This window comes from Scyliorhinus torazame, unplaced genomic scaffold (genome assembly GCF_047496885.1).
Source record: "Scyliorhinus torazame isolate Kashiwa2021f unplaced genomic scaffold, sScyTor2.1 scaffold_1073, whole genome shotgun sequence".
NCBI lineage: Eukaryota > Metazoa > Chordata > Chondrichthyes > Carcharhiniformes > Scyliorhinidae > Scyliorhinus > Scyliorhinus torazame.
The window spans coordinates 1-69,000 of NW_027308800.1; the positions used below are offsets into that span (position 1 = coordinate 1).

A 69,000-nucleotide genomic window follows, 5' to 3' on the forward strand; every position below is an offset into this window, starting at 1 on the left:
TGTGGTGCCCTTGCTTTGAAATAGCAACATTATCTTACCCCCGCCATTTCAGACAATATACAAAGCTAAGCGTAGCAATGATACACCAGTCAGTTCAATTTGACGTGCAAACTTCTAGAATCAAGAAGTCGAGGCGGAATTAGTCCCATGGACACATGTGGTTGACTTATGCAGGCATGGAATTCATTCGGGAAGACAGGTTTTACAAGCTGGCTAAAGTTTTTCCAAGACTTATACCAGAGATGATATAATAAAACAATGCTCTTGCTGTCCTTGTCGGCCAACGTAAACAGTACTGTTTTACATTCTCACCACTAGTCCAGCATCAGAAAGGTGTTATCGATTTTACTTCCTTCCTTTGCAGCGGTGGCTTATATCCCAGTTACACAATTATGACGCAATGCAATTTTCATTAAAAGCCTCCGACGAGACTAAAAATACACAAAGTGAGAATGCTGGTTGTTTTACACGGTCCGAATGCGGAAAGCAGGTTGGCAAGTCTCTTGCCAAAGTCCAATTGTGTATTTATTCAGGGTTGGCAGCCTGCAGACTGATGTTAGATAGTTCAGTTGCCAAGTAGAGGTGACTTCCACAATGCGATGGGCAGGAATTGATCACATATTGCTACCAGCGCGGGTCAGTACGTTCAGAAATTCCCGGTGCACAAGTGTGGAGGAGCCTTGTGCGAGCGTGTAGGAGGGGGTGGGGGCAAGCAATCCCCTGGAGCCAATCCTGGCGCTTTGTTGATGAAAGGTGGGAGACTAAGCGGTGCAGCAACATTACAAGTTGTATGTTGCTGGTTTCAAGCCAGGGTGGAGGGGAGGGGGGGGGGAGGGGCTGTAAAGCAAGTTACTCCCACTTCTCCAACCTGGATTGGAGAAAGGATGCTCATTTCACAACCTGCAATGTTGTATTTGATATACTTTCAATCGGAAATAAGTTCAAAATGGGTTTCATGTTCCTTTGCTTTTGTAGACAGGTTGTCTGCGGTACCCGAGTTCGGCCTTAGTACTGGTCGCAGCATTTGTACAATTCCTTTCAATTGATCTCTGCAGTCACACGGTTAATTATACATTTCCGAGAGTTAATTGTGGTGCATGTATCTCTGAGCACGCTCCACACTATATGGATGTGAAGTTGGAGACAGGCGAGGCTCAGCGCCCCCCGTGGAGGCTGGACACCGACCTCCTGGCCGACAACGCCTTCTGTCAAAAAACATCGCGGGCCGTAGGCGACTACGTTAGTAACAACCAAAACGGGGAGGTCTCACCCTCCACGTCCTGGCAGGCACTGAAGTCCGTGATTAGAGGAGAGATCATAGCCTACAAGGCAAGCAAAGATAGGGAAGAGAGGGTGGCCAGGCAACAACTGGTGAACTCCATCCTGGAAGTCGACAGAAAATACTCCGAGGCCCCGACTGTTGAGATGCTGGCGGAGACAAAAAAGCTGCAAATGGACTTTAACCCGCTATCCACTAGGAAAGCAGTGTACCAACTCCGCCAGACATGGGGGACCTTCTACGAACACAGAGCCGCCTATTGGCTCACCAGCTGAGAAAGCAGGCAGCCACAAGGGAAATAGTGCAGGTAAAGGATAACCGACGCAGACTGGTAACAGAGCCAAAGGAGGTCAATCGGACATTTGAGACCTTCTACCGGGTACTGCACGCCTCCGAGCCCCCCAACGGGGGCGCGGGGATCAAACAGTTCCTAGATGGACTGGAACTACCAGTTGTGGGGGAAGACAGACGGGGGGAGCTGGAGACACCAGTACACCTGGGAGAAATCATGGAGAGCATCAGCTCCATGCAGGCGGGGAAGGCACCGGGACCCGACGGGTTCCCGGCAGACTTCTACAAAAGTCGCAGCAGTCCTGGCCCCACACGTCAGGGACATGTTCGTGGACTCACTGGCAAGGGGCACCCTGCACCCCACGCTAGCGCAAGCCACAATTTCACTGATACCCAAAAAAGATAAAGACCTGACGGAATGCGGATCATACAGACCTATTTCACTGCTGAATGTGGATGCGAAGATACTCGCAAATGTCCTGGCCAAAAGGCTGAAGGGCTGTGTACCAGAGGTGGTCACAGAGGACCAAACCAGCTTTGTCACGGGTAGGCAGCTCACAGCGAACATCAGGAGGCTGCTGAACATAATAATAGAGAACACCAGAGGCGACCGTCTTCCTGGACGCAGGAAAGGCCTTTGACAGAGTCGAATAGAAATACCTCCTCGAGGTACTGGAATGGTTTGGGCTTGGAGCGGCGATCACCGCCTGGGTGAGGTTCCTGTACAACGCTCCCGAAGCGAGCGTCCGAACTAACACTACCAGCTCTGAATACTTCCAGCTGCAGAGAGGAACAAGACAGGGCTGCCCCCTGTCCCCAATCTTGTTCGTGCTAACAACCAAACCCCTGGCGATAGCCTTGCGGGCCGCGAAAAGTTGGAAGGAAATCCGGAAAGGAGACAGAGAGCACAGAATCTCTCTCTATGCACATGACTTGCTCCTCTATGTCTCGAAGCAAGCCTACTACTCCACCTTCAAGGAACTATGAAACTGCACCCCTAAATCTCTTTGTTCGGTACCTCTCCTCATCTCCCTCGCATTTACTGAGTAGGTCCTGCCCTGATTGGATCCACCAAAAGGCATCACCCCACATTTATGCAGATAACTCGCACTTAACTCGTCTCACCAAATATTTGCTCATGCCTGTATTTTTCCGTTTGTGACAGTGTGCTCATAATTTAACTCTGTCCCCTTTCCACTCCTACTTTCAAGTGGAACAAAACCCTTCTGTGATCAGGTTACCATGACTGCATCCAACATTAAGTTGTGACATTAAAAAAACATGTGACATAGCTCCAAGACTATTCCCTTGATCTAATATTGTCTCACCAAGTCTCATCAAGATGGCACTGGAGCTCTCTGCGAGCTCTCCCAAACAGATCCACTTTTTACTTAATGATCTGTTGAGCTGCTCGCAGAAAAATACTTTTCACTGTACCTCGGTACATGTGACAATAAACAAATCCAATCCAATCCAATCCAATATTGTATGCTGCGGTATTATACCCAGAGCGGATGTTATTTTCCGACAAAACAAAATCCAAGAGATAAACTTGACCAACAGCCCGCCACTCCCTGTTTTCGCATTGAAAAACCAGAGGAAACAAGCAGATCTTAGCAGCGTCGACTTACAGTCACACTTTTGGAATTGAAACAAGACAAAGATTTCGTCACAAGAATAAATCATAACCACAGAAGAACACATTTACACAATTAAATAGTCTCATATATAGCAAGTAAAAAAACAGTAACATTCCCACTGCTCAAATACATTACGATTTTAATGGTATGCAAGCCGACTGCAACAGCTTACTTCGCCCTGATGTGCAAATCTAAGAACATCTGCAATATTGATTTCTGAAACCCAATTTTCTTTTCAATTTTTTGGATGGAGATTTCAGACTTTGCATGTTCAAAACAGAAACTGTTTTATATTCACAAAATCATCAACAAGTCAACTCTACTTGGGTATCATATTTCCCAATCATCTTCGATTCCATTGTCTCTGAAGGCTGTTGAACTCAGTATTTCCAAATGAAGGCGATCATCTTTGTTTTCCTATGCCGCCACTTTAGGGTGCAATGAAAGTGAATAAACATTTCATGTTTGACTCTTTCTACACAGAATCATAGAATCCCTACAGTACAGAAGGAAACCAATCGGCCTATCGAATCTGCACCAGCCGCTGGAAAGAACACCCGACTTAAGCCCACTTCTCCACTCTGTCTCCGTCACTATACCAAACATTTTGGACACTGAGGGTAATTTAGCGTGACCAATCCACCCGGCATGCACACATTAGTGGGGCGAAACCGCCGCACCCGGAGGAAACCAATGCAGTCACGGAGAGAAAGTGCAAACTCCACACAGTCACCCGAGGCCGGAATCGAACCTGGGTCCCTGGAGCTGTGAGGTAGCAGTGCTAACGACTGTGTCACTGTGACCCCAAGTTGATTTTCTACGAAATATTTTCAAGTTCACAATAATGTAGCTATCTATCTGTTCAGGCAAATATTTGAACTCCTCTTTATTTCTATACCTGCTCTACGATAGGTTCGTTGCAAATGCATGCAGTTAACACGTCCAATGTTTTGATTTCTTAATTGCCCCCGACAGGATGTCTTAACCAATATTTCTCGAGAATAATTGAAGCACGTATGCACACCAAGCATTCTTCTCTGGATAATAAAATATTCCCCAAACACATAAACTATCCTCATACTAGACTAACAAAGGGAAGGATTCCAAATGTCTCCGAAGCCAAGTCATTGAACTATCCTGCTTTGTATTGTGTACGTGCAACCCACAGACTTCATCTAAATCACACAGGATCCATCTTTTATTCTCTATTCTTTTCCGTTTTTGGCCACAGCAAAGTCATCTTCTCGGGCTGAGCCCTATTAGCTATTTTTCTGCCCATCACACCAGAGCATGGATATCTCTTTGAAGTTTACAGCTGTCCTCCTCTTTCAACTGCTCGTTCATTCATTGGTGTCATTTGCTAACTTTCAGATCATGGCCCTTAGATTTAAGTCCAAGTTTTGAAATTAGAAATCCTTGGTTAAAGGTACTTATTTGGGTTGACACCTCAAGATGGTCCTTACATGTTTGGGTTGCCCCAAATCACTCTTTTTATTGTGCAACCATGCCTCTAATGTCTCTTACGATGGTGAATCAACATCCTGGGGAGTTACCATTGATCAGAAACTAAACTGTCCGAGCTGGTGGCTACCAGGGCAGCTCAAATGCCTGGAATAATAGGGGGAGCAACTCACCCCTTGTCCCCCACAAAAGCCTGTCCATCATCTCCAAGACACACGTCAGATCATAACGAAGCAAAAGCTTAACCGCTGCATTGCTTCGTTCCCCTTCTCAGTTGCTGCATGAACGGTTAGCTCCTGATGTTTCAGTGGCCATTGTGTTTAAAGATGGAAATTGTTGCTTGTTTGGTCAGGGTCAGTTGCGGGAAGTTAGAATTGGTGCCATTCTGCCGTGAGCCGCTCATTGCGAGCCAGGCGCATCCACGATCCGGAGCAGGTGGGACCTCGCGCGAGGAGAACAGGGCGTCGCAAGAGGTGAGAGTAATAAGTGGGGTACGAGAGCAAGAGACCGAAGGAGGCATGGGTGAGAGTAACCAAGAGGAAGAACAAGAGAGAAGCCACGGACAGCACGATGCAGAGACCGAAGATGTGAATCCACAAGCTCTTGGGTCAGGTGAGATTATCTCTCACGTTTCCTTGCTTGTCTCCTTCCACCCCGTGTTGCCTGCTCTTCCTCGTATCACAGCGCATGCTTACCATCGCAGTCCCTCCCCTTATTTGTACCTTATTACTTTAGAATGCCCCTTTTCTCCTCAATTTTCTCCTCAACTTGCCATTATTTTCAATGCCATTTCCTATCTTACACTTTATAACCTTCTGATCAATGCTCCGTTTTCCCACTGTCTCTTTTCAATTACCTCTGCCATTCCCCACGCAATCACTTCAGAATGATCCCTTTGCCTACTGTTTAGTCCCTCTGACTTCCGTTCTCTCTGTTACCTGCTGCTCCCTTGTCTTTCAATTTGGGGCCCGCAGTTCTACGAAGAGAGGCAGCAACTATCAAATAAAGGAGATTGTTGCTGACATTCTCATATCAAAGAAAATGAAATCACTGGTGGGGCTAACCGTAATCAGAAGACACATTTTCATAGATGTCGGGAAGGAGGGACGGATTCGGAAGTGATCAGAAAGCTTATTTGACATTGCAAGATCGTGTATGATGGCCGGACTGTCTCATTCTATGCTTGAATGTGAGATAATAGAATGGTGATAAATCTATTTGACTATTCTGATTGAAATTATTCATTGAATAATCGAAGATGTGCAGGTGAATTACATTGACGTTGTTGAATTGTGCCCTTAGTATCCAGAAATCTGGAGTGGCTATGATCAAAGCACCGCATTTCGGGTTAAGTTGGAGGGGTTGGTCGAGGGAAACTGTTTTTTCAGAGGATCGGTGCAGACCTGATGGGTAGAATTTCCTCATCCTGCGCTCGAGGAATCATAGGGAATCTATGAATTAAGTGTCCATCTATTTTCTTGTTCACAACGAAAAAGAATAAAGAACAGCACAATATAGGAACAGAAACCAAAGATAAAATGCTGGAAAATCTCAGCAGGTCTGGCAGCATCTGTAGGGAGAGAGAATAGCTAGCGTTTCGAGTCCAGATGACCTTTATCAAAGCTCTGGTCATCTGGGCTCGAAAGATTAGCTCTTTTCTCTCCTGACAGATGCTGCCAGACCTGCTGAGATTTTCCAGCATTTTCTCTTGGTCTCAAATTCCAGCATCCGCAGCAATTTGATTTTATACAGTATAGGAACAGGCCCTTTGGCCCTCCAAGCCTGCAACGATTACCATGCCTGCCTAAACTAAAATCCTCTGCACTTCGAGAGCCCGTGCTTCGCTATTCGCATCCTATTCTTGTATTCAAAGATAACTCTTAAAAGTCGCTATTGTACCTGCTTCCACCAACTCCACTGGAAGCGAGTTCCAGGCACTCACCACCCTCTGTGTAAAAGACTGCGCCTCACAACTGAAAGCTATGTTCCCTGGTAATTAGCTTCTCCACCCTGGGAAAAAGCTTCTGACTATCCACTCTGTCCATGCCACTCATCATTTTATAAACTATTATCATGTCGCCCCACCAACTTCGTCGTTCCGGTAAAAATAATCTGAGTGTATCCAACGTCTCTTCATAGCTAATACCTCCAGACCAGGCAACAGACTGATAAACCTCTGCTGCACTCCCGCCAAAGCTTCCACGTTCTTCTGGTATTGTGGCAACCAGAATCGTATGCAATATTCCAAGTATGGACCAACTAAGGTTCTATACAGCTGCAACATGACTTACCAATTTTAATATTCAATGCCCCGGCCGATATAGGCAAGAATGCCGTATGCCTTCTTGACTAACTTCTACAGCTGCGTTTCCAATTTCAGTGATTTGTGGATTTATACACCCAGCTCTCTCTATGCCTGTCAATACTTTTGATCGTCTTGACATTTACTGTATCCTTCCCACCTATATTAGACCTTCCAACATGCATTACATCACGTATCCGGATTAAACGCCATCTGCCATGTCTCCGTCCAAGTCTCCAACCGATCTATATCCTGCTGCATCCTCTGACAATCCTCATCACGATCTGCAATTCCACCAACACGTGTGTCGTCCGCAAACTTACCAATCAGACCTTTTACGTTTCCCTCCAAATATTTTTTTTACTACAAACAGCAAAGGTCCCAGCGGAACACCTGTAGTCCAAGCCGTTCATTCAGAAAAGCTCCCTTCCACTGCTACCCTCTTTTCTCTATGACCTAGGCAGTTCTGTATCCATGTTGCCAGCTCATCTCTGATCCCATGTACCTTCACATTTTGTACCAGTCTGCAATGGGAGATCTTGCGAAATGTTTCACAAGCTCTATGTAGACAATATCCACTTCCGTTCCTGCATGCAGTGCAATGGTTAAGGACCATGACATTACCGCGGAAATAGTACTGAAGACTTGTGCTCCAAAATTTGCGGCTCGCCTAGCCAAGCTGTTCCAATACAGCTACAACACTGGCATCTATCCGGCAATGTGGAAAATTGCCCGAGCGTGTCCTGTACACATGAAACAGGACAAATTGCCAGCCAATTACCGCCCAATCAGTCCTCTCATCACCATCAGCAAAGTGATGGAAGGAGTCATCAACCGTGCAATCAAGCATCACTTTCCCGGCAATCACCTGCGCATGGACGCACAGTTTGGGTTCCGCCAGGGGGATTCAGCTTCTGACCTCATGGCAGCCCTGGGTCAAACATGGACAAAATAGCTGAATGCCAGAGGTGAGGTGCGAGTGACTGGCCTTATCATCGAGGCAGCTTTGACCGAATGTTGCCACGCTCGGTCAAAGCTGCCTCGATGATAAGGGCAGTCACTCGCACCTCAAGGAACCCGAGCTAAACTGGAATCAATGGGAATCAGGGGGAAACTGTCCCCTGGTTGGAGTCATACCCGGCACAAAGGAAGATAGTCGCGGTGATTGGAGTTCAACCAACTCAGTCCCCAACTTCTTCAGTTATTTCATCAATGACCTCTCTTCCATCATAACGTCAGAAGTGAGGATGTTTGCGCATGACTGCACAATGTTTAGCATGATTAGCGACTCTTCAGATAATGAATCAGTCCATGTCGAAATGCAGCAAGACTTGGAAAATATCTAGGCTTGGGATGACAATTGGAAAGTTACATTCGCGCCAACAGGTGCCAGTCAATGACCATCTCCTACAAGAGGGATTTAACCATAAGAGCAAATGCTGGAAAATCTCAGACAGTTTGTAAGCTTCGGTAAGGACAGAAAATAGCTAATGTTTCGAGTGATCCTTTGCGAAAGCGAAAAGGCGCAGAAAGTAAGAGATACTTATACTGTAGGGTGAGGGAACGAAAAATGAGCCATAGTCTCAGAAAGCAAAGGAAAGGCGGTTTGGCCTTTCACATCTTTTATTCTCTCGGTACTACCAGATGTACTCTTTTCCCTTGCTTTATGTGGCTGTGACTGATCGTTCATTCCGTCAACATACAGTATAAATATCTTCCACTTTCTAGGTCTTGTAGCTTTGACAAAGGGTCATCCGGTCTCGAAACGTCAGCTCTTTTCTCTTCTTTCAGATGTTGCCAGACCCGCTGATGTTTTCCTGCATGTTCTCTTTTGGTTTCAGATTTCAGCATCTGCAGTAAATTGCTTTTGTGTAGAGGGATCTAACCAACGCCCCTGTCATGATATACATCAGCGTATCATGGTGCAATCACACACACACTGATGGACATGCAGTAGGACCAACCAGCATCCACAACATCGCAGCCAATCACCAGTGAGAGCACACGCACTGTAAAGACAGGGAACAGGAGAGTTCCTGCTCATCCTAGCAGCAGCCAGCTCAGAGCACAGAGCTCACAGCCTGCAACACAGACATTCACCATGTGCTGAGTGCCTCACCTAGGTAGTGATAGGACAGGGTCCACAGATAAGCTGGTAATGCAGGTACCCAAGCTTACAGTATGTTATTACAGCTGAGTTGTTAATAAAATAGAGTTACACCATCTCCAGCCGTGTTGACCTGTTTGTATACCAGAACACCCAACACGACAGCCCCTTGACATTCAGTGGAATTGCCCTCACTGAATACCCCATAATAAACATCCCGGTGTTTACCATTGATCAGAAACTGGACTGTGATAGCCAGAATAGTAATGTGGCGACAAGGTCTTCTCAAAGGCTTGGAATCCTACGGCGAATAACTCACCTCCTGAAACCTCCCCCTCACCCCCACCAAAACCTATCCACCATCTACAAGGCACAATGTAGGTGTGCAATGGAATACTCTCCACATGCCTGGATGCGTGCAGCTCCAACAACGCTCGACACCATCCAAGACAAAGCAACCCCGCTTGATTGCCTCCCCTTCTGCCAATATTCAAACCCTCTACCACCGACCAACAGTGGCTGACGTATGTAGAATCCAGAAGATGCACTGCAATAACTCACCAAGTTTCCTTTGACAACCCCTTCCAAACCAACGTCCATAACCATCTCCGAGGACACGAGCAGCGGATACTGGGACTCTTACCACCTGGAGGTTCCCGTCCAAGTCACTCACCACCCTGACTTGGAAATATATCACCGTTCCTTCATGGGCTTGGCAAACATCCTGGAAATCCCTCCCTCACAGCACAATTGGTGAACACCTTATGGATTGCAGCATTCAAGAAGGCAACCCACCACCATAATCTGAAGGCCAACTAGGAATCGGCACTATATGTTGCTGTTGCCTTTTTACCCTTCAGGTGAACCACAAGCTGTTTCTTATATTGACCAAATGACCACACAACCAGTATGTTAGCTCAAAAACACAGTTTATTAATAACACAGGACTTGTATCTGTATGCAATAATACACACGGCTCCGTTCTAAACTGCACCTAATAACTAAAATGACCTTTACTTAACTTCGAGTGACCGGCACTGTGCGAGATAAGGCCTTTATCCGGGTCCACGTGGTCGGTTGGAAGTTGTTAGGTTCGTCTCAGCTGGGCTCATCCTTCAGGAAATGACCGTGGTTCCTTGAACTTGGTTGTTCTGCTACAGTTGGTCACGCACAGGCCGGTACCAAACGAGGCTGATCCTGAGTGCGCAGGGCTTTTTATCCTCGTCTCATTCGTGCCCTTTTGGACGGTCCTTACTCTAGGTCCAATGAATCGATAGGGGTTTGATCATCCTTTTCGATCTTCGCCAATTCGGGGCGGATACCTCGATGGCTGGGCGGGTCCTTGCTATATTGTCCCAGGCACGTAGGCCTTTCCAAATAAGGGGGGCTGGTACTGGTTAGTCTGCTATCGTTGATGATTCTTAATGTGAATGCTACTGTATTGGGGAAAATGGTGATCGATCTTTAATGAACTAGGAGTTCCTTCCCAGGTCTGGTTTATTTGCACAATGCACAGAGGCTGTATACCTGTCTGTGTACCAAATTGACCACAATTCCCATAGTACTTTGCAGGTGGCCATTTCACATGGCTACATTGTGGTAACCAGCGATGCACACATAAAAAAACAAGCCTTGGGATTCTCCTTAATACATTTTGCCAATTATTTTTCATGACCTCCTTTAGACCTCCTGACTCCTTTTTAAAATTTTCTTCCTACTTTCTTTATATTCCTCAATGAATAAAAAGATCAATCACATTTCACTTGGTCAAGTTAGCGAGGCACGTACACCGCCTCGAAAAGCAATGTTGCCTCTCACTAATAAGTCAATTTGTTTCCAATGGCGGTGAATCCTGTTCCAAAGAAACTGTTCCAATAAGTTCCCTTCCACCAAGGTAAGGTTCACCGGCCTGTATTATCCTGGATCATGCTTGCCACCCATCTCAAGCGGACCACACCTGTAACCAATGGGGATAGAAAGATTTCTGACAAGGCCAGAGAAATATCCTCCCTTAGCAGTTTCACTATTCAGCGGTAAATCCCGTTAGGCCCTAGGGACTTATTTACCTTCATGTTTTTCAAGACACCCAATACCTCCCAGGCTATCTTTATACCCTTCCCCAGACTCATCATTTACCAAGTCCTTCTGTTTGGCAAAAACTGATGCAAAGGCTCATCTGTTACCTCTCCAATTTCCTCTGGATCCACACATAGATTTCTTCCTCTGTCCTTGCGCAGCGCAACCATTTCCCTTGCTACCATCTTGCTCTAAATACACATATAAAAACAACCCTTGGTATTTTCCTTAATCCTGTTTGGCAATTACTTTCCATGACGTCTTTTAGACCTCCTGACTCCTTGTTTAAGTTTCTTCCTACTTTCTTTATATTCCTCATAAGGAATTTGTCTATTCCCAGCCTTCTAGGTCTTACGAGTGCTTCATTTTACGTTTTGACGAGGCTCAGAATTTCTCTCGTTATCCAAGGTTCCCGAAACATCCCATAGTTATCCTTCATCCTCACAGTAACATGCGGTCCAGAACGCTCATCAACTGACATTTGAAAGACTCCAACATGTCAGATTTTGATGTACCCTCAAGCAACCGCCGCTAACTAAATTTTTAGTTCCGATCTAATATTTTATAATTAGCTTTTTCTCTAATTAGCACCTTCACGCGAGGACTATTCTTCTCCTTTTCCACAAGTACCTTCATATTTCATAACTTATTGTCACCGTTCCCAAATGTTCCGCGACTGAAGCCTCGATCACCTGGCATGGCTCATTCCCCAATACGAAGTCCAGAACGCCCCTTCCCTTGTTGTACGATCTACATAATATTTCAAGAAAACCTCCTGGCTTGTCCTTCCAAATTCTGACCTATCCAAGCCCCTATCACTAAGTGAGTCTCAGTAAACATAGTGGAAGCTAAAATCATCAACCACAACAGCCCTGGTGCTTTAGCATCTTTCTTAAATGTGTTTGCATGTCTAACATATCTCCCGCTGGCTGTTGGGAGGCCTGCAGTAAACCCCCAACACAGTGATTGCACCCTTCCTATTGCTGAACTCCACCCATGTGGCTTCGCTCCATGCGCCCTCTGAGGTCTCCTCCCGCAGTACAGCTGTGATATTCTGCTCAACCAATAATGCAACTTCCCCACCCCTTTTACATCCCCCTCTATCCCGCATTACACATCTAAATCCTGGAATGTTTAGCTATCAATCCTGTCCTTCTCTCAACAAGGTCTCAGTAAGAGCAACAATGCCATAGTTCCAAGTACTAATCCAAGCTCTAAGGACATCTGCCTTGCCTATTATACTTCTCGCAAATGCACGCCAGACCACCAGTCCTGTTGTGTTCAGCAACGTCTCCTTACCTGCTCAGTCTAACTGGCCTTGTTTACTAGTTCCCCATCAAATGATTCACCTCCTGACCTACTGCTATGGCTCCAATCTCCCTGCCACACGCCTTTAAACCTGCCAAAGTGACAGCAGCAAGCCACCTGGCCATGATATTTGTGCCCCTCCAGCTTAGTTGCAACCCATCCTTCTTGTACAGCTCCCACCATTCCCGGAGAAAATCCCAATGATCTCCACATCTAACTGAGTGCTGAATTTGGTGCTTTTTGAGTGCTATAGTAGGAGTTTGGTGACCGAGGGAGTATAAGGCTTCATTTTTATCTAAAGTTTAGTCTTTCTTTTATTTAGTTAATTAACTTAAAAGTTGCTGTTTGGTTTAGAAGAAGGTGAATTTTCAATCAGCTTTAAACAGGCTTCTACTTGTAGGCACTTGTAGCTGGAGCTTGTTAATTAGTTAATTGGATTAGGCCAGTTTTCAGAGGCTAGATTCACAGTATAAAAGTGATCCCCTACAGTGCAGACTTTGTTTGCACTGAGTGCTGAATTTGGTGCTTTTTGAGTGCTATAGTAAGAGTTTGGTGACCGAGGGAGTGCTGAATTTGGTGCTTTTTGAGTGCTATAGTAAGAGTTTGGTGACCGAGGGAGTGCTGAATTTGGTGCTTTTTGAGTGCTATAGTAAGTGTTTGGTGACCGAGGGAGTTAGGAGAGGAGGGAGTAAGTTGCTCCTTTCATTTTGTTTCCGACATTTCCGCAAAGAGTGCGAAGAGAGCCAGGAGTTTACAGAAAGTGTAGCTGACTGGGAGCAGAGTCGGAGGGCGGACATCTAGTTAGTCCACACGGCAGCTATATTCTGTAAGGTAAGAGGGTTGGAGGCTAGGCCAGTTGCATGCTCCTCCTGTAGGATGTGGGTGGTGAGGGATACCACTGGTGTCCCCGCTGACTATACCTGCGGGAAGTGCACCCAACTTCAGCTCCTCAAAGACCGTGTTAGGGAACTTCGGATCATCCGGGAGGCAGAGGGGGTGATTGAGGAGAGTTACAGGGAGGTAACCACACCCAAGGTACAGGACAAGAATAGCTGGGTTACAGTCAGGGGGAAAAAAACAAACAGGCAGGCAGTGCAGGGATCCCTCGTGGCCGTTCCCCTTCAAAACAAGTATACCGTTTTGGATGCTGTTGGGGGGGATGACCTACTGGGGGAAGGCCTAGCGGCCAGGTCTCTGGGTCTGACTCTGGGGCTCAAAAGGGAAGGGGGGAGAATAGAAAAGCAATAGTTGTAGGAGATTCAATGGTTAGGGGAATAGATAGGAGATTCTGTGGTCGCGAGCGAGACTCCCGGAAGGTATGTTGCCTCCCGGGTGCCAGGGCCAGGGATGTCTCGGATCATGTCTTCAGGATCCTTAAGGGGGGGGTGAGCAACCAGAGCTCGTGGTGCACATTGGTACCAACGACATAGGTAGGAAAAGGGGTGTGGAGGTAATAAACAAGTTTCGGGAGTTAGGCTGGAAGTTAAAAGCCAGGACAGACAGAGTTGTCATCTCTGGTTTGTTGCCGGTGCCACGTGATAGCGAGGCTAGGAATAGGGAGAGAGTGCAGTTGAACACGTGGCTGCAGGAATGGTGTAGGAGGGAGGGCTTCAGGTATTTGGATAATTGAAGCGCATTATGGGGAAGGTGGGACCTGTACAAGCAGGACAGGTTGCATCTGAACCAGAGGGGCACCAATATCCTGGGAGGGAGGTTTTCTAGTACTCTTCGGGAGGGTTTAAACTAATTTGGCAGGGGAATGGGAACTGGATTTGTAGTCCAGCAACTAAGGTAGCCGATATTCAGGACGCCAAAGCATGTAATGAGGCAGTGGGGAAGGGAACACTGACAAAGGAGAGTACTTGCAGGCACGGAGATGGGTTGAAGTGTGTATACTTCAACGCAAGAAGCGTCAGGAATAAGGTGGGTGAACTTAAGGCATGGATCTGTACTTGGGACTACGATGTGGTGGCCATCACGGAAACTTGGATAGAAGAGGGGCAGAAATGGCTGTTGCAGGTCCCTGGTTATAGATGTTTCAATAAGATTATGGAGGGTGGTAAAAGAGGTGGGGGGTGGCATTATTAATTAGAGATAGTATAACAGCTGCAGAAAGGCAGTTCATAGAACATAGAACATAGAAAATACAGCACAGAACAGGCCCTTTAGCCCACGATGTTGTGCCGAACCTTTGTCCTAGATTAATCATAGATTATCATTGAATTTACAGTGCAGAAGGAGGCCATTCGGCCCTTTGAGTCTGCACCGGCTCTTGGAAAGAGCACCCTACCCAAACTCAACACCTCCACCCAACACCAAGGGCAATTTGGACATTAAGGGCAATTTATCATTGGCCAATTCACCTAACCCGCACATCTTTGGACTGTGGGAGGAAACCGGAGCACCCGGAGAAAAACCACGCAGACACGGGGAGGACGTGCAGACTCCGCACAGACAGTGACCCAAGCCGGAATCGAACCTGGGACCCTGGAGCTGTGAAGCAATTGTGCTATCCACAATGCTACCGTGCTGCCCTTGAGAACAAATAAATCTACACTATATTATTTTACCGTAATCCATGTACCTATCCAATAGCTGCTTGAAGGTCCCTAATGTTTCCGACTCAATTACTTCCACAGGCAGTGCATTCCATGCCCCCACTACTCTCTGGGTAAAGAACCTACCTCTGATATCCCTCCTATATCTTCCACCTTTCACCTTAAATTTATGTCCCCTTGTAATGGTTTGTTCCACCCGGGGAAAAAGTCTCTGACTGTCTACTCTATCTATTCCCCTGATCATCTTATAAACCTCTATCAAGTTGCCCCTCATCCTTCTCCGTTCTAATGAGAAAAGGCCTAGCACCCTCAACCTTTCCTCGTAAGACCTACTCTCCATTCCAGGCAACATCCTGGTAAATCTTCTTTGCACCTTTTCCAAAGCTTCCACATCCTTCCTAAAATGAGGCGACCAAAACTGTACACAATACTCCCAATGTGGCCTTACCAAAGTTTTGTACAGCTGCATCACCTCACGGCTCTTAAATTCAATCCCTCTGTTAATGAACGCGAGCACACAATAGGCCTTCTTCACAGCTCTATCCACTTGAGTGGCAACTTTCAAAGATGTATGAACATAGACCCCAAGATCTCTTTGCTCCTCCACATTGCCAAGAACTCTACCGTTAACCCTGTATTCCGCATTCATATTTGTCCTTCCAAAATGGACAACCTCACACTTTTCAGGGTTAAACTCCATCTGCCACTTCTCAGCCCAGCTCTGCATCCTATCTATGTCTCTTTGCAGCCGACAACAGCCCTCCTTACTATCCACAACTCCACCAATCTTCGTATCTTCTGCAAATTTACTGACCCACCCTTCAACTCCCTCATCCAAGTCATTAATGAAAATTTGCCATCCACCACCACTCTCTGACTTCTATCGGTTAGCCAATTCGTTATCCAACTGGCCAAATTTCCCACTATCCCATGCCTCCTTACTTTCTGCATAAGCCTACCATGGGGAACTTTATCAAATGCCTTACTAAAATCCATGTACACTACATCCACTGCTTTACCTTCATCCACATGCTTGGTCACCTCCTCAAAGAATTCAATAAGATTTGTAAGGCAAGACCTACCCCTCACAAGGAGGTTGGAGGAGTATCACCCTATTGAGGTAGTATGGGTTGAAGTCAGAAATAGGAAAGGAGCAGTCACCTTGTTAGGAGTTTTCTATAGGCCCCCCAATAGTAGCAGAGATGTGGAGGAACAGATTGGGAAACAGATTTTGGAAAGGTGCAGAAGTCATAGGGTAGTAGTCATGGGCGATTTTAACTTCCCAAATATTGAGTGGAAACTCTTTAGATCAAATAGTTTGGATGGGGTGGTGTTTGTGCAGTGTGTCCAGGAAGCTTTTCTAACACAGTATGTAGATAGATTGTCTGACCAGAGGAGGGGCAATATTGGATTTAGTACTTGGTAATGAACCAGGGCAAGTGATAGATTTGTTAGTGGGGGAGCATTTTGGAGATAGTGACCACAATTCTGTGACTTTCACTTTAGTAATGGAGAGGGATAGGTACGTGCAACAGGGCAAGGTTTACAATTGGGGGAAGGGTAAATAAGATGTTGTCAGACAAGAATTGAAGTGCATAAGTTGGGAACATAGGCTGGCAGGGAAGGACACAAGTGAAATGTGGAACTTGTTCAAGGAACAGGTGCTACGTGTCCTTGATATGTATGTCCCTGTCAGGTAGGGAAGAGATGGTCGAGTGAGGGAACCATGGTTGACAAGAGAGGTTGAATGTCTTGTTAAGAGGAAAAAGGAGACTTATGTAAGGCTGAGGAAACAAGGTTCAGACAGGGCATTGGAGGGATACAAGATAGCCAGGAGGGAACTGAAGAAAGGGATTAGGAGAGCTAAGAGAGGGCATGAACAATCTTTGGCGGGTAGGATCAAGGAAAACCCCAAGGCCTTTTACACATATGTGAGAAATATGAGAATGACTAGAGCGAGGGTAGGCCCGATCAAGGACAGTAGCGGGAGATTGTGTATTGAGTCTGAAGAGATAGGAGAGGTCTTGAACGAGTACTTTTCTTCTGTATTTACAAATGAGAGGGGCGATATTGTTGATGAGGACAGTGTGAAGCAGATTGGTAAGCTCGAGGAAATACTTGTTAGGAAGGAAGATGTGTTGGGCATTTTGAAAAACGTGAGGATAGACAAGTCCCCCGGGCCTGACGGGATATATCCAAGGATTCTATGGGAAGCAAGAGATGAAATTGCAGAGCCGTTGGCAATGATCTTTTCGTCCTCACTGTCAACAGGGGTGGTACCAGGGGATTGGAGAGTGGCGAATGTCGTGCCCCTGTCAAAAAAGGGACTAGGGATAACCCTGGGAATTACAGGCCAGTTAGTCTTACTTCGGTGGTAGGCAAAGTAATGGAAAGGGTACTGAAGGATAGGATTTCTGAGCATCTGGAAAGACACTGCTTGATTAGGGATAGTCAGCATGGATTTGTGAGGGGTAGGTCTTGCCTTACAAGTCTTATTGAATTCTTTGAGGAGGTGATCAAGCATGTGGATGAAGCAGTGGATGTAGTGTACATGGATTTTAGTAAGGCATTTGATAAAGTTCCCCATGGTAGGCTTACGCAGAAAGTAAGGAGGCATGGGATAGTGGGAAATTTGGCCAGTTGGATAACGAACTGGCTAACCGATAGAAGTCAGAGAGTGGTGGTGGATGGCAAATATTCAGCCTGGATCCCAGTTACCAGTGGCGTACCGCAGGGATCAGTTCTGGGTCCTCTGCTGTTTGTGATTTTCATTAATGACTTGGATGAGGGAGTTGAAGGGTGGGTCAGTAAATTTGTCGGCGATACGAAGATTGGTGGAGTTGTGGATAGTAAGGAGGGCTGTTGTCGGCTGCAAAGAGACATAGATAGGATGCAGAGCTGGGCTGAGAAGTGGCAGAAGGAGTTTAACCCTGAAAAGTGTGAGGTTGTCCATTTTGGAAGGACAAATATGAATGCGGAATACAGGGTTAACGGTAGAGTTCTTGGCAATGTGGAGGATCAGAGAGATCTTGGGGTCAATGTTCATACATCTTTGAAAGTTGACACTCAAGTGGATAGAGCTGTGAAGAAGGCCTATGGTGTGCTCGCGTTCATTAACAGAGGGATTGAATTTAAGAGCCGTGAGGTGATGATGCAGCTGTACAAAACTTTGGTAAGGCCACATTTGGAGTACTGAGTACAGTTCTGGTCGCCTCATTTTAGGAAGGATGTGGAAGTTTTGGAAAAGGTGCAAAGAAGATTTACCAGGATGTTGCCTGGAATGGAGAGTAGGTCTTACGAGGAAAGGTTGAGGGTGCTAGGTCTTTTCTCATTAGAACGGGAGAACGGAGAAGGATGAGGGGCGACTTGATAGAGGTTTATAAGATGATCAGGGGAATAGGTAGAGTAGACAGTCAGAGACTTTTTCCCCGGGTGGAACAAACCATTACAAGGGGACATAAATTTAAGGTGAAAGGTGGAAGATATAGGAGCGATATCAGAGGTAGGTTCTTTATCCAGAGAGTAGTGGGGGCATGGAATGCACTGCCTGTGGAAGTAGTTGAGTCGGAAACATTAGGTACCTTCAAGCAGCTATTGGATAGGTACATGGATTGCGGTAAAATGATATAGTGTAGATTTATTTGTTCTTAAGGGCAGCACGGTAGCATTGTGGATCGCACAATTGCTTCACAGATCCAGGGTCCCAGGTTCGATTCCGGCTTGGGTCACTGTCTGTGCGGACTCTGCACGTCCTCCCCGTGTCTGCGTGTGTTTCCTCTGGGTGCTCCGGTTTCCTCCCACAGTCCAAAGATGTGCAGGTTAGGTGAATTGGCCAATGATAAATTGCCCTTAATGTCCAAATTGCCCTTGGGGTTGGGTGAGGTGTTGAGTTTGGGTAGGGTGCTCTTTCCAAGAGCCGGTGCAGACTCAAAGGGCCGAATGGCCTCCTTCTGCACTGTAAATTCAATGATAATCTATGATTAATCTAGGACAAAGGTTCGGCACAACATCGTGGGCCGAAGGGCCTGTTCTGTGCTGTATTTTCTATGTTCTATGTTCTAACGCCTTCCCCATACAGAAGCTGTTTAGCCACGAGGTTAGCTGCACTGTCTTCCTATTGATAGCCTCACTGGCACGTGGCACAGGGAGTAACGCCGAGATTACAACCCTGGGGGTTCTGTTTCTCAACGTACAACCTAATTGTAACCTCCCCCTGTAGGAAATCGTCACTCTTCCTGCCTATTTCGTAAATGCTAATGTATGCCAGGACCACTGGCTGTTCACCCTCCCGTTAAGAATACCTCCTGCTGTTCAGAAACGTCCTGCATCCTGGCACTGGGCAGGCAACATACAATCTTGGAATCACTTTCACGCCCACAGAAGTGCCTATATGTGCCCCTAACTTTAGAGTCGCCTGTACCTATTGACATTCTGCTCTTTTCGCTCCCTGCTGAGCAACATAGGCATCCGAGGTGCCATTGCTCTGGCTGCTGACGTTGTTTTCCCCTGCTAGGGCATCCCCACCAACAGTATACAAAACTGTTTCCTTGTTAGTGATGGGGACGGCATTGGGGGATTCCTGCACGGCCTGCCTGCCCCTTCTAGTGGTCACCCATATGTCTGCCTGCACCTGGATGTAACCACGTCTCTAAAACTCCTGTCGATGACGCTTTCCACCACCTGCATGAGCCTCGGTGTATCCAACTGCTGCTGCAACCGATGCAGTTTGTGAGGAGCTGCCTTTGGTAAATTTCCTGCTGAGGTCATTGTCCAGAACGCTGGATACTTCACGGACCCCCCACATCTCCGCCCCTCTCCTCGTGATCTTTTATGCCGTGTTGCGGGTTCTGTCCTCGCGCTCGTCTACTCTGTCTCCACCATTCTCTTCACTTCTTTTTTCTGCCACTGCTGCTCTCCTCGCGCTCATTTACTCTGTGTCCATGCTGCTGTTATCTTGCGTTTTTGCCCTGTGTCTCTCCCGCTCTTTCACCCTCTGGCCCAGCTGCTCTCCTCCTGCTCTTTTACCCGCTGTCTCTGCTGCTCTCCTCGCGCTCCTTTCCCGTGTGTCTCTGCTGCTCTCCTCGCGCTCCTTTACCCTGTGTCTCTGCTGCTCTCCTTGCGCTCCTTTACACTTTTTCTCTGCTGCTCTCCTCGTGCTCCTTTACCCGCTGTCTCTGCTGCTCTCCTCGCGCTCCTTTACCCTGTGTCTCTGCTGCTCTCCTCGCGCTCCTTTACCCTGTGTCTCTGCTGCTCTCCTCGTGCTCCTTTACCCTTTTTCTCTGCTGCTCTCCTTGCGCTCCTTTACCCTGTGTCCCTGCTGCTCTCCTCCTGCGCTTTTACCCGGTGTCTCTGCTGCTCTCCTCGTGCTCCTTTACCCTTTTTCTCTGCTGCTCTCCTCGTGCTCCTTTACCCTGTGTCCGTGCTGCTCTCCTCGCGCTCCTTTACCCTTTTTCTCTGCTGCTCTCCTCGCGCTCCTTTACCCTTTTTCTCTGCTGCTCTCCTCGTGCTCCTTTACCCTTTTTCTCTGCTGCTCTCCTCCTGCCCTTTTACCCGGTGTCTCTGCTGCTCTCCTCGTGCTCTTTTACCCTGCGTCTCTGCTCCTCTCCTCCTGTTCTTTTACCCTGTGTCTCTGCTGCTCTCCTCCTGCTCCTTTACCCTGTGTCTCTGCTGCTCGCCGCGCGCTCCTTTACCCTGTGTCTCTGCTGCTCTCCTCCTGCTCCTTTACCCTGTGTCTCTGCTGCTCGCCGCGCGCTCCTTTATCCTGTGTCTCTGCTGCTCTCCTCCTGCTCCTTTACCCTGTGTCTCTGCTGCTCTCGTCCTCCTTTACCCTTTTTCTCTGCTGCTCTCCTCGCACTCCTTTACCCTTTTTCTCTGCTGCTCTCCTCACGCTCCTTTACCCTTTTTCTCTGCTACTCTCCTCGTGCTCTTTTACCCGGTGTCTCTGCTGCTCTCCTCGTGCTCTTTTCCCCTGTGTCTCTTCTGCTCTCCTCGCGCTCCTTTACCCTGTGTCTCTGCTGCTCTCCTCGTGCTCCTTTACCCTTTTTCTCTGCTACTCTCCTCGTGCTCCTTTACCCTGTGTCTCTGCTGCTTGCCGCGCGCTCCTTTACCCTGTGTCTCTGCTGCTCTCGTCCTCCTTTACCCTTTTTCTCTGCTGCTCTCCTCGCACTCCTTTACCCTTTTTCTCTGCTGCTCTCCTCACGCTCCTTTACCCTTTTTCTCTGCTACTCTCCTCGTGCTCTTTTACCCGGTGTCTCTGCTGCTCTCCTCGTGCTCTTTTCCCCTGTGTCTCTTCTGCTCTCCTCGCGCTCCTTTACCCTGTGTCTCTGCTGCTCTCCTCGTGCTCCTTTACCCTGTGTCCCTGCTGCTCTCCTCCTGCGCTTTTACCCTGTGTCCCTGCTGCTCTCCTCGTGCTCCTTTACCCTTTTTCTCTGCTACTCTCCTCGTGCTCCTTTACCCTGTGTCTCTGCTGCTCGCCGCGCGCTCCTTTACCCTGTATCTCTGCTGCTCTCGTCCTCCTTTACCCTTTTTCTCTGCTGCTCTCCTCGCGCTCCTTTACCCTTTTTCTCTGCTGCTCTCCTCGCGCTCCTTTACCCTTTTTCTCTGCTGCTCTCCTCGCGCTCCTTTACCCTGTGTCTCTGCTGCTCTCCTCGTGCTCCTTTACCCTGTGTCCCTGCTGCTCTCCTCCTGCGCTTTTACCCGGTCTCTCTGCTGCTCTCCTCGTGCTCCTTTACCCTTTTTCTCTGCTGCTCTCCTCCTGCCCTTTTACCCGGCGTCTCTGCTCCTCTCCTCCTGTTCTTTTACCCGGTGTCTCTGCTGCTCTCCTCGTGCTCCTTTACCCGGTGTCTCTGCTGCTCTCCTCCTGCTCTTTTACCTGGCGTCTCTGCTCCTCTCCTCCTGTTCTTTTACCCGGTGTCTCTGCTGCTCTCCTCGTGCTCCTTTACCCTGTGTCTCTGCTGCTCTCCTCGTGCTCCTTTACCCTTTTTCTCTGCTGCTCTCCTCCTGCCCTTTTACCCGGTGTCACTGCTGCTCTCCTCCTGTTCTTTTACCTGGCATCTCTGCTCCTCTCCTCGTGCTCTTTTACCCGGTGTCTCTGCTGCTCTCCTCGTGCTCCTTTACCCTTTTTCTCTGCTGCTCTCCTCCTGCTCCTTTACCCTGTGTCTCTGCTGCTCGCCGCGCGCTCCTTTACCCTGTGTCTCTGCTGCTCTCGTCCTCCTTTACCCTTTTTCTCTGCTGCTCTCCTCGCGCTCCTTTACCCTTTTTCTCTGCTGCTCTCCTCACGCTCCTTTACCCTTTTTCTCTGCTACTCTCCTCGTGCTCTTTTACCCGGTGTCTCTGCTGCTCTCCTCGTGCTCTTTTCCCGTGTCTCTTCTGCTCTCCTCGCGCTCCTTTACCCTGTGTCCCTGCTGCTCTCCTCGCGCTCCTTTACCCTGTGTCACTGCTGCTCTCCTCGCTCTCCTTTACCCTGTGTCCCTGCTGCTCTCCTCCTGCGCTTTTACCCGGTATCTCTGCTGCTCTCCTCGTGCTCCTTTACCCTTTTTCTCTGCTGCTCTCCTCCTGCTCTTTTACCCTGTGTCCCTGCTGCTCTCCTCCTGCTCTTTTACCTGGCGTCTCTGCTCCTCTCCTCCTGTTCTTTTACCCGGTGTCTCTGCTGCTCTCCTCGTGCTCCTTTACCCTTTTTCTCTGCTGCTCTCCTCCTGCTCCTTTACCCTGTGTCTCTGCTGCTCGCCACGCGCTCCTTTACCCTGTGTCTCTGCTGCTCTCGTCCTCCTTTACCCTTTTTCTCTGCTGCTCTCCTCATGCTCCTTTACCCTTTTTCTCTGCTACTCTCCTCGTGCTCCTTTACCCTGTGTCTCTGCTGCTTGCCGCGTGCTCCTTTACCCTGTGTCTCTGCTGCTCTCGTCCTCCTTTACCCTTTTTCTCTGCTGCTCGCCGCGTGCTCCTTTACCCTGTGTCTCTGCTGCTCTCGTCCTCCTTTACCCTTTTTCTCTGCTGCTCTCCTCACGCTCCTTTACCCTTTTTCTCTGCTACTCTCCTCGTGCTCTTTTACCCGGTGTCTCTGCTGCTCTCCTCGCGCTCTTTTACCCGGTGTCTCTGCTGCTCTCCTCGTGCTCTTTTACCCTGTGTCTCTGCTGCTCTCCTCAGGCTCCTTTACCCTGTGTCTCTGCTGCCCTCCTGCTGCTTTTTCACCCGGTGTCTCTGCTGCTCTCCTCCTGCTCTTTTACCGGGTGTCTCTGCTGCTCTCCTCCTGCTCTTTTACCGGGTGTCTCTGCTGCTCTCCTCCTGCTCTTTTACCGGGTGTCTCTGCTGCTCTCCTCCTGCCCTTTTACCCGGTGTCTCTGCTGCTCTCCTCCTGCTCTTTTACCGGGTGTCTCTGCTGCTGTCCTCCTGCTCATTTATCTTGTTTTTCGTCTGCTCTTCTTACGCCCTTTTACCCTGTTTCCGCCTCAGTCCTTGCGCACTTTTATCCTGTGTCTCCGGCGCTGTCGATGCGCTCTTTTACTCTGTGTCTCCGCCGCTTCCCTCGAGTTCTTTTACCCCGTGTCTCCGCCACTGCCCTGGCGCTCAATCACCACCTACTTTGCTAAATTTTTGTTTTTTTGTTCCCTTTCTCTGAACACAGAGAGCAATCAGCAAGAAATTCCCTCCTTCAGAAGCTGCATCTCCTCTAAGATCTTCTTGACACACCTGTACTGGTACTCTGTTATGCTGCTCCGAAACAATCTGTTCATCGGTACCTTGAACCCCATGCTCACACAGCTCACAGGCGGTGACTCTATAAAAGGTAACTGGGTACAGTAACATCAGTGATTGGTGAGGAACGTTTAAGAGCGCGACAGTAGAGGGAGTGTGTCAGAAGGATGTCGGAGAGAAGGGAGAGAGAAGTTACTGTTATTAATGGCTACAAAAGGTGCGTTTAGTGTAAGAAAGTCGTGGATGCACATGTAGGGAAACTCTGGACACTAAAGAAGAAGGAGATTAAGGGAGGGATGAGGTCAGAGATCTGCATGGGGGAAACAGAGGGAAGAGGACGAGATAGATAGTGCAACAGAGAGAGGGAGCTTGGGGAAGATGGTTAGGAGATGGTGGGATAAGAAAGGAGCCAGGGGAAGGGAAAAACAAGAGCTTAATGGAAAGAGATGAAGGGGAAAGTAAAGGGAAAGTCTTAACAAATACAATGAGAGATTAATCAGAGGAGGGAAATGTGGAGAACAGGCTGACTTTAGGCCTCAGATGGAGCAGAAACATGTTGTTCCAAAGTGGAAAGACTGAGGAGGATGCTTGTGTTGGGAGACTTGAGTAGAGAAAACGAGAGTAACTTCAATCAATAAACATGGATGGCGGGAGGGAGTGTGTCTATGTACAGATACTGAGTGGGAAAGCGAATGAAAGAACAGGAAGCCACGGTGGAACAGTGGTTAGCCCCACGCAATCCAGTTCGATTCCTGACTTTGATAACAGTGTGGACTTTTTGCGTTCTTTCGTGTCTGCGAGGCGTTCCTCCGGATGCGCTTGTTTCCTCCCAGAGACCAGATATGTGCAGTTTAGTTGTATCAGCCATGCCGGATTACCAGCCGGTCTCCAAAGATATGCAGGATACATGATTACAGGGACAGGGTGGGGGCGTGACCTTGGTATTTATTCTGAGAGTGGGTGCAGATACGATCAGCCCAATAGCCTCATTCTGCACTGCAGGAGTTCTGTGGGAGTTCTGTGGAACTGATGAGGGTGGTCGGAATTTTGGAGAGCGAGTGAAAAAGTGTGGAATAGATTGACCATAAACATAGCAACAGAAATAGACTCTTCTGTCCCTCGAGACTGCTCAATCATTCAATTGGTCAGGGCTGATGCCGTACTCCTCACGTATACATCTGTGTCCTTTTCCCGTAACCACTCATTTTGTTAATGATCAATTTTGTACCTATCGTAGCCTTAAATATATTCTTCTGCCTGTGTTGAAAATAAATCCAAGACTCACAACTTCCTGAGAGAAGAAATTCCTGCTCATCCTAAAATGACACTGCTTCGAAATGTGTCTATTCCCCCCATCATTCTCCCGTTAAGAGAAACAGACTCTCAGCATTAACCCTTTGGAGCCCCTTGAGAATGAGCTTGGAGAATACCGACACAGTGGGGGTGGGTTGCAACTGGGGACATAAGCCCCTTAAAAGAGAATTTTTAAAAGAGAATGATTACGTGCGGAGAATCATTGGATGTTAAGCCAGAGCTTCTGCCAAAGAGAAAGAATGAGTGTGAGGGCAGAGTGAGATTGGTGGAAGTTTCTGATGAGCAATATTGTCAGTGAGGCGAGATGGATTGAGGGTACGGGACCCTTGTGGAGAGATATTGAATGCAAAAGATGAAGCAGCTGCCGACTGTGGACAAAGAGAGGAAGAGCCAAGGAAGAGAGCGTGTCAGATGACAGGGAAAGAGCAAATGTACATAAATGGCGTGAGGAAAGTGGAAGGCGGGAGCGACAGTCAGTGCAGAAAGAGACGGAATGGCGAGATATCAAGCTGTTGCGAATTAATGATGGGAGAATGACTGAGGAGAGTTTTATACAATGGCAAGTGATAATTGTCGTTCTGCTCAAATGCCAGTGCGAAACGAGGCGAAGATATCACAACAAATTGCATTTTTTGATCACAAGAAGTGTTTGTACTAAAACCAAAAGTGTGAATTCCAATACCACTATTAACGATTAAAAATGTGTATTTACTCCCTGATTAACAAAATAAATTAAGCTTAAACACACGGTTAGATTCCAAATTGTTCTATTTATTTAAACTCACCTATAAACAGTCATTTTTAGGCAACGAATGATATTCTTTTTTATTCAATAAAACGTCCAGCATTAACAATACAAGACATGCACTCTCCCCATTGGGAAGGCTTCTTTCTCTCTGAAATGAACTTTCTGCCTTGGAATGAAGCTTTACTTTATGGAACAAACAAATGGATTCCTCAGGGTGGTTCAATCTGTATGAAGTACGATGTTCCATTTCATCTTTAAACTCATTGCACTTAAGCTCCTTTTGACGTATAGTTTCCTCAAATATAAATACATTTCATGTTGCATTTTCGGTGCAGTTTGGGGTAGAAGTACATTTATCTGTCTGTCTCTCTCTTGCTCTCTCTATCTTTCTCTCTCTCTCTCTCTCTGTCTCCCTCTCTCTCTCTCTCTATATATATATATCACAAACATGCCAAGCACATCACACAACCCGTTTCACAGTGTCCCACAGAGAAATATAATATTTCTTTACAAAGAACAAAGAAAAGAAATGTACAGCACAGGAACAGGCCCTCCGGCCCTCCAAGCCTGCGCCGACCATGCTGCCCGACTAAACTAATATATTCTACACTTCCGGAGTCCGTATCCCTCTATTCCCATCCTATTCATGTGACTGTCAAGATGCCCCTTAAACGTTACTGTCGTCTCTGCTTCCATCACCTCCTCCGGCAGCGAGCTCCAGACGCCCACTGCCCTCTGCGTAAAAAACTTGCCTCGTACATCTACTCTTTCCATTGCCCCTCGCACCTTATACCTATGGCCCTAGTAATTGACCCCTCTACCCTGGGAAAATGTCTCTGACCATCCACTCTGCCTATGCCCCTCATAATTTACGCCTCCATCATATGGAATAAATAAGTCATAAGACTTCATTTTCTCAATCCTCTCTCCTCATTGCATGTTTTACATCTCTATATATCCTAAACTGATATGTTGTACAATGTGTGCAATTTCATGGGAGTAGACACAAGTTTCTTCTATCAATAGATTTCATTTAAGTTCACTCTCCATGTTTCCAAGATCCAATTTCGCATGACTTTTATTGTGTCAGCCTGGCTCGGAAATTACTCAATATTTTCGTTCAGCTCATATCCCTTGCTACATTCCGGACCTTGTCAGACCGGACGACTTCTCGAACCCTACTTATGTTTAAATAACAGAACAGGAAATGCCCGAGATACTTCCCGATATCTCTTTGTATCTGTGGTTCTCTGTGTCTAATGGCCTCTGCATGTAATGTTCGGTGTTCCTTTGTGCCTGCCAATGTGTGGGTATTTCCCTCTTCTGGCCTGTCTGTCTTTGTTTCTGATTGGGGATTTGTGGTTCCACCTTTGTACTGTTCTGCCTGTCTTCGAGTTTACAGATCCAGGTATATTCTTAATTGTCCGTCTGCGGTTTTGCTGTTAACGTGTTTCTCTGACAGTCCTTCTGACAGAGGTGACAGCCTCACCTCTATGACAATGCGTCTGCCTCCATCGTTGTCTGCAAATCTCTATGCCTGTGATTCGTTGCGTATCCTTGTGTGTTTGTTTTCCGTCTTTCCTCCGGTAGACAGTTGGTCTGCTTGATTCATGTTGTTCGTCGATTGATTCTATTGGTGCAAACTCGAAGGGCCAAATGACCTCCTTCTGTACTGTCGAGATTATGTGGTCTTCGTTGCCAGTTGCCTCTCTGCCTCCCTGTCTCGGAGGCTTAAAATCTTCCCTGCGATTTATTTGAGCTTAGAACATAAGAACATAAGAACTAGAAGCAGGAGTAGGCCATCTGGACCCTTGAGCCTGCTCCACCATTCAATGAGATCATGGCTAATCTTTTGTGGACTCAGCTCCACTTTCCGGCCCCAACGCCATAACCCTTAATCCCTTTATTCTTCAAAAAACTATCTATCTTTATCTTAAAACATTTAATGAAGGAGCCTCTACTGCTTCACTGGGCAAGGAATTCCATAGATTCACAACCCTTTGGGTGAAGAAGTTCCTCCTAAACTCAGTCTTAAATCTACTTCCCCTTATTTTGAGGCTATGCCCCCTAGTTCTGCTTTCACCCGCCAGTGGAAACAACCTGCCCGCATCTATCCTATCTATTCCCTTCATAATCTTATATGTTTCTATAAGATCCCCCCTCATCCTTCTAAATTCCAATGAGTACAGTCCCAGTCTACTCAGCCTCTCCTCGTAATCCAACCCTTTCAGCTCTGGGATTAACCTAGTGAATCTCCTCTGCACACCCTCCAGTGCCAATATGTCCTTTCTCAAGTAAGGAGACCAAAACTGAACACAATACTCCAGGTGTGGCCTCACTAACACCTTATACAATTGCAGCAGAACCTCCCTAGTCTTAAACTCTATCCCTCTAGAAATGAAGGACAAAATTCCATTTGCCTTCTTAATCACCTGTTGCACCTGTAAACCAACTTTTTGCGACTCATGCGCTAGCACACCCAGGTCTCTCTGCACAGCAGCATGTTTTAATATTTTATCATTTAAATAATAATCCCTTTTGCTGTTATTCCTACCAAAATGGATAACATCACATTTTTCAACATTGTATTCCATCTGCCAGACCCTAGCCCATTCACTTAGCCTATCCAAATCCCCCTGCAGACTTCCAGTATCCTCTGCACTTTTTGCTTCACCACTTATCTTAGTGTCGTCTGCAAACTTGGACACATTGCCCTTGGTCCCCAACTCCAAATCATCTATGTAAATTGTGAACAGTTGTGGGCCCAACACTGATCCCTGAGGGACACCACTAGCTACTGATTGCCAACCAGAGAAACACCCATTAATTCACACTCTTTGCTTTCTATTAATTAACCAATCCTCTATCCATGCTACTACTTTCCCTTAATGCCATGCATCTTTATCTTATGCAACATCGTTTTGTGTGGCACCTTGTCAAAGGCTTTCTGGAAATCCAGATATACCACATCCATTGGCTCCCCGTTATCTACCGTACTGTTAATGTCCTCAAAAAATTCCACTAAATTCCACGATCTGCCCTTTATGAACCCATGCTGCGTCTGCCCAATGGGACAATTTCCATCCAGATGCCTCGCTATTTCTTCCTTGATGATAGATTCCAGCATCTTCCCTACTACCGAAGTTAAGCTCACTGGCCTATAATTACCCACTTTCTGCCTACCTCCTTTTTTAAACAGTGGTGTCACGTTTGCTAATTTCCAATCCGCCGGGTCTACCCCAGAGTGTAGTGAATTTTGGTAAATTATCACTAGTGCATTTGCAATTTCCCTAGCCATCTCTTTTAGCACTCTGGGATGCATTCCATTAGGTCCAGGAGACTTGTCTACCTTTAGCCCCATTAGCTTGCCCATCACTACCTCCTTGGTGATAACAATCCTCTCAAGGTCCTCACCTGTCATAGCCTCATTTCCATTATTCACTGGCATGTTATTTGTGTCTTCCACTGTGAAGACCGACCCAAAAAACCTGTTCAGTTCCTTAGGCATTTCCTCATCTCCCATTATTAAATCTCCCTTATCATCCTCTAAAGGACCAATATTTACCTTAGCCACTCTTTTTTGTTTTATATATTTGTAGAAACATTTACTATCCGTTTTTATATTCTGAGCAAGTTTACTCTCAGAGTGGCTTACTCAAAGAAGCTATACTCTTCTTTATAGCTTTTTTAGTAGCTTTCTGTTGCCCCCTAAAGATTTCCCAGTCTTCTAGTCTCCCACTGATCTTTGCTACTTTGTATGTTTTTTCCTTCAATTTGATACTCTCCCTTATTTCCTTAGATATCCACGGTCGATTTTCCCTCTTTTTACCGTCCTTCCTTTTTGTTGGTATCAACCTTTGCTGAGCTCTGTGAAAAATCACTTGGAAGGTTCTCCACTGTTCCTCAACTGTTTCACTATAAAGTCTTTGCTCCCAGTCTACCTTAGCTAGTTCTTCTCTCATCCCATTGTAATCTCCTATGTTTAAGCACAAAACACTAGTGCTTGATTTTACCTTCTCACCCTCCATCTGTATTTTAAATTCCACCATATTGTGATCGCTCCTTCCGAGAGGATCCCTAACTATGAGATCCTGAATCAATCCTGTCTCATTACACAGGACCAGATCTAGGACCGCTTGTTCCCTCGTAGGTTCCATTACATACTGTTCTCGGAAACTATCGCGGATACGTTCTACAAACTCCTCCTCAAGGCTGCCTTGACCGCCCTGGTTAAACCAATCGACATGTAGATTAAAATCCCCCATGATAACTACTGTACCATTTCTACATGCATCCATTATTTCTTTGTTTATTGCCTGCCCCACCATAATGTTTCTATTTGGTGGCCTATAGATTACTCCTATCAGTGACTTTTTCGCCTTACTATTCCTGATTTCCACCCAAATGGATTCAACCTTATCCTCCATAGCACCGATGTCATCCCTTACTGTTGCCCGGATGTCATCCTTAAATAACAGAGCTACACCACCTCCCTTACCATCCACTCTGTCCTTCTGAAAAGTTTGATACCCTCGGATATTTAACTCCCAGTCGTGACCATCCTTTAACCATGTTTCAGTAATGGCCACTAAATCATAGTCATTCACGATGATTTGCGCCATCAACTCATTTACCTTATTCCGAATACTACGAGCATTCAGGTAAAGTACACTTATGTTGGCTTTTTTACCTCTGTTCTGAATCTTAACACCTCGATCAGTAACCTCTCCTAAGTTATATTTCCTCTTAACTTTTCTCCTAATATTCCTTCCCCTGGTGAGCCATCTCCCTCAACAGTATCCAAAGCGGTATATCTGTTTTGCAGGGAGATGACCGCAGAGGACACCTGCACTGCCTTCCTAGCTTGCTTGATGAATTATCTTTCTCTTTGCCCATCTGCAGATATCAGCATACGCTTTTTGAGTTATTATTTGTCAGTCTGTCTGTTTGTTTGTGGGACTCCCAAACTTGACCGTGACTCCCAATACAATTTGCCAAACTTTCTATTGAGGTCGTCACAAAGATTCCAAACCCGATGCACACCGAGACCAATATTCCTGTCCCAGTGGAACACTTTAGAGGCAGTCACCAAAACATTTACTTCATGTTTCATGAGAAGCTTGATGAGAAATGAAGACAAGTCATGTGGATACCTGGATGATGCTAATTCTATCACTCTCTCTCCCTCTCTCTCTCTCTCTCTCTATCAGTTAGCAGTCTGACCAATGCCTTTGCCTTCGCCCAGTTGGGTGGCATCTTATGTGCTCCCTGGAATGGTCTGATCATGGACCGACACAAACGCAGAGGAAAATCGTCAGGCGCCTTGTCAGGTAATCCGAATTTTAACAGTCAGCTCCTCTCCAATATCGGTAATCTAATTAACAGCTCCAAGGTCCCAGGTTCGATTCCCGGCTTGGGTCACTGTCTGTGCGGACTCTGCACGTTCTCCCTGTGTCTGCGTGGGTTTCCTCCGGGTGCTCCGGTTTCCTCCTACAGTCCAAAGATGTGCAGATTAGGTGGATTGGCCATGATAAATTGCCCTTAGTGTCCACAAGGTTTAGGTGGTGTTACAAGGATAGTTTGGGGTGTGGGCTTATGTAGAGCTCTCTGTCCAAGGGCCGGTGCAGACTTGATGGGCCGAATGGCCCCCTTCAGCACTGTAAATTCTACGATTCTATGAACAAAGGAACATGCAAACGTACGGATTCGGAAAGAGAGAAAATAAGTCGGAGCATTGAAACTGTTCTGTCACCCACACTGATTTATGATTTGATTATGGCCTCAGTTCCAGATTGAGCCAAACGCCATAACTTTTGACTCCCTTGATACTAAAGAATGTTACTGTGTCTTTCATTACAGAAGGATTGAATGCTGCTGGATTTCACTGAGTACGGAATTGGATGTGTGATTTTGTCCCTGATCATGCTGTGGTGTGGTGTTCCCCTTTGTCTCCATGTATTATTTTTGCGCCCCATGCATTTTGATAGATTCACTCCCTCACGTTGAGAGGTTAAAATGGTTGAATTTCTCTTTGTTTATTTTTCAGACTCGCCCATTTCCCAAAGACTGGCTGATATGGAATCAGCGGTGCTGTCTCTCGCCATCACTGTCATGTTGTGTGTCCTGTACACAATAACCGCCTCGATCCCTGTGACAGAGGTTCAGTACCTGACTTTTGCCCTGCAGGTGATCGATCGCTCATTCCTGTTAGGGGGAAACGCTTCATTCATCGCCATTGCGTAAGTCGACACCCACAGAGGGAACCACATTTCTTGCAGCGAAATTCAGATGCTGAGACTGGGATTGCCACACCATTGAGCCCATTCTGACTCCCATCATATTATATCCTGGAGGTTCAGTGCAGGAATTACGATTCATTCCCCAAAACAGAGCTCGTTTCAGGCAGCACGGTAGCACAAGTGGATAGCACTGTGGCTTCACAGCACCAGGATCCCAGGTTCGATTCCCCGCTGGGTCACTGTCTGTGCGGAGTCTGCACATTCTCCCCGTGTCTGCGTGGGCTTCCTCCGGGTGCTCAGGTTTCCTCCCACAGTTCAATGATGGGCAGGTTAGGTGGATTGGCCATGCTAAATTGCCCTGCAGCCATCTGGGATGGCCACTTCCCGATTACAAAATGGACACTTTGCCAAGATTGCAGGGAAAATGGACAATACTGAGAAAACAAGCAGCTGCAAGGTTTGTCTGTTGATTGGAGCCATAGCTCCCAGACAAGACCGATGCTGCAAACCATTTCCATACTAATGAGCCATCCCCGGGAACAAAAAGGCAACATTTAAGTAAACAATACCAAGACAGACACCCCGGCGCCAGACGAGACCAGAACAAAGCAGCCAACGGTCACCTGGGACACGCCCAGCAATCAGGGCACCCACCCCTCTATTGGAGGAAATCGATGAGAACGATTGGGAAAAGGCCCAATTAATTGGGACCAAGTTCAAGGCCCGCCCAAAAGCGCGTGAAGCCCCTTTTGGGTATAAGAAGAATCTCCCAAGCTCTCTTGCGGCCCCGGCTCTCACCGAGGAGAAACCTGCCCGACAGCAACATCAGAACAAGTAAGTCCAAGGTCAAAGGTCAACGCACGCTACCAGACAGACGCTCCTAGCTGTTATTCCGTACCAACTCGACCCCAGCAGCCTCAGAACCGAACAACGGCCATTGTTCCTCTGACTGAGTGGGCGCCCGAAGCTAAGTATAGGCTTTAGCAGTAGTGACAGTTTAGTCTGTAGAGTTTTCCGCATGAGTATATTTGACTGTGTAAATAAATTAACATTGAGTTTGAACTTACTAACTGGTGTATCGATTCTTTGATCAGTTTTCGGTTTTGAACCTTGTGGCGGTATCGAAAGATACCTCCCACAGTCCAAAGATGTGCAGGGTAGGTGGCTTGGCCATGATAAATTGCCCTTAGTGTCCAAAATTGCCCTTGGTTTCGGTGGAGGTGTTGAGTTTGGGTAGGGTGCTCTTTCCAAGAGCCGGTGCAGACTCAGGGGGCCGAATGGCCTCCTTCTGCACTGTAAAATCAATGATGATCTATGATTAATCTCGGACAAAGGTTCGGCACAACATCGTGGGCCGAAGGGCCTGTTCTGTGCTGTATTTTCTATGTTCTATGTTCATACCTGGCGACTCTAGAGCAAAGGTAATTGTAATTAAGGAAGGCGACCATATTGGCCGCCATCTTCAGAGCCAAATTAAGAAAAACACAATTTACTGGTGACTCTGGTGGGATTTGACTTCGAAGTGGCCTAACCACTCCGAGAGAACCCAAATTTGAATTGGAATCCAATTGGAAACAGAAAAACCACAAGTGTAAGAACAATACTGATCAAACCTCTGAGATTCGGAAGTGTGTTAATGCATGCGTACTAATAGGGATATAAGGTAAACCTGAGAGATTTTGTTGCGGAAAACTGTCGGGTGTTTTGTAGGCCGGAAATTAGCATAAGCCGTACCCGTGTTTACATCACCACTTTATCACCCCCCTGTTCCAAATTCAGTAGAGAACCCAGATAGAGAAAATGGCAATGAAGGCAATGGAACGCCTTATGAACCCCCAGGAATTAAAGGTCGCAGCGACCAGTAGAGTAGGACAGTGTCCCGTTTGGGAAGATGAGATCAGGAAATATCTCAAAGGAAAAGGATGGCCCTTTTGGAGCGAATTCTGTGACAATGAGGAAACAGGATCTGGGAGTATCGGACATACTTGGTGGGAGAACCGGTCAGAGATCCACAACGAGGCACAGAGAAGGTTGTTAGGATGCTCCGTAGAGAGATAGAGGAGAGAGACAGAAATAGTGAGGGAGATGTGAGCGAGTTTGAGAAAGAGAATAAAGATTTGAGAGAACAGTTAGCAGCGAGGGACAGAGAGGTGGATGATGCCAAGTGGGCACACCAGTCTTGTCTCGCCCATTTGAACCGTTTTCAGATGCAATATGATAAGGCCTCCAGGACACGAAACGTGCGGTCTTGGTAAGACAAGAAACCGAGCAACAGGTAGAGAAATTGCAGAAACAGTGCAATGATTTGAAAGCAGCCCTACGAGCGCTCCACACTTCCACGATGGAACAAAGGCAGAGCTCGGGAGATCACGCAAAGTGCCCGAAGCAAATTGCAGAATTGCAATCTCTGCTTTCCGTTCAGAATGTGTTTCAAAATACGTTTGGACCACAATTAGACCAGGAAAACGGCCCCGGTTGGCAGGAGTTAAATGTGACTGCCCACAGATACGTACATGGGACATGTATGCAAGAATAACCCCAAAAGAGGAAAGCACCCCATGAATCCTGTAACCACACACCGCAGGGCCGCAGGAGAAGGAGATTTCCTATATACAACCCCATTAACCGTGACCCAATTACGGGACGCGTGTGGAAACGTTACACCATTCCTTCCCACATCAGACCCCAACCAGTTTTTCGCTAGAGTTAAAGAGCAGGCTGCCATGTACGGCCTGGATGAAAAGGAGCAAGTGAAGCTCACAGTTTTAAGCCTCGACTCTTCAGTTGTGGCAGCCCTTCCCGACCCACAGAATGTAGGAGGAGGCACACTCCAAGAGATGCACACAGCGATCCTTGATGCGATCGGCTACAACAGAGGAGACCCCGTAGAAGGCCTAAACAAGTGGAGGCAAAAGAAGACAGAGCACCCCACAGCGTTTGCTGGACGCTTGTGGATACATTTCACAGCAGTTTTCGGAGAGTTAGCCCACGCCCATTTGTCCGCAGATAACATCGCCAAATGGACTCAAATCCTGGTCTCTCACATGACAGACGCAGGACAGAGAGCTTGCGCAAATTACAATCCCTCAGACAAGGCCCACAACGAGAAATGGGTTTTGAAGCGATTATCCCACGCTTGGGAGCATTCAGTCCAAGGCAAAACCACATTTGCAAAACCTGAGGATGAGCAGGCAGACATAGAACATGAATCCAGTTAAAGTGCACCAGAACCCCGCATGGGTAAATGAGGGCAGGCACAGCCCACCACAGCCAAAACCCCAGGAATGTTACAACTGTGGACAATTAGGACACTTTGCAACTTTGCACGAGAGTGCAACGCGCCCCAAAAGCAGCAGAGAAGCCAACAGGCAGGCACCCTAAATAGGAATAGGGCAAAGCCAATCCATGGCGTTAGCGCCCGTTCAGAGAACATAGACATGAACGACACTGATTGACGGTGATCGGGCTCCCCAACTTGGGTCTGCGACACCCTTTGGGAAAAGTCCGGTAGCCCGGTCGTAGCAGGCAAAGTTCCGGGACACCCTGTAGAATTTCTTTGGGACACAGGAGGGTCCCGCACCACACTCAATTCCTCCAAGTTGTTTCAACAAGACACATAGCCCACAACAGATACCGTCACACTCAGCGGCTTTATAGGTCATTTACAACAAGGACACATCACAGCCCCTGTAGCGATACAAATAGGGAACATTACAACTAAACACCCCGTAGTTTTGGTCGATCTATCCCAGACAGCTGAACATATCCGAGGGATCGATTTTATGAGCTCCCACAACCTTTCTTTTGACCCAGTTAACAAGTGTGTATGGAGAATGGCAAAGGCAGCTCGAGGCCCCGCCACGCTCACAGTTGGATGCTATGAAAACAGGATTAGCTCAGTAGAAGACTTCTGGTTCGACCCTCGAGCCATTAGTGCAGACAAACAGGTTAGGGCAGTCCTGCAGGAACACAAAGCAGCATTTGCACAGCACAAGCACGACTGTGGCAAATTAGCTGGCTTTGTGAACATTACAGGTCCCGACCCCAGACACCAGAAGCAGTATGGTTTTCCCCAAGAGGCAGAGGGAGAAATCTCAAAAGTAATAGAGAGTTTCCTGGATCAAGGCATACTCAGATCTGTAGCCTCCACAAACAACGCACCAATTTGGCCCGTCAGGAAACCCCAATGGAACATGGCGACTGACCATTGATTACCGGAAACTGAACAAAGTAACCCCAGTAGCAGCCCCCACCGTAGCCACGAGTCCCGAGACCATGCTCAAAATTTTTTTCGGTTTTGGGCATTAGTATCGGCTTTTAGTCCATTCCATTGGATAAAGCGTGCCAGTACAAATTTGCCTTTACGTTTCAGGGACAACAGTATACGTGGACGTGCCTTCCACAAGGCTACCACAACTCCCCCTCCATTTTCCACCGCTAACTGGCAAATGGACTCGCAAAATTTTCCCGCCCCGATTGTCTGGTCCAGTATGTAGACGACTTGTTACTACAGACAGACACAAAGGGAGAGCACATATCGCTTCTCGCCAAACTCCTAGCACTCCTAAAAGAAATTTGTTGTAAAGTCGTCCCCAAGAAGGGCAAGATCTTGCAGGAAAAAGTGATTTACTTGGGTACAGTAATCACTCATGATAAACGCGAGATCGAGCAAAAGAGAATTGACTCGATCGTTAAATTCCCCCTTCCCCACAATGTCTCAGCCCTCCGCTCATTTTTAATACTAGTTGGTAACTGCCGAAACCACATCGACGGTTTCGCCACAAAAGCAGCACCCCTATCCGACCGTCTCAAGAAAAAGGCACCTTGGGAATGGCTTCCACAGCACACAGATGCCGTGGATACTTTGAAAAGAGCCCTCAGCACAGCCCCCGCACTACAGGTCCCAGATCCACTTTCCACGTACGCAATCGAAGTTGCAAGCACCGACCGAATCCTATCGGCCGTACTCCTCCAGGAATGCCAGGATCAGTTACGCCCCGTGCCATACGCCTCACGCGTGTTGGATCCTGTCGAGCAAGGAATTTCTGCCAGCGAAAGGCACCTGCCTTTGGGGCAGTACAGTACTGTACATCACCTATATTACAGGACTCAACCCCATCACCATTCTCACTGAACACACCCCAATACAGCTATTATTAGACGGTCGACTTAAAGATGGCACAGTCAGCCAAATCGGCGCAGCCCGTTGGACCCTTCTTTTACAGGGACGGGACATTACAGTCAAAAGAACCAAGATCCACACCATCCTAGCCGATAATTTGCAATATGCAGGAACCCCTCACGAGTGTGAGATCATCACCACAAAACACAACACACCTCCCACGAAAACAGGTAGTACACCCCAGAAACCCCAGCCCACAGACACGTGCGCATCCTTGAAAACTTCTGTGGACGGCTCCTACACATTTTGAACGGAAAGAGAATTACCGTTTGCGGCATTTATGCAGAGGACGCGCAGGGACGCGCCCTAGATGAGATTTCACTAAAGTTGCAGGACACTTAGGCTCGCAGGCAGCAGAACTGGCAGCAATTGCTTATATTGTAGACCACCCCGACTCGTTCCCGACCCCAGCAGACATCTATTCGGACAGCCTGTATGTCTGTAATAGTTTGACGGAATTCATACCCCTGTGGGAAACTAGAGGATTTCTTTCTGCACACGGAAAGCCCCTACCCTGAGCCCCATTACTCCGACATATCCTAGAGACAGCCAAAAATAGAAAATACGGAATAATTAAGGTTCGCAGTCATCACCGTTTCCTCCCCCCCACCCCCCCCCCCCGCCCACCTCCCCATCACATTAAAGCAGACGCCCTAGCGAAGGCAGGTTCCAGGCATGGTTACTTTTGGTAACCCCCGAGAGCACCCCAGTTCACGCGGTTCAGGTCTCACAGACCAACATTCAGGATCTAGCAAAGGCCCAGAAAGAAGATGAAAAATTCAGGGATGTTTTAAAAGGAAGCTTCCCAGCCCCGTTTGACAAGTTTAAAAACGCAATCACCACACATGACGGTGTGATTTTAAAAGAAGGCATTTATGAAGTTCCCAGCCAGGACAGGAACCAGATTATTTGTCAGTTCCATGACAATCATGAACACCGAGACATTGAACCCACCCTAGCCCACCTCAGACCGCTCTGCTGGTGGCCTGATTTAAAAGCCAATGTTACTCACGACATTGAAAATTTCTTAATCTGTGCCCAGGACAGTCCGGACAGATATGCAAAAAAGGCTCAGCTTAGTCACACATGCCCCGTTAATGGCCCCTGGACGAATTTGCAGATAGACTACATAGGACCCCTACCCCTCCACCCCGTACAGAAATGGTTGTAAGTATGTGTTGGTGGCCATCGACACTTTCACAAAATGAGTGGAAGCTTTCCCATCGAGAACGAATACGGCCAAGACAACAACTAAAATACTAACACTGCACAACACAAGAGGGGGCCTCCCACGCAGTATAGAATCTGATCAGGGCTCCCATTTTACAGGACGAGTAATGAAAAACGTCCTCACAATTTTCGGAATCAGACAAAAATTTCACAAAGCATACCACCCCCAGTCAAGTGGCATTGTGGAGAGGATGAACAGAACTCTAAAGCCACCCTCAGGAAAATCGTGCAACAGAACAACAGCATTGTATTAGTGAGAGGCAGCACGGTTTTGTGAAGGGGAGGTCGTGTCTCACTAACTTGATAGAGTTTTGCGAGGAGGTCACTAAGATGATTGATGCAGGTAGGGCAGTAGATGTTGTCTATATGGACTTCAGTAATTCCTTTGACAAGGTCCCTCATGGTAGACTAGTACAAAAGGTGAAGTCACACGGGATCAGGGGTGAGCTGGCAAGGTGGATACAGAACTGGCTAGGCCATAGAAGGCAGAGAGTAGCAATGGAGGGATGCTTTTCTAATTGGAGGGCTGTGACCAGTGGTGTTCCACAGGGATCAGTGCTGGGACCTTTGCTCTTTGTAGTATATATAAATGATTTGGAGGAAAATGTAACTGGTCTGATTAGTAAGTTTGCAGACGACACAAAGGTTGGTGGAATTGCGGATAGCGATGAGGACTGTCGGAGGATACAGCAGGATTTAGATTGTCTGGAGACTTGGGCGGAGAGATGGCAGATGGAGTTTAATCCGGACAAATGTGAGGTAATGAATTTTGGAAGGTCTAATGCAGGTAGGGAATATACAGTAAATGGTAGAACCCTCAAGAGTATTGAAAGTCAAAGAGATCTAGGAGTACAGGTCCACAGGTCATTGAAAGGGGCAACACAGGTGGAGAAGGTAGTCAAGAAGGCGTACGGCATGCTTGCCTTCATTGGCCGGGGCATTGAGTATAAGAATAGGCAAGTCATGTTGCAGCTGTATAGAACCTGAGTTAGGCCACACTTGGAGTATAGTGTTCAATTCTGGTCGCCACACTACCAGAAGGATGTGGAGGCTTTAGAGAGGGTGCAGAAGAGATTTACCAGAATGTTGCCTGGTATGGAGGGCATTAGCTATGAGGAGCGGTTGAATAAACTCGGTTGGTTCCCACTGGAACGAAGGAGGCTGAGGGGAGACCTGATAGAGGTATACAAAATTATGAGGGGCATAGACAGAGTGGATAGTCAGAGGCTTTTCCCCAGGGTAGAGGGGTCAATTACTAGGGGGCATAGGTTTAAGGTGAGAGGGGCAAGTTTTAGAGTAGATGTACGAGGCAAGTTTTTTACGCAGAGGGTAGTGGGTGCCTGGAACTCGCTACCGGAGGAGGTAGTGGAAGCAGGAACGATAGTGACATTTAAGGGGCATCTTGACAAATATATGAATAGGATGGGAATCGAGGGATACGGACCCAGGAAGTGCAGAAGATTGTAGTTTAGTCAGGCAGCATGGTCGGCACGGGCTTGGAGGGCCGAAGGGCCTGTTCCTGTGCTGTACATTTCTTTGTTCTTTGTTCTTTGTTCACCTGGGATTCAGTTCTCCCATTTCTTTAATGTTCCTAAGAAACACGGTATCCACGTCCACAGGACACCCCCCCCAACCCCTCATGACCGGACGCCCCGGGACAGAGTATTTATTAGGACTGGATTTGGCCAGCCCCGCAGTCACCACCCTCACGCAGGAAAATGCGGTACAAGAGTTAATAGAGGACATAAAGGCAGCCCAGCTCGCAGCAGCTGTGAGACTTGGAACCAGGAAGAAACAGAGCAAGGCTTGTTTCGACAAAACAGTACACGCCACTGAGTTTGCAGTAGGGCAGCGAGTGATGCTTTCCCTTTACAACCCCAGTTCATCAGAAGAACTAGGAACAGGAGTAGGCCAACTGGCACCTTGCGCCTGCTCCGCCATTTATTGAGATCATGGCTGATCTTTGTGGACTCAGCTCCACTCTCCGGCCCGTACACCATATCCCCAAATCCCTTTATTCTTTAGAAAGGCATCTATCTTTTTCTTAAAAACGTTTGAAGAAGGAGCCTCAACTGCTTCACTGGGCAAGGAATTCCAGAGATTCACAACCCTTTGGGTGAAGAAGTTCCTCCTAAGCTCAGTCCTAAATCTACTTCCCCTTATTTTGAGGCTATGCCCCCTAGTTCTGCTTTCACCCGCCAGTGGAAACAACCTGCCCGCATCTATCCTGTCTATTCCCGTCATAATTTTATATGTCTCAATAAGATTCCCCCGCATCCTTCTAAACTCCAATGAGTACAGTCCCAGTCTACTCAACGACTCGTCATAATCTAATCCCCTCAACTCTGGGATCAACCTAGTGAAACTCCTCTGCACTCCCTCCAGTGCCAATATGTCCTTTCTCAGGTAAGGAGACCAAAACTGAACACAATACTCCAGATGCGGCCTCACCAACACCCTATACAATTGCAGCATAACCTCACTAGTCTTGAACTCCATCCCTCTAGCAATGAAAGACAAAACTCGATTAGCCTTCTTAATCACCTTTTGCACCTGCACACCAACTTTTTGCGACTCGTGCACCAGCACACCCAGGTCCCTCTGCACAGCAGCATGTTTTAACATCTTACCGTTTAAATAATAATCCATTCTGCTGTTATTCCTCCCAAAATGGATAGCCTCACACTTGGAAACATTGAATTCCATCTGCCAGACCCTAGCCCATTCACCTAACCTATCCAAATCCTTCTGCAGACATCCGGTATCCTCTGCACTTTTTGCTTTACCGCTCATCTTAGTGTCGTCTGCAAACTTTGACACATTCCACTTGGCCCCCAACTCCAAATCGTCTCTGTAAATTGTGAACAACTGCGGGCCCAACACTGATCCTTGAGGGACCCCGCTAGTTACAGGTTGCCAACCAGAGAAACACCCATTTATCCCCACTCTCTGCTTACTGTTAGTGAACTAATCCTCTACCCATGCTACCACTTTACCCTCAATGCCATGCATCTTTAGTTTATGCAGCAAACTTTTGTGTGGCACCTTGTCAAAAGATTTCTGGAAATCCAGATATACCACATCCATTGGCTCCCCATTATCTACTGCACTGGTAACGTCCTCAAATAATTCTACCAAATTAGTCAGACATGACCTACCCTTTGTGAACCCATGCTGCGTCTGCCCAATGGGACAATTTCCCTCCAGGTGCCCCGCTATTTCCTCCTTAATGATAGATTCCAGCATTTTCCCTACAACCGAAGTTAAGCTTACCGGCCTATAATTACCCGCTTTCTGACGACCTCCTTTTTTAAACAGGGGTGTCACGTTTGCTACTTTCCAATCCTCTGGGCCCACCCCAGAGTCTAGTGAATTTTGATAAATTATCACTAGTGCATTTACAATTTCGCTAGCCATCTCTTTTAACACTCTGGGATGCATCCCATTAGGGCCAGGAGACTTGTCTACCTTTAGCCCCATGAGCTTGCCCAATACTGCCTCCTTAGTGATTACAATCATCTCAAGGTCCTCACCTATCATATCCTTATTTCCATCAGTCACTGGCATGTTATTTGTGTCCTCCACTGTGAAGACTGACCCAAAAAACCTGTTCAGCTCCTCAGCCATTTCCCCATCTCCTATTATTAAATCTCCCTTCTCATCTTCCAAAGGACCAATATTTACCTTAGCCACTCTTTTTTGTCTTATATATTTGTAGAAACTTTTACTATCTGCTTTTATGTTCTGAGCCAGTTTACTTTCATAGTCTACCTTACTCTTCTTTATGGCTTTTTTAGTAGCTTTCTGTTGTCCCCTAAAGACTTCCCAGTCCTCTAGTCTCCCACTAATTTTTGCCACTTTGTATGTTTTTTCCTTCAATTTGATACTCTCCCTCACCTCCTTAGATATCCACGGTCGATTTTTCCCCTTTCTATCGTCTTTCTTTTTGTCGGTATGAACCTTTTCTGAACACTGAAAGATCGCTCGGGAGGTTCTCCACTGTTCCTTAACTGCTTCACCAGGAAGTCTTTGCTCCCAGTCTACCTTAGCTAGTTCTTCTCTCATCCCATTGTAATCGCCTTTGTTTAAGCACAAAACACTAGTGTTTGATTTTACCTTGTCATCCTCCAACTGTATATTAAATTCCACCATATTGTGGTCGCTCCTTCCAAGAGCATCCCGAACTATGAGATCATTAATCAATCCTGCCTCATTACACAGGACCAGATCTAGGACCGTTTGTTCCCTTGTAGGTTCCATTACAAACTGTTCCAGGAAATTATCCCGGGCACATTCTATAAACTCCTCCTCAAGGCTGCCTTTACCAACCTAGTTAAACCAATCGATATACAGATTAAAATCTCCCATGATAACGGCTGTACCATTTCTACATGTATCCATTATTTCTTTGCTTATTGCCTGCCCTACCATCCTGTTACTATTTGGTGGCCTGTAGACTACTCCTATCAGTGACCTTTTCGCCTTACTATTCCTGATTTCCACCCAAATTGATTTAACCTTGTCCTCCATAGCACCAATATCATCCCTTACTATTGCGCGGATGCCATCCTTAAACAACAAAGCTACACCACCGCCCTTACCGTCCATTCTATCCTTTCGTATAGTCTGATACCCTTGGATATTTAACTCCCAGTCGTGAGCATCTTTTAACCATGTTTCAGTAATGGCCACTAAATCATAGTCATTCACGATGATTTGCGCCATCAACTCATTTACCTTATTTCATATACTACGAGCATTCAGGTAAAGTACACTTATGCTGTTTTTTATGTCTTTGTTATGAATCCTAACACCTTGATCAGTAACTTTTCGCAATTTATTTTCCTCTTACCCTTCCTCCTAATTTTCCTTGTCTTTGAACCCATATCTCTACATAATAACCTGTCACGAAACCTGCTGCCTTGATCTCCATTAACCATTATACTGTTCATTGCTTTACATTTCCCTTCCCCCCCAACTTGCTAGTTTAAAGTCCTTGTGACCAACCTATTTATCCTATTCGCTAGAACACTGGTCCCAGAATAGTTCAGGTGAAGACCGTCCCAACGGTACAGGTCCCTGCTGCCCCAGTACTGATGCCAATGCCCCATGAAATGGAATCCCTCTTTCCCGCACCACTCCTTTGGCCACGTGTTAACTTCCCTAATTTTCTCAACCCTATGCCAATTGGCACGTGGCTCGGGTAGTAATCCAGAGATTATAACCCTGGAGGATCTGTTCTTTAATTTGGTCCCTAGTGTTTGATAATCCCCAAACAGGTCCTCTTTCCTAGTCGTACCTATGTTGTTAGTCCCAACGTGGACCACAACAACTGGATCCTCCCCCTCCCTCTCCAAAATCCTTTCAAGCCGATCAGAGATGTCCCTCACCCTGGCACCGGGTAGGCAACATACCATGTGGGACTCTCGATCTGGCTTACAAAGGATGCCATCAATCCCCCTAATTATAGAATGCCCTACAACTACCACTTGTCTTTTTGCTCTCCCCTCTTGAATGGCTTCCTGTACCACGGTGCAGTGGTCAGTCAACGCATCCTCCCTACAGCCCTCTTCCTCATCCACACAGGGAGCAAGTACCTCATACCTGTTGGACAAGGTCAAGGGCTGAGGCTCCTCAACTTCTAAACTCAGGATCCCCCTACCTGCCTCCCTTGCAGTCACACCACTCTGTCCCTGACCACTGTCCGAATTAACAGTACTTATTCTACCGGGTGTGACTGCCTCCTGAAATATAGCGTCCAGGTAATGTTCCCCCTCCCTGATGTGCCGCAGTGTGTGCAGCTCAGTCTCCAGCTCATCAATTCTGAGCCGAAGTTCCTCGAGCAGCCAACACTTGCTGCAGATGTGGTCACTGACGGTCTCAATGGGATCCACCAGTTCCATCATCATACAGCAACAGCACATCACCTGTCCAGCCATATTCAACTAGTTAATTAATTTTAATTTATTTTTAAAAACATTTCTTTATAGAACCCCAAGGATAAACCCGAACACAGCCCTCTCTCGCCACTCACCCAAACTCAGTCACTCACCTAAACTCAGATGCACTCTGTTCCAATCAGCACTCCATGACTAAAGGCATTCCTGCCACAGCTTTTGTGCACTCACCTCTCCCAGCTCTGTCCCGGCTCTCTCCTCCGGCGCGGTTTTCGCTGTCCCGGCTCTCTCCTCCCGCGCTGCTTTCGCTGTCCCGGCTCTCTCCTCCTGCGCTTTTTAAATCTCCCTGCCCTCTCCTCCGGCGCTGTTTTCGCTGTTCATTCCTTTCCCCCAAATTTTCCGGACCATTCTCCATTTCGGACAAAGTCAGCCCCTCGGTCGACAACATCACATATCCCAATGGCAAGTCTGCGTGGTTTCACATAAACCAGCTTCAGGCTTATGGCTCGCAGGACAACCATTCACACCACACCTTGCTCGCAGCAGCAGGCGGGCACACCCCACCCACAGATGACGTATTCCTACCCTCCCCCAGCCCATCCTCAGACACAACTTCAACTCCACCTCCAGAGGCACAACTCCGCCTCTGCCTTCCTTCAACCAGCAGCGACAGCGACAGTGATAGCGATAGCAATCACAACAGTCACAGCACACCACCTTATAATTATACCCCTGTACCAGGCCCCACTCCCAGCGAATCCGAGCATGATTCCAGTGACCCCTTCAAGGTCACATACATCAAAGCCCCTGACCCGGACCCACCACCCGACGATTACGGATTACAACCTAACAGCTCCAAACTCGACACACGATTCTGGCACCGAGACAGTTCGTTCAGGCTCATCCGGAATGATGAGATGGACCCCAATTCACCCCAAGCAGCTTTAGCCAAACTATTCCAGTCAAGAGTATGGCAGCCGGGAGAAGGTGATGACATAGAGGCGTACTCCCACCAATCGAATCCCTTTGCCACCCTGTTTGCTATTGATCAATGAGGTGTCCAGATGATGGGGGGGAAAAAGGAACCGATGGACAGATACGGTGTCCTTTCTGATGGAACCTGCAGCATGTTTGTTTTATGTTTGTTCGTTTAATGTACATGTTTGTTGTTTGTGAAATTGAAAGTTTTTCATGGCCCACGCCACCACCCTTTTGACGCCCAATGCCTGTTAATGGAACAGGTTTGTCGACAAACAACCGTTCAGAGGAACTAGTTTGTAGACAGACACTCATAGCTACTCTCCTGATTCGATCACGAGAGGCAGCCCCCACGACGACAACATTCTTACCCGTTCTTGCCGGTCGCTCAGGCAGTGGAGAAACGGCATTGGTCACCGCCCTGCCTGAGGACCCCCCTCTGGTCAGCTACGCTCGGGTAGAGCACATATGGCACTGATCACCATCCTACCCGGGGATTCCACCCATTTCTTGCCCGCGCGGCCCATACGCACCCCATTTTGGCTCTTTCAGTTCGAAATTATTTTGTTTGGTTTTGGCAACCCTTAGGTTGCTCCCATATGATATTTACATCCTCGAACACTAGGATGGTCGATCGCAAAGGCTGCAAAACAGCTCGCACTATGTCAGTATTTATCTCGGATGTCTTGTCCCAAATATCTGGTTTAAACATTTTTTTTAAATGAGGGAGTCACAGATGGTGACCAATCATAATGGGTAATTGGCAACCAAGGACAGACAGACAGACATACGAGATCTTAAGCAAGATAATAACAGATATTATGCTTGTGTCCATAGAACTCTGGAACCTCAGGAACCCCAGAGGAAGACAAATAAGAAGACGGAAAGATGAAGATGATCTCCATCTTTTGCACCTGGATCTTAGCGGGATCCCTTCAGTTGCACGCGGACGATACCCCCCTGACCCCTACCACACAAACCGTGAATGATTCCCACCCATGCCCTACACAGAACCCCGAGACAGTTAGTCCTGAGACAGTTAACGATACCCCGATCCGGTGTGATAAGTTTATCACCTGGTACTCACTATCCTACATAGTAGAAGCCCTCTTAGTGCTGGCGATACTTTGCAGTGTCGTGCAGACACTTAGAATCAGGAAATGGCAAAGGAGAGCCTACCTCTCTCGTGCCCCAGTATACACATTTAGGTCCCCTATTTTCAGACTTCACCAAACCCTGAACCCCTTGACATGAAGTAAAGTGCACCCGCTTCTCTTTATGTGTGTTTTGTTCAATAAAGAAATGTAAACCTCTGTGTCTGACTGCCAGGCCAGAGAAACTTGTGTTGCTGTTGTTTGTACATTTAAAGTGTTCGGACATAGAACAGTACAGCACAGAACAGGCCCTTCAGCCCTCGATGTTGTGCCGAGCATTGTCTGAAACCAAGATCAAGCTATCCCACTCCCTGTCATTCTGGTGTGCTCCATGTGCCTATCCAATAACTGCTTGAAAGTTCCTAAAGTGTCCGACTCCACTATCACAGCAGGCAGTCCATTCCACACCCTGACCACTCTCTGAGTAAAGTACATACCTCGAACATTTTGTAGATTATTTTTGATTGTTTGAGTGAGGATAGTTTATTGAGGATAGTTAGAGGTTCCAGTTTTTTAAAATTTTGCAATGCATGCCTGAATATCGTAGCGCCCCGTAGAGTTTTATACTGATGTATGTAAGTAAAATGATTTTAGATAAAGAATTGCATTTCATAGGATAGGGCAGTGTAGAGCCAATGGCCACCTCGGACACGCCCAGCAATCAGGGCACCCACCCCTCTGTTGGAGGAAATCGATGAGAATGATTGGGAAACGGCCCAATTAATTGGGGCCAAGTTCAAGGCCCGCCCAAAAGCACGCGAAGCTCCTTTAGTGTATAAGAAGAATCTCCCAAGATAGAATCGCTCTCTTGTGGCCCCGGCTCTCACCGAGGAGAAACCTGCCCGACAGCAACATCAGAAGAAGTAAGTCCAAGGTCAACACACGCTACGAGACAGACGCTCCCAGCTGTTATTCTGTACCAACTCGACCCCAGCAGCCTCAGAACCGAACAACGGCCATTGTTCCTCTGACTGAGTGGGCGCCCGAAGCTAAGTATAGGCTTTAGCAGTAGTGACAGTTTAGTTTGTAGAGTTTTACGCATGAGTATATTTGACTGTAAATAAATGAACATTGAGTTTGAACTTACTAACTGGAGTATCGAGTCTTTGATCTGTATTCAGTTTTGAACCTTGTGGCGGTATCGAAAGATACCCGGCGACTCTCGAGCAAATGTAATTGTAATTAAGGAAGGCGAACATATTGGCCGCCATCTTCAGAGCCAAATTAAGAGAAACACAATTAGCAACAGCCCTTAGTGTCCAAAAAGATTAGGAGGGGTTATTGGGTTGCGGGGACAGGTCGGAAATGAGGGTTGAAGTGGGTGCAGACTGGATGGGCCGAATGCTCTTCTGCATTGGATGTTCCATGTTCTACAATGTGGGGCCGAATACTTTGCGCAAAGTAGTAATTCAGAACAGGATGAGTTCTGAAAGTTATTCGGAATATTGGATGACTATTTGAGGTCGAATATATTTGGTCGGGATGTTAATAAGTGACATTGAATCAGTTTCTGAAACAATGACCCAATGCAATTCACTAAAACTCCTGCTTTTTGGGCCGGGTTATTTCCTGCAGGTTTCCGCGCTGCCACTTTGGGAAAATCTTTGGTCTGGACCTGGCTATCGCAGCAATTGTCAATTTGTTGCAGTATGCCTGTTTCGCTCTTCTTCAGGGACCTCTGCAACATGATCCTCTGTATGTGAGTATCAGCTGATATTGATTATTTACCATCGATCAGATAAATATACCCAGAAATCATAGGTTCAGTGAGAGGAGTTTCAAGAGCATTCATCAGATTTCCAGCTATATTTTTGGATGGAGGGATATATGAACTGAGCAATGAGCAGGTGGTTCAGCGGGTATGAGGTAGGCGATGGTGTAGTGGTGTGGTCACTAGACTAGTAATGGTGACATTTTGATTCGATTTTTAAAAATCTGCAATTTAATTAAGTCTAATGACGACACAAAACCATTGTCGATTGTCAAAAACCCATCAGATTCACTAATGTCCTTCAGGGAAGGAAATCTGAGAACCTTATCTGGCCTGGCCTACATGTGACTCCCCACCCAGAGCAATGTGGTTGACTCTTAAATGCACTTAGGGATGGGAAGTACATGCCAGCCAGCCTGTGACATCCACATCCCACGAAGTAATAACGGAAAAAAGGCAGCAAGCATTTATTCCTGATACCTACACAAATGCCGACTCAATGGTTAAGTATGTGTTCAATATCGCCAGCCCGCAACTGGGATGAATTTGAAAGTCTTTTGAATCACAGAGAAACTGGGCTAGCCCCTGTGAAGAACGATTACCGTTGGCCGGTTATTACTCTCCGTGGGTCACAGAGACTGAAACAAGCATTTTTCATGGATGTGTTCAAAATTAGGCTGTTTTATTTAGGCAAACTAATCATATGCTGTTTTGTCTGGCAGAAGTGACAATAGAATGGGTGGACGTGGATAGAATGTTTCCACCAGTAGGAGAGACTAGAACCCAAAGGCACCACCTCAGACTCAAGGGACGATTCCTTAAAACAGACAAGAGGAGAAATGTCTTTAGCCAGGTTTCGTGATTCCATAAAACCCATTGCCGCAGACGGCCGGGGAGGACAAGTCACCGAATGTCTTTACATAGAAAATAGAAGCAGGAGGAGGCCATTCGGCCCTTCGAGCCTGCTCCGTCATTCATTGTGATCATACCTGATCATCAAGTTCAATATTGTGATCCCGCCTTCCCCACATATCCGTAGATTCTTTTCGGCCCAAGAGTGACATATAATTTGGCTATTTCTAGTTAAGAGGGGCATGTCTAGGTTCTTGATGAATAAGTAGATCGGGGATTATGGGAGAAGACAGAAGAATGGGGATGAGAAACATATCCGCCATGATCGAATAGCGGAGCAGACTCAGTGGGCCGAAACGCCTAATTCTGCTCCTATTTCTTCTGTTATCATTGTCTGTATAAGAAGATACCACAATTTACTTTGTAGGAAATAGATATCGAGTTGAAATTAGGAAACCCTCATGCAACGAATGCTTGGGATTTAGAACTTACTACCTGATTGGGATTCCAATAAGGCAATATAATTGCAAAGCAAAATTGGTTCAAAAATTACGATGCAAGAGTGTGAGCATAGAGCTGGAGCGCGGGACCAATTGCATTTCTCCTCCCCAGATATCACACAAACACGACGGACTGAATGGTTACATTCTACACTGTATGAATCTATGAATCGATCAGAAAATATTCATTTTCTGAATATAAACTATTTGAAATTGTGCAGCTGAACATTGGCTTCATCATCCTTGTATCTCTGGCCTGCATCCATCCCATCAACGTTTACCTCTATTGCCGACAAGAAAAACAGAAGAAAAGTGAGCTCATGACATCCCTCGGCGCAGTTGCCGTTCCAGAGAAGCAGGACGAATGAATAAATGACTCTACGCAAGGTATTAGCTGAAGTGGGAGTCTACTGAGCTGGGTTTGTGAAGGGTGTGTTTTGGGTTAGACTATGCAGGGTTGGCGCATTTTTCATTTACTGAACAAACTAATTCAACAAATCAAGGGGTGGAATATACAAGGCAGACCCGTAATTAGATATTGCATCAAAGGTACCGGTATAACTTGGGCTGGTTTAGCACAGTGGGCTAAATCAGCAGCGCGGTTCAATTCCTGTTCCAGCCTTACTGAACAGGCGCCGGAATGTGGCGACTAGGGGCTCTTCACAGTAACTTCATTGAAGCCTACTTGTGACAATTAGCAATTATTATTATTATCTGAGCAAACTTAAAACATCAACACCAATGTGATCCATGCAGTAGATAAAACTATCCAGTTCCAGCGGTGTCCGCTGCCAGGCCAAAGGCATCCATCGTGCCGACGAAGCCCATATTCTCCCTTTCCAGGGATACCCGGCAGCAAACAAAGCTACAAAGGAGTGTCACAGAAGACTAGGGCGATGACTGACTCTCCCAGTATAAATATCCTGGTGGTTACCACTGACCAGAACCCTAACTAGACCCGTCGTCACAATACTTTGTCTATAAGAGCAGGTTAATAGACGGCCGTCTCCGGCGAACAACTCACGTCTAGACTCCAGGAGCTTGTCCATCATCTAACCGGCTCAAGTCAAGAATGTTACGGTATACTCTCTCCCATATACTCTTCCCTTGCCTGGGAACTATCAACAGTCAAGAAGCTCTAAACCTGCCAGGACAAATCATCCCTCTGAATTGCTGTTCCTTCAACAACCATGCAGCCCTTCCACCACTGGCACACAGTGGTAACTGTTATTAGTATATCCAATGTGCACTGCAGGAACTTACCAAGGCTCCTGAGGCATAACCTTCCAATGGAACTAAAGCTTTGCTCCGACATGCCTTGACTCCTTTACCTCAGATGTTTCAACCCGACCCCCACCCCCACGTTCTCCAATCTCACTCCGTCTCCACACTCCGGTTCTGATATCGGCTGTTACATAAGAACGTAAGAACTAGGAGCAGGAGTAGGCCATCTGGCCCCTCGAGCCTGCTCCACCATTCAATGAGATCATGGCTGATCTTTTGTGGACTCAGCTCCACTTTCCGGCCCGAACACCATAACCCTTAATCCCTTTATTCTTCAAAACTGTTGCTCCCTATCCTCCCCTTTTCAGTTTCCCTCACTTCCCATGCGATCGCTTCTTCCTTACCTCTCTCGCCCTTTGGCCTTTTTCTGCTTTATATCGTTTATTTCCCCTCCTAACCTCCTGTCGTACCCCTTTTCTGATTTCCCCCTTTCTCATTGTATCCGCTATTCCATTCATTGCCTCCTATTGACTCCTTCACATTCATTATTTAAAATTCAAGTCTGTTTCTCTTCCTCGCTCTCCCTTTTCCCTTTCCCCTCTCTTCTGCTTTCATTGTCCACCAGTGTTTTTTCTGCTATGTGCTTCTGCCTTCTATTACAGCTCCTGAAGTTAAAACTCTTTAGAATAGACTCCCTGCAGGGCAGAATGAAGCCTTTCGGCCAATCTAATCCGTGCCGCATCCAGAGGAAACCCACACAGACTCGGGGAGAACATTTAAACTCCACACGGCGACCTCAGCCGGAATTGAACCTGGTGATGTGAGGAAGTATTGGTAACCACAGTGCCACTATACTCTGCTTCTTGAAAGTATTTCCCTTTTAATGAGTATAAATTTGCAGAGCCCGACTCTATCGCCGTTTGGCGGGAGTATATTTCCACTCGAAGGCTGCCACACTGGGCATTCTCGCTGGAAAATGGTGCAATATTTAGGTATGAATTGTATTTTATTTGGGGATATCGATTTGCAGTCCATTACATCAATTGTAATCTTCAGGGACAAAATGTTAGAAAACTGAAATCCCTGTCGGAGCGACCGAATGAAAATGTGTTGGTTTGGGTTTTCTAAATTAATTTTTAGTTATTTTGTGTGTTTAAAAATAATGTTTGTTTTCTTAGCGTATTGAAATGAAATGATTTTTTTGCTTCTGGTCATCAAAATAAATAATATTTTGGCAGGAATGTTATTTCAAAATTCTTCTTTGTGGTTAAGAAATAATGAGAGCTATGAAACATATTGCACTCTGTAATAAAAGCCTGAAATTCAGGAAAACTCGGCATTTCTGGCAGCATCTGAGGAGAGGGTAGCGCAGGTAACGTTTTGAGTTCCTTTGACTCGTCTTGAGTGCTGAAGAGAGGGCAAGGTCGATTGGTTGTGTGGTTGAGGTTTGGTGGGTTGTATGCGGCAGAGCTGCGATTGATTATATATGTTTAAATTGTGATGGGCTTTATGCGTTTTAAATGTGATGGTGGAATGTAGTTGAGACGCGGTCAGTTGTATGCAATTGGACGGTGAGCTGTTATATACTATTGAGCTGCCATCGGTTGCATGCGGTTGCACTGAGATGGACTATACAAGGTTGAATGCGAGTGAACTGTGGCGGGTTATATACACTTGATCTCCAATGAGTTGTATGAGACAGAACTATGATGCGCTTTCGACACTTGCGTTGTGACGGGTTTACTAAGGGTGAAGTCTGATAGGTTTTATACAGTTCAACTCTGTCGGGTGATCACGGTAGAGTTGTGAGAGATTGTATGTGGTTGAACTCTGAAGGATTGTGGTGGGATGCCGGGTGAGAACTCTACTATATGGAATTGCTGAAACTGTGAGGGAGGTTGAATGCACCACAGGAGTGATATCAATGACCTATGGGAATATTTTCTGATAAAATAACATTAATCGAAACACAGAATTGACATCATTAACAACAAAAAAATAGCTTTACAGTTAACAGTTCTTAAATGAAAGAAGGAAATCGAGCGTATGTCCTAATTGTGCCAATTTTACAAATTAAACAAACAAATATAGTTCAATTGCCACTGATCAAAAAAGTTAGCAATCACGTTTAATTCATTTTCTCTGTGCAGGGATGTTGGCGAGAACTTTTCAAGAGGCATCTGAAAGACTCTTATTGCATTTAAAATCTCATGGCATTCTGAAAATTGCAGACAAACCTGGCTCCTCCCTTTAATTATCCCAGAATAAGACCTTATTCTGTCTTCTCACACAAGATGTCCCAAGATTAGCCGGAACAACATAAAATATATGTCTTATAAATAATCTGCACCCTTGGGAACTCCAGACTAAAACAACCGTCCATTAGCCACCTATCTACAAACAAGTAGATGCTTCCCAAATCGATCCAGAAAACTCTTCCTGCAAAATCAAGGAGGCCCTCACTGTTAGAACACAATATACACAGTTTTGGCAGATATACTTGATGCATGCATCTTAAATTTGTTTGAATGACATTAGTGCAACATGTATACAACATAAATACAATCACACATTAATAAGCAATTTAAAAATCTGGCTTATTTTCCATTGGCTTTTCAACTTTAAATGCTAAATGCTAATAAACATTACTATTACCGTATGAAACATACCTCCTCATATACATGGATGCGCATTTAAACACCAGTGGTGGGTGAAAATGTTCGCAAGTAGACCTTAACATGAGCAAAATAATTTATTGTTTACAGAGTTCTGGGAGAAAGTCCTGGATCCCTCGGCCCTGCAGGTACACTTTCCCATTGAGCTGTGGCTTAAAGTGGGTTAATATACCCTTTCAAAAGCAGAAATAGTTGGCATTCTCATTTACATAGAGCCAATCAATTCTCTTAGTACCGCAGTTCATTCCATATACAACTATAAATTCTTATTCTCTTAATATCGCAGTCCATTCCATATATAGCTATCAATTCTTTGCACAGTAGCTTGCATTTCTCCAATCCATATGTTGCATGCGTGATTACAGAAGGTCATTAGGTCATGAGTTGCCTGTCATAAGGTTGTGGGTTGCCAGTCCGAGATGTGGATTTAGAGGCCACCCTTCCTCTCGCAGCTGTCTTGACAGCTTAGAATGGCAGCGCCTGCAGTCCGTGGAGCACTGGTCCTAACTTGACCGATTGTCTTTAGAGGATACATCTGTCAGAGTCACTCTTAGTGCAAAGGTCACTGTCTCAGCAGAAAATAAGCAGACATTAATTCATATCCCAGCATATTATCAAAGCAGAAAGTTTACACCAACACCAGTATAGTCCATTTCAGTGTTACTTTCCCACATTTAAACGTTCCATTCTTCTCACATCTCAAAGCCGTCATAAAATATCTGCAATCAGGTTTTCTCTTCCGGCGAGATGTACAATTTTCAAGTTAAATTATTATCGGAATAAATTCCATCTGAACAGTCTTGAATTCCGAAGTAAAAATTTCTCTGGATTTCAATAATTTCAATATGTTTCAACGTCAATACGAAACTCAATCTCTTCTTTTCGATGGCTGAATGCTTATTTGACAAAATTTAGATAAATTCAACCAACACGTATTTTACTCCATTGTCATTTTCTTGTAATAGTACAGCACCACCGCCCACATCGCTGGCATCACTGACCACCTTAAATTTCTTGTCATAATTCGGGGTTACCAGAACTGGTGCAGTGGTCAACACAGCTTTCAGATAATCAAATGCCTCCTTACATTCTGTCGTCCAATGAGATTTCCTGTCGTTCTTCAACAGTTCAGTCAGTGTAGCAAACCACAATGCAGTCATTTGGCACGAATTTTCAACGTAAACCATTCACCCACAAATAATCCCTTTTCTCGTTGAAGTTATTGGTTTCTCCCAAATGACATTTGTGTTATCGTTCCCTCTGGCCACCAGACCATGTCCAAATAGTACAGCCGCAGAACCGACTCGGGCTTTCAGAGTCACTTTTTGTCAAGATTGCACCAACTTAGCCTCTTGGATTCGATCGAACAATAGCTTCAAATGTTCCAAATGCTACTTCCACATTTGAATGAATACCACCAGAACGTGCATGTACACCGGACAATTTGTTCATCAAAAAACCTTGTTGGTTAGTCGTTGGAATGTCACTGGCACATTTCGCATTCTAAATTGCATAATTGTAAACTGGAATTGACGATTTGGCGTTACGAAAGTCAAAGCTTCCGTCACCCTTCCTGATAAAGGCGTCTGACAGCATTCACTAAGTATGTCAATCATAGTAATGCAATTTTATTGCCCAAACATTTTAATACCGCTTTCTAAAGCAGGAATGCTACGTGAACATGAGTTTGTTGCTGCATCGACTTTTCTATGATCTACACAAAAGTTGCGTTCTATGTGGCTTTGTTACCATCACGATTGGTGAGCTCCAACCATTGAAAATCATTTCAATGATATAATTCGGAAGCATGCTTTTCGTCTCCTTTTACACCTGTGCCAACTTCAGTGGCTTTAGTCTGTATGGATCTGACTCATTTGGAACAAAACCTCGTACATCAATATCATGAAATGATATTGTCGTGGGCAGCACTGTGGCACAGTGGGCAGCACTGTTGCTACAGCTCCAGGATACCTGGTTAGGTTCTCCGCTTGGGTCACTGTCTGAGCGGAGTCCACACATTCTCCCCGTGTCTGCGTGGGTTTCCTCCGGGTGCTCCGGTTTCCTCCCACAAGTCCCGAAGGACGTGCTTGTTCGGTGAATTGGACATTCTGATTTCTCCCTCTGTGTACCCGAACAGGCGTCGGAATGTGACGACTACAGGCTTTTCACAGTAACTTAATTGCAGTGTTAATTTAAGCCTACTTGTGACAATAAAGATTATTATTTTTCTGAATAATCCACTTTGTGCTTCGCAATTTGCTCCACCATGGACAGCTGTGTAACTGCAACAACTATTTCATGTTACTGTGAACTTTCCCCTGATGATAACTCACTAATTGAACTGAATTTGATATTACTTCATCATTGTATAATATAATTTGAGGAATGTCAAATTCAGATCCTGATTTAATATTCTCCCTGATTTGTAACAAAGAACACATCCTCCTGCTTTCCTTCCCCATGAAAATAACTTTTGACCATATTATGTGAGGTTATCTATTTTGGTCGGAATAACAGCAAAAGGGATTATTATTTAAATGATAAAATATTAAAACATGCTGCTGTGCAGAGAGACCTGGGTGTGCTAGTGCATGAGTCACAAAAAGTTGGTTGACAGGTGCAACAGGCGATTAAGAAGGCGAATGGAATTTTGTCCTTCATTGCTAGAGGGATGGAGTTTAAGACTAGGGAGGTTATGCTGCAATCGTATAAGGTGTTAGTGAGGCCACACCTGGAGTATTGTGTTCAGTTTTGGTCTCCTTACTTGAGAAAGGATGTACTGGCACTGGAGGGTGTGCAGAGGAGTTCACTAGGTTAATCCCAGAACTGAAGGGGTTGGATTACGAGGAGAGGTTGAGTAGACTGGGACTGTACTCGTTGGAATTTAGAAGGATGAGGGGGGCTCTTATAGAAACATATAACATTATGAAGGGAATAGATAGGATAGATGCGGGCAGGTTGTTTCCACTGGTGTGTGAAAGCAGAATGAGGGGGCATAGCCTCAAAATAAAGGGAAGTAGATTTAGGACTGAGTTTGGGAGGAACTTCTTCACCCAAAGGGTTGTGAATCTATGGAATTCCTTGCTCAGTGAAGCAGTAGAGGCACCTTCATTAAATGTTTTGAAGATAACGATAGATAGTTTTTTGAAGAATAAAGGGATTAAAGGTTATGGTGTTCGGGCCAGAAAGTGGAGCTGAGTCCACAAAAGATCAGCCATGATCTCATTGAATGGTGGAGCAGGCTCGAGGGGCCAGATGGCCTACTCCTGCTCCTAGTTCTTATGTTCTTATGTTATCATGACACACAGTAGGATTGTGGATAGCACAATTGCTTCACAGCTCCAGGGTCCCAGGTTCGATTCCGGCTTGGGTCACTGTCTGTGCGGAGTCTGCACGTCCTCCCCGTGTCTGCGTGGGTTTCCTCCGGGTGCTCCGTTTTCCTCCCACAGTCCAAAGATGTGCAGGTTAGGTGGATTGGCCATGCTGGATTGCCCTTAGTGTCCAAAATTGCCCTTAGTGTTGATTGGAGGTGTTGACCTTGGTTAGGGTGCGCTTTCCAAGAGCCGGTGCAGACTCCCTGGGCCGAATGGCCTCCTTTTCCACTGTAAATTCAATGATAATCTATGATTAATCCAGAACAAAGGTTCGGCACAACATCGTGTGCCGAAGGGCCTGTTCTGTGCTGTATTTTTCTATGTTCTATGTTCTATGAAACACCCGCTTAACCGATCAGCCCACATGTCGTAGTGAGGGATTCGAACATCTTACACTTCTCAGCTGAATATTCAGTGAAAAAAACTCCCCACAATCCCAATCCTCGGGACAGTCGACTGCTTCATTCGAGACCTTTCTGACCACAGGTTTGTGGCTGTGAGAGTCCATTAATGGGAAGCTCACAGACCTGATTGTGTAATAGAAACAAGAGACAAACCAGTGAGCTGTAAATGCTGAGGCAGTCAGGCAGTAACTGTGGAGAGAATCCCAGTTACTGTTTCAGGGTCAGGAGCCAAAGCATTGCGCTCAAACAGGAAACTGGGGTTTTCTCCACAGCCGCTGCCTGACTGGCTGAGAGTTCAGTGTCTGCAGGAGTTTTCCGGGATATTAGTCCTGATCATGGCTCCCTCACACGAGCAGGTTCCAGCTTCACGCTGCACAGTTGTGACCAACAGGACATTTCCACCGGGTCTATTGGTTGACATGAGTGAAGGTGGGAACACATTGCTCTCTGCTCCATCAGGAATATCGCTCCTCCAGATAAGGAGGATCTGATTGGACCCATATCGGAAAAGCTGATCCCCTCCCTTGTTTCATTGGGCTCCTGGGATCAGTTATCAAATATTTCACTTTGATCAACAGAATGTGTTTCTGTGAAGGAAACAAGAATCCTGGATTTTATTCTGTCCCAACAACACCATTGTCGAGGAACCCTGAGGGAAAGGATGATCTCTACCCAGAGGTTGTGCTGGGATTCACTGTTGTCTGGACACCCATTCTCGCTGCTGACAAATCTCTGAATTCAGCAACTGGACACAGATCTTTATAAAATCCTCTCATTCAGCAGACGGTTAAAAAGGGTCATTTGGGGTCAGTCTCTGTCCCACAGCCCAGTGGTCAGGAGTTCCGAATGGAGGTTATACTTCCCTATTCCACAAAGCAAAAACTAAAAGCTCCCACATTCCCCAACATGAAGAAGAATCAATCGCAATGTAACATTAACACAGCGAGCGATTAACCCTTTGCTCGCTGCTGAACATTGGAAAGCTATTACTGAGCGAAGCTGTGAACACACAGGTCACTAGGTGCTCACTGGTACAATTCATCACCCTCAATCTTCTGGAGCAGCCACAGCCCAGAGCTAATCATCTCCGACACTCAAATGAAGGTCCAGATCCGGGAATCGATTCCTGAGCGACAGCTTCAGCTACATCAGACAGGAGAAATGGTTAATATTGCAGTGAGGGTGGGGGGAATGTGGGGTAGTGTTTGGGGACAAAAAGCCACCTTCACTGCCAATCACTGGCTGGAACGGCACAGTCTGCAAGGAACGGGGCAAATTGCTGCCAATATTTGTAATGGAAAGATCCGAGGGAGAAATGAATTCAGGGACAGACAGTGTGGGAGAGGCTGTGAGAGTAACAGAGAAATTGGGAGACAGGATGAGGCAGAGAGAGAGAGAGAGACTGGAGTGGAAAGAAGGAAGGAGAGAGAGAGCGGGGCAGACAGGAGCAGAGAGAGAGAGAGAGAGAGAAGGTGATATATTCTCTGTTGTAGCCCCACCTCCAGATCACTGCTTGATCACCTTGTGGTCAAAGGTATTTTTTTCAACAAATGTTTCCACGAGGGACAGGTGATACGGCACTGTCCAACCAGTTGGAGCGTTCCCCGGCAACAAGGCCAGACCATAACACCGGGGGCAGGTAGAACCTCAGTACGTAGTGACACTTGGTGTTTGTGTACCGGGGGTCCATGCACAGCTTGATGCAGCCGCTCACAAAGGTGGCCATCAGGCTGAGGGGGGCATTGGGACTATTTCACCCTCATTATCCAGAGATTTGCACCTGGTGTTGTAGTGATCTGCACGTACACCAGGGACTGCAGCACAGATGTAACAGTCACAGCACCACTAGAGGGCAGCATCAGAGACGGGTATAAATGGTCGAGCCCAAGGTAGGATCCGCCTCTTTGAGAAGCACAGAGCTAGGGAGCAGCAGCACACAGAGACAGCTCAGCATAGGCAGTTTACCTTAGTTTCACTGGTCATACCTCTGACTGTTTTACATCTAGTTGAGCTCTGGAAGCAGAAAAAACCTTTGAATAAAGAGCTTGCATTAACTGTAAGTCTTCAGTCTTCATTCAGACTTAGAGAATAACATATGGTACCAGGTGTGATTTCAGCAAGCTAGCTAGACACCAGCAAGAGCTGAGGACTTAAACCAGACATTCGACCACGGAAGGCCTCGCAGCATTCGGAGCCTTCAGACACCAATCGGCACAATGGTCCCAATCCAACCTCCATGCCTGCTCCAGACCACTGGTAATATGCATTCCAATTGGAACCTTTTTATACAACAGTTCAAAATATATCTAGAAGCGAAGGATCTAACCTCAGCGTCTAACCTGATGCCAGGAAGATAGCCTTGCTCTTATCCCTGGCTAGGCCGCAGGCACTAGAAATATATAATTCCTTTACCTACCTGGAAGGGGAGGACAAGGGCAAGCTGGAAATAATCATCAAAAAGTTTGAGACCCACTGTCAATCTGAAGTCAATGAGATATTTGAAAGGTTCAAGTTCCCCAGGCGCTTGCAACAACCGGGAGAACCTATCAGCAGTTTTGTAACTGATTTAAAATTACTAAATCAATCCTGCAACTTTGAAAACCTCCGTGGCTCCCTCATCAGAGACCAGATAGTCAAGGGTATATCTGATGAGGGACTTTGAAAATCCTTACTTAAACGGAAAGACCTAACCCTGGAAACAGCCATGCAAAGATGCACCACTTATGAAAAAAGTAAAGAAGGTTATGAGGAGTTTACTTACCGGGACCAAGGCCTTCACCACGAGGTCGAGCCCGTTAAAATGTTGGCCCAGGCGTCCAGAAGGCGCTCCTCTAGCGGCAATCCCGCGCGCGCGAACCTGGATGCAGGCCACACGCATGTGCAGTTCTCCCGAAGGTTTGACACGGATGAAAGGCCTACTGCACATGCGCGAGCGTGGAGGGACAGCGTCATGATGTGTTCCCGCTGCGGACACGCCCACTTAAAAGGGCAATGTCCAGCTTCTGGAAAACAATGTTTAAAGTGTGGCAAATACAACTACTTTGCCTCACAGTGCAGAGCTGCTCTGCTAATGAAGACAACCAGACAGAAACACATGAACTTCAATGTAAAAAGCATAGATTCAACGGAGCACAAAAAACCCAATGATGAGTATTCCTCGGACGAGGACAACCTCGCTTGTGATAACTCGCTTGTCGTGGACACGATCGAGACAATCGAGGAACGTGACGCAACAATGGCCACGCCTCCCCCGGTCAACTGCATTGATTCCAGCAGTGAGGGGACAATCTCCTCACTAGTAAGGATCTCCATTCGATTCCAGGAGACCATGAAATAATACTCGCTGCATGTTGGCTGAAGGACTACAACGGCAATCAGATCGCCTCAAAGGGATTGTGCCATCTCCAGGTGGACAACAAGACGATACTGGAGCAAATGACCGAGGGCATCGAGGGTGCCAGAGTCTATGTGGATGACATCATCGTCTGGTCCACCACTGAAGAAGAACCCCTCTGTCGTCTGAAGAAGGTGTTTCAGAGGATTCATAAATACGGTTTGAATCTGAACCAGGCAAAATGCACATTTGCGAAGGAGTCTGTCACCTCTCTGGGTGACACCGTATCATCTCAGGGTGTCAGCCCTGATGAGGTGAAAATCGCTGGAATCGGGACCATGAAGACGCCACACGACAAGAAGGCGGTGCTACGATTTCTGGGCTTCGTCAACTTCCTCGGCAGGTTCATCCCAAACCTGTCCGCACGGACGGCAGCTTTACGCAATCTCCTACGAAAGACCACTGCGTTTGAGTGGATACAACGTCACCAAAATGAATGGGTGAATCTCAAACAGCAACTAACGAGGGCACCGACCCTTGCTTTCTTTGACGCAACAAGACCCACCAAGATCTCCAGTGACGCCAGCCAGGACGGGATTGGCGCCGTTCTCCTCCAACAGGCCGACCAGTCTGACTGGGTCCCGGTGGCATTCGCGTCCAGGGCCATGACCCCAACTGAGCGCAGATATGCACAGATCGAAAAAGAATGTCTCGGACTCCTCACTGGGATTCTGAAGTTCCATGACTATGTATACGGCCTACACACTTTTATAGTGGAAACCGACCACAGACCATTGGTCCATTTCATAGATAAGGATCTAAATGACATGACACCTCGTCTGCAGCGTGTCATGATGAAGCTGCGAAGGTATGATTTCACCCTAATATACACCCCGGGACGAGACCTTGCCATTGCCGACGCATTGTCCCGATCCATTGGCACTGACAACGCACCATCAGCCCCTATCGGAGAAATCGAGGCACAAACACAGTTATGCATGGAGAATTTGCCTGCTCCGGATGAGAAGCTTTGCCTAATCCGACAGGAGACGCAACCTTACGGGGGGTGCTGCACCTACTCCAGCACGGTTGGACGAGGGAACAATGTCCACAATTTCAGAATGTCAAGTCAGAACTGATTGGAGTTGCCGGCCAGCTGCTCCGCAATGCGCAGATTGTGATTCCGGCCACACTCCGCGCCGAGATGCTGCGTAAGATTCATAAAGGCACCTAGGCATTGAGAAATGCAAAAGGCAAGCATGACAGGCTGTGTACTGGCCCGGCATGAATCAAGACATAATGGACATGGTCATGACATGTGACCCTGTCAAAGACACCAACCCGCACAGTGTAAAGAACCTGCAGCAACACAAACTCACACCGTCGCCGTGGACAAAAGTGGGCCTTGACCTGTTTCATGCCACAGGGCGTGATTACGTCTTGATCATGGAGTATTACTCAAACTATCCGGAGGTAATGAAACTCCATGATCTCACGTCTTCATCTGTCATCAAGGCGTGCCAGGAGACATCCACGCGACATGGAATCCCGCGTGTGGTGGTGTCAGATAATGGTCCCTGCTTCGCGAGCTGGGAGTGGAAAGAGTTCTCATCCGTTACAGCTTTCGGCGTGTAACATCCAGTCCGCGCAACCCACAGTCAAATGGGAAAGTGGAAAAAGGTGTCCACATTGTTAAACGGCTTATTAGCAAGGCAACAGATTCACGCACGGACATCAACCCAGCGCTGTTATCCTACCGAGCAACCCCATTGAGCTCAGGAATGTCGCCAGGACAGATGCTCTTCGACAGGGACATCCGGACAACCCTACCGGCAATTCAATTCCGAGACCCCGATAACGCTCTGGTACTCGACAAAATGCGGGTACCACGGTCCAAACAAAAACAATACTACGATCAACATGTGATCCCACTCACGCCACTGAACATGGGCGACATCGTCAGGTTCAGGGACCCAAAAAGCGGATGGTCTGAGCCAGCCACGGTGATCAGGCAGGAGGCACCGCGGTCCGACATCGTCAAGTTGTCGGCGGGAGTTCTCTTTCGCCGCAACCGCCGGCATCTGTTAATGCTTCGGCCGACAATGCCGGTGATTCCCACACTGGACTTGACCAAGTCCATTTGTCCACAGGACGTTCCTCACCACACAACGCCAGACAGTACTCTTGATGACATCAAACCGTCATCCCCACCTCCACCGTTACGATGCTGCAGCAGAAGTCGTAAGGCACCCGACCGGCTGGATTTGTACCAACACTTCAACACACCCACAAGACCAATATGGACATTTCTCACGATGGATACACAGCACAGTGAATTGTTTCTGTATTACTTTATCATTTTCAGTGTGCAGATTTGCTTATTCTCACCACTTGTTCTGTACAGTTTTCTTGCGGTCAGTTTAGGAAACATACTGTTGCTAACTTTTGGTTGGTTCAATTGGCTCTGTTTTATAACCTTTGCTCTAGAGTCGCCAGGTATCTTTATGATACCGCCACGAGGTTCAAGTTCAAGTACTGATCAATAACTCAACACACCAATTAGAAAGATTCAAATCAAAACACATTTATTATACACAGTAAATCGCTACTCATGCTTAAACTCTACTTTCTAGACTATTTCTATCACTAACAGGCCTATACTTAGCTTCGGACTGGCCCACCAGGTCAGGGGAACAAATGGCTTTTGGTTCAGGTCCTGAGTCTGCGGGATTCAAAAGCTGGCATGGACTGGTAGCTAGGAGCGCCTATCTCGTAGCGAGCGTTGACTTGAGACTTACTTGGTTGATGCGGCAATAAATGAATGAAATGAATGAAAACCGCTTATTGTCACAAGTAGGCTTCAAATGAAGTTACTGTGAAAAGCCCCTAGTCGCCACATTCCGGCACCTGTTCGGGGAGACTGGTACGGGAATTGAACCGTGCTGCTGGCCTGCCTTGGTCAGCTTTCAAAGCCAGCGATTTAGCCCAGTGTGCTAAACCAGCCCAGAGTGCTAAACCAGCTAAACCAATAAGACAGGTCACTGTCAAGGGTTGGTTCAAGTTGCTGAGTGACGCTGCCAAAGAAGGATGATTTGAACTTGGGGGATTTGCTTTATAGTCCCCAGAGGCTTCCCGCCCTTCAGGGCGGACCCCGTACCTGGTTCCAAGTGATTGGACTGCTTTCCGATCACTTGGATCGATTTCTCCAATGCTGGAGCGGTTCCCTGATCGTTGGGCGGTCCCTAAATGTCCGTTGGCCTTCCTTTGTCTTGGCTCCTGCTGGCGCCGAGGAGTCTGGCTTGGCTTTGTTTACCTTAACTGCTGCCATTGTGCCTGGGAATCGCACATTACTATGTAGATGGCTGCTACATTACTATGCAGATGGCTGCTGTTTCGGTGATGTCTGGTTGTTTTGCGGGTTCCAATATACATGATTTCTGTATTTGCTAGTCTTTGCCTGTGTTGGCTGAATTTCCCTTCAGCCTTTGCGGTTCTCCATTTTATGTCGGGAAGTGGCCAACCCAGGTGGCTACAACCCCTCCTTGTGATCCTAACGCGAAGCGTGAAGGATCACATAACTGCGTTGTCTTCATTCCCTGACCCGGTGAGCACTCTTCTATGGCCTCTACACTGACCATAACTATGCAAGAAAAATTTTAACTAACATCCTCAGTGGCGCTATGTCAAAACATGCATTACAAAATAAAAAACAGTACCTCTAACTGTCCTCACTAAACTACACTCACTCAAACATTCAATCATATTAACTTCTTAAACAATACACACAAAATCATGGCAGCATTATTCACATTTTTCCTGGCTTGGCAATCAAGCTCAGGATTGTACAATCGCTCATGAAACACATTTCTTTATTCACAAGAAGAACGCAAACGAATGTTCTTTATTATAGATCGTGGGGGTCGGGGGTCTGGTCATAACTGAAAATAGGGGATCTTATCCTATATACCGGGGTGCGAGCGCGGTCGGCTCTCCTTCTCCATTTCCTCATGCGGATAGTCTGCACGATGCAGCAGAGTATCGCCAATACCAATAGGAATTCGACTACGTAGGACAGGGAGTACCAGGTTATAAACCTGTCACACCAAGATGGTGTGGTGTCGCTTGTGACTGGGCTCTGGGTGCTATGGGGAAGTGAATCATTAACGGCTGGGGGGGGGTTGGGGTCAGGGGGTTCGCGTTCGCGCGCAACCAAATGTTCATTAGGGTGATGAGCAACACGGAGGATGTCCTCATGGTTCTTCTTCTTTCTCTTCTCTTCTCTTTGCTGGAGCTTTTGGACTTCTGTGGGATCAAGCATAGTGTCTGTTACTATCTTGGTTTAATACCTCGTCTGTTAGTATGTCTGTCCTTCAGTGCCAATTCTCCCTTTACAATTTATCACCAAATGTGACTCCCTCATTTTTTTTTTTTTTAAACCGAATATTCAGGACAAGACACACTTAAAAATACTGAAACAGTGTGAGCCGTCTCGCAGGCTGTGCGATTTACCATCCAAATGTTTGAGGATGTAAATAGCATAGGGTTGGCAACCTCAGGGTTGCCGGAAAACAAAACAAAACTTTTTTTGAACAAAAGTGCCAAAATGAGGTGCGTATGGTCCGCGACGGGTAAGAGTTGGATGGAGTCCCCGGGTAGGATGGCGACCAATGCCGTGTGTGCTCTACCCGAGCGTTGCTGACCAGAGGGGGGGTCCTCAGGCAGGGTGGGTCCCAATGCTGTTTCTCCACAGCCTGAGCAACCGACAAGAACGGGCAAAAATGTAGTCATCGTGGGGGGGGGGGGGGGGGGGGGGCTGCCGTATTGGATTTACCTTTAAACCTGAAGGGCAGTTATGAACGGTTTGTTTTTCTGTCGACAGACGAGTTCCTCTGAACTGGCGTCTGGGACATTAGCAAGTCTCTGTGGACAAACTAGTTGCTCTGAACTAGCGTCCGGGACAAACTAGTTTCTCTGACTGCCAGTGGGCGTCAGAAGGGTGGTGGCGTGGGGCCGTGCAAAAAATTTCCGATCTTACAAACAACATTTAACAATACCAGGACAAACAACATTAAACATGCTGCAGGTTCCATCAGAAAGGACACCGTTTTCTCCCAAGTGGTTCCTTTTTAAAACATCATCTGGACACCTCAGTTATCAGTTGCAAACAGGGTCGCAAAGGGGTTCTCGCTTGGGAAGTCAGACTCAATCATCATAGATTATCATAGAATTTACAGTGCAGAAGGAGGCCATTCGGCCCATCGAGTCTGCACCGGCTCTTGGAAAGAGCACCCTACCCAAGGTCAACACCTCTACCCTATCCCCATAACCCAGTAACCCCACCCAACGCTAAGGGCAATTTTGGACACTAAGGGCAATTTATCATGGCCAATCCACCTAACCTGCACATCTTTGGACTGTGGGAGGAAACCGGAGCACCCGGAGGAAACCCACGCGCACACGGGGAGGATGTGCAGACTCCGCACAGACAGTGACCCAAGCCGGAATCGAACCTGGGACCCTGGAGCTGTGAAGCAATTGTAATATCCACAATGCTACCGTGCTGCCTCAAAGTCGTCATCTTCTCCCAGATGCCCAACTGTCGAGTGTATAAGGGCGGATAGGGCTGCATGGTGCGATTTGGGATCCATCTTGTCATTCCGGACGTGTCTGTATGAATTGTCGCGGTGCAAAAAGGTGGTGTCTAGTTCGGTGGGGACGGAGTCGGGGTCGTAATCGTAGGTCGGTGGTCGGTGTTGGGGTTTGTTTAGGGAAGTAATCATGAAGGGATCACTCGAATCGTGTTCAGATTCGCTGGGTGTGGGGCCTGATGTATGGGGATAGTAGGGAGGCGTGCTGGGGCTATTGTCAGTGTCACAGTCGCTGCTGCTGCAGTCTGTGGGCATTCCGGGGCGGAGTGTATAGCTCGGGGGTGGAGTCGAGGTTGAGTCCGTGGCTGGGCTGGACGTGTTGGAGGAGGGTAGTGTTACGTTGGCTGTGGGCGGGGCGTGGTCTGCTACGTTGAGCATGACGTGGTGTGTGTGGTTCGACTGTGCTCCATATGCCTTAAGCTGGTTTATATGGAACCACGCAGTCTTTCCATTGGGGTACTTTATTTTGTAGACGGAAGGACTTACTTTGTTCGCAATGGAGTACGGACCCGAATATTTAGGTGACAGGAATGTGCTGGGGTTGTATACGGAGAGGATGACTTGCTGTCCTACACTGAACTCAGTCGCATGTACTGTCTTGTCGAAACAGGCCTTTCGTGTGCCTAATCGTACCGCGACTGCTAGCTGAGCCGCTTCAACATTCTCTACCAGTTGTTCTACTGCTTTCTCGTGTGTGAGGGCCGTCACTTCGGGGCTGGTCAAATCTAATCCCAATAAAAATTCTGTGCCTTTCATGGGACGTCCGGTCTTGAGAGTGTGTGGGGTGTAACCTGTAGATGTTGAAATAGTATTTCTCAAAAACATCAGCGCAAAAGGGAGGACTGAATCCCAAGTGGTGTTGTTTTGTTGGACCATTTTTCTGAAGGTGGCTTTTAGGGTCCGATTCATGCGCTCCACGATACCACTCGACTGGGGGTGGTATGCGATGTGGAATTTTTGGGTAACGCAAAATATCGTGACAACGTTCTTCATGACACGTCCCGTAAAATGGGAACCTTGGTCGGAATCAAGGCTGCATCTATGCCCCTCATAATTTTGTAGACCTCTATCAGGTCGCCCCTCAACCTCCGTCGTTCCAGTGAGAACAAACCGAGTTTATTCAACCGCTCCTCATAGCCAATGCCCTCCATACCAGGCAACATCCTGGTAAATCTCTTCTGCACCCTCTCTAAAGCCTCCACATCCTTCTGGTAGTGTGGCGACCAGAATTGAACACTATACTCCAAGTGTGGCCGAACTAAGGTTCTATACAGCTGCAACATGACTTGCCAATTCTTATACTCAATGCCCCGGCCAATGAAGGCAAGCATGCCGTATGGCTTCTTGACTACCTTCTCCACCTTTGTTGTCCCTTTCAGTGACCTGTAGACCTGTACACCTAGATCTCTCTGACTTTCAATACGCTTGAGAGTTCTACCGTTCACTGTATATTCCCTATCTGCATTAGACCTTCCAAAATGCATTACCTCACATTTGTCTGGATTAAACTCCATCTGCCATCTCTCCACCCAAGTCTCCAAACAATCTAAATCCTGCTGTATCCTCTGACAGTCCTCGTCGCTATCCGCAATTCCACTAACCTTTGTGTCGTCTGCAAACTTGCTAATCAGACCAGTTACATTTTCCTCCAAATCACTAATATATATTACGAACAGCAAAGGTCTCAGCACTGATCCCTGCGGAACACCACTGGTCACAGTCCACCAATTAGAAAAGCATCCTTCCATTGCTACTCTCTGCCTTCTATGACCTAGCCAATTCTGCATCCACCCTGCCAGCTCACCCCTGATCCCGTGTGACTTCACCTTTTGTCCTAGGTACCATGAGGGACCTTGTCAAAGGCCTTACTGAAGTCCATATAGACAACATCCACTGCCCTACCTGCATCAATCATCTTTGTGACCTCCTCGAAAAACTCTATCAAGTTAGTGAGACACGACCTCCCCTTCACAAAACCATGCTGCCTCTCACTAATACGTCCATTTGCTTCCAAATGGGAGTAGATCCTGCCTCGAAGAATTCTCTCCAGTAATTTTCCTACCACTGAAGTAAGGCTCACCGGCCTATACTTCCGTGGATTATCCTTGCTACCCTTCTTAAACAGAGGAACAACATTGGCTATTCTCCAGTCCTCCGGGACATCACCTGAAGACAGTGAGTATCCAAAGATTTCTGTCAAGGCCTCAGCAATTTCCTCTCTAGCCTCCTTCAGTATTCTGGGGTAGATCCCATCAGGCCCTGGGGACTTATCTACCTTAATATTTTTCAAGACGCCCAGCACCTCGTCTTTTTGGATCTCAATGTGACCCAGGCTATCTACACACCCTTCTCCAGACACAACATCCACCAATTCCTTCTCTTTGATGAATACTGATGCAAAGTATTCATTTAGTACCTCGCCCATTTCCTCTGGCTCCACACATAGATTCCCTTGCCTATCCTTCAGTGGGCCAACCCTTTCCCTGGCTACCCCCTTGTTTTTTATGTACCTGTAAAAAGTCTTGGGATTTTCCTTAACCCTATTTGCCAATGACTTTTTGTGACCCCTTCTAGCCCTCCTGACTCCTTGCTTAAGTTCCTTCCTACTTTCCTTATATTCCACGCAGGCTTTGTCTGTTCCCAGCCTTTTAGCCCTGACAAATGCCGCCTTTTTCTTTTTGACGAGGCCTACAATATCTCTTGTTATCCAAGGTTCCCGAAAATTGCCGTATTTATCCTTCTTCCTCACAGGAACATGCCGGTCCTGAATTCCTTTCAACTGACTCTTGAAAGCCTCCCACATGTCAGATGTTGATTTGCCCT

At 46.8% G+C, this 69,000-nt stretch overlaps 1 protein-coding gene across 1 annotated transcript; it reads left to right on the forward strand.

The window, feature by feature from the left end:
- The first annotated feature begins 5,032 nt into the window (after positions 1–5,032).
- On the forward strand, positions 5,033–50,404 carry LOC140406995 (equilibrative nucleobase transporter 1-like). Its single transcript, XM_072494799.1, has 6 exons — positions 5,033–5,283; positions 23,643–23,804; positions 30,986–31,105; positions 31,822–32,014; positions 48,031–48,154; positions 49,740–50,404. The coding sequence occupies exons 1-6, from the start codon at positions 5,190–5,192 to the stop codon at positions 49,884–49,886; spliced, it is 840 nt and encodes a 279-aa protein (XP_072350900.1). The 5' UTR covers positions 5,033–5,189; the 3' UTR covers positions 49,887–50,404.
- The last annotated feature ends 18,596 nt before the right edge of the window (positions 50,405–69,000 follow it).

Excerpts from the sequence above, each read along its gene's own strand:
- LOC140406995 (XM_072494799.1), top strand. The coding sequence starts at position 5,190 with ATGGGTGAGAGTAACCAAGAGGAAGAACAAGAGAGAAGCCACGGACAG. Across the intron at positions 32,015-48,030 it reads GCTTCATTCATCGCCATTGC|GTTTCCGCGCTGCCACTTTG; the intron begins GTAAGTCGACAC and ends TATTTCCTGCAG. Across the intron at positions 48,155-49,739 it reads TGCAACATGATCCTCTGTAT|CTGAACATTGGCTTCATCAT; the intron begins GTGAGTATCAGC and ends GAAATTGTGCAG.